Consider the following 71905-nt stretch of genomic DNA (forward strand, 5'->3'; position numbering starts at 1 on the left):
GAATCCTGCTGCGTCTGAGTCCTTGATCAACACACCCATGCAGGAGCCGAGCTTAGGCGAGCCAGTTCTACACGTCCAAGTTCAGAAAGGGCTGCGCCTGCCAGCTTGCATGGCTAGGTCAGATCTTCTCTCATCCTGAAGCTCTCCAGACGGTATCTTCAGAACTTAATTTGATTTTGATTGATTTCTCAAAACTTGAAACACTTCTAAACTAATTTTCAGTATATTACTCTTGTCAACTCTTAAAGATTTTGTCAGAAGGAATTTGCTGAACAGACACAGCAATCTCGCTTCTCCATTTGGCATGTTGCCCCTGAATGGGGATTGCTGATGGAGGAAGGGGGGGTAGTTATTATACCAGCCGTTATTAGAATATACACTGCAATCATTCGGCTGTTATTTATGGGGCTATTTAGAGCTATTTTTTAGCGGATGCTAGTGTTGTATTCCATTATGGAATCCATCATCCCCATGCAGTGACAGCCCAAATGAGGGGTGAGGGACCCGCGGTGGGCTGCAGCTGAAGAGATTCTGGAGCAGAACAGGGTTGGAATTAGGCTCGAAATCAGCACCATGGAGAGCGAACCAGCAACAAAATGCGAGAACTCGCCCCAGTGCTGGTTCGGAGCCTCTGCTAGGGTTGCACAGCCAAGTCAAGAGACTTCTTCTGGTTTTGCAAAGGGTCAGTGCCCTCTCCCATGCTTTTGACCAAAACTTGGAGTTGCTAACTCTGGCGTCTTCGGTCTGAGAGCAGAGTGCACGGTCCAGGTACACAAACACGTTGTTGGAACACTCGCTGGGAGAAAATTGGATCTCTTTGATGCAACCAGATAAATTCAGCCTCAGTGTTTCTATACCAGCCAGAAAAGAAGCCCAGAGATCTTTACTTGTCATCGTCAGATCAATAGTTTACCTAGTGCAGATGCTTGAATCTAATTTTGGGAAGTGTGTGCGTGTGTGAAGCACAGTGCAACAGTGGCTAAATAGAAGAGAGAATTGCAGATTTATGGTGTATGCCTGCAGTGGGAGAAAGACACTCTGCACACACTCAGGGGCACTCTTAATTTCACTTCACATCTTCCACAGTTGACCTTTGGTTGGCAAAGCATCTATTTAAGGCAGATAGAGTCAAACTGCATAACAAAAAATCACTGGACACACTCCAAAGTCTCCAGTCCACATGAAGGACTGTACATTTGACTGTAACCACAATGTTAAAAAAGGCAACCTTTCTTCTTAAGGAGCACTAGGATGGCTAGTGGATGGCTATTCTCCTTCTGCATGCACACATTTACTGGCAAAGGGGAGCACTTAGACCCTTTACTAGTCCATTCCAGGTGCAGTCTGAAATCATAAAGCCCTAAAGTACTCCAGGATTAGTAAATAGCATTAAGTAAATATGGCATTCCATAACAATAATTCTGCAATATGCAATCCGAAAGTGATATTTTTGAGCTGAATGGATGTTGGCATGCATCGTACATCAGGGAGGACAAATCTTCCTTGCTAACTTGCCGCCGTTGTTATAGTTGTAAGATTAGCAATCTGAACTTGGCAATCCAAGTTTCTGAAGCATACAAAACTGCTCATTATGAATTGGAATTTGACAAGGAAGCCTGCTGAATTAAAGTGTCCGTGAAAAGGATGACAGCATTCATGGGAAACTGAATTGTATCCTTCTTCAAGGAAACACATACGAAGTCCACGACTAAAACATCCGTTCTGCCAAGTACTGGTTGCAACAGAAAAATGGCTAAAATCTGTAATTACCTGCTTTAAAAGCTAAGGATGTGTCTGGCTCCTAATGCTTGGTTATATTATGAACTGAGCACCGTTTCTCTCTAATTGAATGTAAAAGGACTTTCTGAACGTCACGGATGATTAACGTTTTGGGTGATCAAGTTTCTTTGCAGGTGCACGGATGCACAGAAATGCTTACTATTAATGGAAGCATGCAGTCAGTTATCTCAGCTCACAGCAAATAAGTGCATAATCAATTCTTACAATTCTTTCCTTCTGTTCCCCATCCAGATCTTAACTGTCACTCATTCTTTTGCATCCTGTTTTGGCACATGGTCAGGGGTGTGAAATGCTAACATTTACGGAATATATAGCATAAGATGTATGGATCTGACACCTAAACAGAGAGGGGATAAAGATGTTTGACTCACATGGTACTGCAAACTGACCTAATTTTGCATTTTCAAACCAGAAAACAAGTTTGGTTTGCATTTCCAAACCAAAACAGGCCAAAGATCAGTTGCCCTTTGCAATTCTCACTTCTCTGAGTTTTGTAGTTAAGTTCTCCATGAGAATAATACAAGGCATTTTGAAAAGTGCATTAAAATATACTATATTGGGAAAATTTCCTGCAAGGAATGTGTCTATCAGGCACATTTGCTTACAGGAATGGATGCATTAGGGGGAATGCACACAGAAATGAATGAAACAACTCAGCATTCAGGTTGAACTGAGTTTAGGAGTGGAGAAATGAGAAAATGAGAGAACTAAGAGCTGGTACAGATGTAGGATGCTTTCTCAACACCCATCCACCAACATTTCCAGCTGGAGGGAAAAAAGGACACTTCCCCCCACCCCAAAATAGTTCTTTGAGAGGTGTTCTACATACTGGACCAGTTCTGAACTGGGTTTTCTTATCATTCTTCCATGCCTACACCTGGCAGGCCCAGATGGGAAATCCTGAAGATGGGTCCACCATCTGTTCTTGGTCAAGGCAGTGAAGAGAAGCATTGAGACCATCACACACAAAATGGCAGCTTTGATTCCAAGCTGTTTTTTCTTGTGTTGATACCCAGCCATTTCCCATGGTTCCTGCGGGTTTTGTCTGCTTCCCGGCAGCCATTTTAGCGGGGTATTCATATCCTCCTGGATGCCTTTTTCCTCAAGGCAGCTGATGGCTCTCAAAGCAGAGGTCGGCCCGGCTGGGAGGAGGTTGCCTCTCTCTGGCTCCTCAGAGATGGTGACATTAAAAGTCCATCACCGCAGTGGCGAGACAGGAATAACATTAGGGTTATAAAATGCATTTCCCTCACAGATAAAAATGAGCAATGGAGAGAACTGCAGCACCGCACTGGGCCTGTGCGCCATTGTTGAGACAGCCGTGGCAACAGCAAGGAGAGCTTGACTTGATGGAGTGCTTAATGAAGGCGACCTTTTGGTGATGTTTCTTAGCCCGAGACATCTTCGTTTATCCATTGCCGGCTATTTGTTTGCTTTATTTATCTCTCCCCACCTTTCTCCTGTTGCATGCTTTCCTAGGGGAGCCAGTCAGCTCGAAACCTTTCCAGCCTCTTTCCTGCCTTGTGCTTGATTTAATACTGGGTTGTCTAGGAGAGGGATATCTATCTATATCTATCTATATCTCTATATATTAAGCCTTACTGTTGCTAGGCCTTGGGCTGCTTAGGAGATGGTTTATATCTTAGCATTAGTCGCAGCCTTTCCTCTGTTCCCAGGAGAGGCTTTTTAGATTCAACCCTAAGCACTGATTTGAAGTACTTTGGGCAACCATCCCTCTCTATTTTAAGGGGTGGGACGATATTCGGGGACTTGATGATTTTTTTTCTTTTAATGCATATAAGGGTGACTCATCATTATTGATCAGTTTCAAATCTAAGAAGGAACGTTGAATCTATCATCTGTCTGTCCAACTGCCTGCCTGTCCGTCCACCCATCCATTGAATGTCCGTCTGTCCATTTCTTTTCAATTGTTCTTTCTCTCTGTCTTCCAATCTATCACATAATTCTTCCTGGTTCATAACCCACTTAATTATCTATTTAGAGCAAGGATTTATAAAGTATTTTTCTCATCTCATGAAAGTAAGATTACCGTAACCCCATCACTTCACTAAAAATGGGACATTCAGAGGCTGTACCCTGCTTCCTCCATTTTTAATACCAGATGTGCATTGCATGATGAAAATGCTGTCCTCCTGATGCTGATAGAACGTACAGGGGAATGCATATCACAACATGGTTTCTGGTTTCTGACTCCTAGCTGAGCACAGGAGAATAAGTTGTCCGAGCTGGTCTAGGATTTCTGGGAAATAAGTAGCCAAGTTCACGGAGAGTGCAGAGTGAGTGGGGAAAATGAACAGGAGTTTTGGGGTCGAGTTGTAGTGGAAGAAGAGACAAAGGCAGAGGCAATGGGGTGAGAGACCTGGTCTTGCCCAGCAGAAATGATTAACCACTGTTTATTATCTTTAAGAAATCATGGAGGATGGGGAAGTGCCAGAGGACTGGAGAAGGACAGATGTCCCTATCTTCAAGACGAGGGGCAGGGGAGAAGATCTTGGGAACTACAGACCAGTCAGCCTGACATCAGTCCTTGGGAAAATTCTGGAGCAGACTATAAAAGCACAGTCACTCTGTTGAACACTTTGAAAACTAGAAGCCAACAGAAATGCGCAAGAACACATCCCGCCAGACTAATCTGCTTTCATTTTTTGATTGAGTAACCTCCCTGGTGGACTGTGGGGATGCTGTGGACATAATCTATCTCTAGCAAAGCTTTTGACCAAGTGGCCCATGATATCCTGGTTAGCAAACAAGCCAAAAGTGGGCTAGAAGCAACAATTACCAGGTGGATCCACAGTTGGCTACAGAATCCGACTCAAAGAGCGGTCATCAGTAGCGCATTCTCAAGCTGGGGAGAGGTAAGGGGCTGGGTGCCGCAGGGTTCATTCCTGCCTCTAGAGCTCTTCAACATGTTGATTAATGATTCGAATCAGGAAGTGCAGGGAAAACTTGTCCAATATGCAGATGACACAGAACTAGCTAACGAGCGGTATGGGATGGTCCACTTGTGGTGGATGTGTGTGGTGTGCCAAGCTGGTTGAGGAATTTCTCCTCCCACCATGGTGAAATTTGGAGAAACTGTTCTGCCTACAAATAAGGAAGGCAACTCGGAGAGGGCATTAGGCTTGGTGCTGTGGTAGAACCAGTCCCACCCACATCTAATTCTTCCTCTGTGGAAGCAGGTTTCCATGTTTCTACACATTTTGATTGCTTTTATGGTAAATATAGAGACAGTTTCAAGGTGGTCAAAGGGTGTTCTGCATTCTTCCTTCCATCTACCCATCCTTCTGGAACTTCCCCAGCTTTCCACACTTCCTGGAAGAGTTAATTTATCATATCTGCTGGGCTTTAGTTGTTGTGCAGAAACAAGGGCAGCTAGAAGAGGCCATTTAGATGATTATGCAATCCAGCCCCCCTTGGCCAGCTTACAACTGAAGCAAGCAGAAGCACCAGAGCCCCCACCCTTGAAAATGTCACTGCTTTTCCTCCTCCAATTTTCTTGAAGCAGTTTAATCTCTATTGGATTGAAATGGTTGGAAGAAAACATGGCGGGGATTTTCAGCACATCACTCTCTTGCACACCATTTAAAGATGTTATGCTGGTTGCCACGGCTCCTGTTGGGCCAACCTGCAGGAGAAGATTTCAACATGCTATGGAATAGAATTGGCTGCCTGCAGCAACATGGTCAGAAGCTGCTTTTGGCACACACCTCTCATCTCTTCCATCTGCTGTCAATTTCTTCCCTTCAGGTGATCAATATTGAAATGAAATGGCTCAGAGATCAATGCAAAAGAGGATAATAGAAGAGTGTTCTGCATGAACAAACAAAGGCATTTACAAGAACTTTGGGATGAAGGAAGTGGCAGAGAAGCGGAGATAAGCAACAACAGATGCAGATAATGGAATAGGTGAGCACTTTAGCCCTGTACCACAACACAGCTGACATCTGTTGCTGGTTTTTTCTTCTCCTTTCCTGAGCAGAGAGAAGGGCAGCTTTTTCCATGGTGATACTGGTTTAGTGGAAGGAATAGCAGCCATAGGGATGGACACACCAGCCAGTTTTGGCTTCTCTCCCAATATCTGAAGGACTCTCCATTTAGAATCTGTTGAAATTTGCAAATGTGGGTTCATTTTGCTCAAATAGGAACTGGGGCTAAATTCTGACCCATCAGCACTAGAGAAAACTGAAATGGGTCCCAGTGACTTCATTTGACTCAGAGATCCCACAGCAGAGATGCAGCTTCCAACCTGCACAGATTCTGTGGGTGTTTATGAATAAAAGAGGCTGCTGTGACTAGAAGAAATGGATAACTTTATTTCATTCCTAGACCAGTGAAATACAAAAGGAACCCCACTGACAGCTTGCCCAGTTTATTTCTCTTCACCCCTTGCTGCATGTTTATTCCAAACAACTCAGTATCCCACAGGAAGGACAGTTCCCTCCTTCCCTGCATTTATGATCCCTTCTGCCATCCTTCTGAATTATTTGAAACTAACCAGTTTCAATTATTTGAACCAATCTGCTTTTCTATAACGATTCCCCTCTTCTACGCTTTTCTATTACTATTTTTGCTTTCAAGGGCTCTTGCGTGGACTTAATTTTTTCTCTCGCCATTGTTTCTCTGCCTACCCCTTGAGGAGTTTGAAAGATACGGAGATTCCGTCTTCTCACAGACTTCACTTGTGCGTTTTTCCTTCTTTCCGCAGGGTTGTTTGCTGTCAGCTCTTGGGGCTCCAAGTTTCCTCTGCTGCTTGGAAGATGGGGAGCAGGTCCCATTGTCACCCTGCCGTCCTGGAGACACTCTGAATAACAATTAACCTCTTCGAGATTGAGGTCAGTTTCCTCTTGCAATTCAGAGGGGCTGATGGCAAGATTTGTCAGCAGTTGCTTTCTTCCAGTAGAAGGACAGCATTTTTGCTCTTTCTGTCTCTCTCACACATATATCCTTTCTCCTTTTTTCATCTCAGATACAGATATTGTTGACTTGGGGTGTTCTGCTGGAGGAGGAGTGAGGAACCTCAGGCCTGGTATGCAACATGGCTCCACCAAAGGCCCCAACCCAGCCCTCCAGGTTCTCCAGAGGGCGACCCCCCCCAACCCCACCCTTTCTCCAGAATCCTTTGCCTTCGTGGTCCCATTCAGTCCTAGGGCCGAAAGATGTACCACATACTGCACTGGTCACAGACTAGCAACCTCCCCCAAGTGGAAGGAAAAACAGGCAGTGCTGAGGGATCAGAAGTCCTTCTGACTTTTCTTTCTCGTGGCCTGTTCTGCAGCCGCCAGCTGGAAAGCTTTGGTTTTTTGTCTGTGGGAAGCTTTGTTTTTCTGGCAGCCTCCAGCAAGCCGGCTCCAACACTCTCTCGGTCCCAGGTATCCACTTTAGTTAATGCGGTTGCCATTTTCCAGCAGCAGAGAAACATGCTGCAAAGACATGTCTTTCCACTCCTGAAGTTCACTTCTTCAAATTGGGAGCACATGGACGAGGCGTGTGCCCTGGAAAAGCCACCTGCTCTGTCTTCCTTACTCTCCTTCACTTGGTTGGCCCATCAGCTTTCCCGAGAAATCACAGGCAGGACGTGCCTTTTCACAACGGGACGTGCTGTGCTCTGTCCTTGGCGCTGGAGCCCACACTCCAAGGTCAAATAGATGCTGTGGAGGACGCTGACATTGGTCCCCAAGATCCAGTCTCTTTTCCTAAAGCAGGGCAAGCTGCCCGGCTTCTCCTGCACAGCCCTCCCTGGAGGAGGCCCCACCGGCTGCAGAGGGGCAGGGCGTGCAGCCCCACAAATAAGCACAGTCCTGCTTCTGGACCAGAGGAGAACTGGGCCTTCACTGACCCATGGACCAGCCCAGAGGCCCAGGAGCACTTGAGGTCCACCTGCCATGACACCCCGTTCCCATGGTTTTGGAGCAACTGCGAAGAATGCTTTACATGCACTTCTGCTCTGCGTGAGGATAAGTTGGAGGTCCAAGGAGGTCACCACACCCAACAAGCACTCCGGGGAGGCTCCCAAAACACCCCCTGGCACAACTATTCCTCAGGCCACAGGACTGTCACAACCAGCTATGCCCTGGGAAGCAAGATCCTTTCCTTCCAAGCTCCAGACATGCACTGCCAGGCTAGGAAGTAACTGGGGAGGGAGTGGGGTGCTTGGTGGGAGGTTTATCTCCACCCCTGGGCAGGCGCACTGCTTTTAGGGAAATGGAAAATTGGCAGAATCTGAATTTCTGAACAGATTGGAGTAAAAGTAAGATGGAATGCCATGTTTGGATGCTGGAGCCCGCATGCATCTGAGCCACACCGGTTGATGTTCGTTCGCAAATGTGTCCTTATTTACATGCATGCAATGTTGGAGGGCATGCTGTTGAACCTTTTAAGTAAATTACTCTCCACTGGCCACCAGATTCCTCAATGAATGGCCTAATTATTGGAGATGTCAGCCTCTCCCTCAATGGCTCATTCTTTCGAGATGGAACCTCCTTGCATATATTGTACAGCATCTATTGTTCATGGGAATAGTTGTGCTTTCTGTCCAACTGAAGCCAGCGAAAGACTCTTAGAGGCCTTGTTCCTTCCCTGGCAAAGGCTCAGGGAAGCTCTCTGCCTTGCAGGGCTTCTGAATTTTCCCTCCGCTCCCTGTCAAGGTTGTCTCTGAGCCGATTCACACCCTGGCAGCATTCAGTCTTGTGTGCTGAGGCAGCTGCTGTCTCGGAGTGAATTACAGCCCTGTGAAAATTCACCCCCTTGGCCTCGCTGACAATCGCCCCATTGTTTGCCCTCAGCGGGGCACTCGGGGGCAAATCCCAGCCATGGTGACTGTGTGGGGCTGCTGCAAAAGTGCTTGGACTGAGCTGGAGCCATGCCTTAATTCACCACCAGGGTCAAGGACGCCAAACTCACGTGGACCAAAACGGGCCATTCAGGTGCCAGTTTCCTGTCCTATTTCTTGCGCTAAATTGAGCCCACCGTGCTTCCTGGCACCCAAATGGAACCTTGGCTCCCTGAACATTGCTCCGTTGGAGTGCGTCCTGCCCTCCTCTGCAGGAGAGAACAGGCCTCTACCCACCTCCGTGTGACACCCCCTCACATACCTACATGTCGCCAACAGATCCCCTCTGAGTCTCCTCTTCCCCAGGCTGAAGAGACCCAGTTCCCCCAGTCTCGCCTCATACGGCCCCCCCTGCAAACCAGCCACCAACCTTGTGGCCCTGCGCTGCACTGACTCCAACCTGGCTATATCCTTCCTGTAATGAGGGGCCCTCATATAGTCCCTCAGGGCAGTGAGTCTCCCCTATTCATCCTTCTCCCCACCTGCCTCTCTTTCTGCAAACATGACTGGAACTTACAACCAGAACAGGTTCAGCTCCAGTGCCCTGCAACTTCTTATGAACCAGTGCAGCCACTTCTTTTGCAGCCCAGTCTTGTACAACCCCCAGGCCTGATCCCTCTCCTCAGGCATTTGATCTAATTTCATTGAGGGATTAACTTTTGCTAGGGGACTGGGCCTGAAACAGCAATTCGGACAGCCCCTCACTATCTCTTTTGCTCCTGTCCTAGGGAGGAGGAGGAGGAGGAGGAGGAGGAGGAGGAGGAGGAGGAGGACTGCATGATGCCCACAAAGAGACTTCCCCCAATGTCCCAGCGATCCTGACGGTTCTTGTTCTGTCAGCTGCATTTTGAAGCAAAGCACTTCTGCGATTGGCATATTTTATCAGCTCGTGACAAGTCTGACTAATCAGGATGCATCTATGAATTATAGCTGGTGAGTGCTGGTCATATTTTCCTCATTAAGGCGAGGATGTCATTAAGAGGAGCATGGGAAGGAAAGCACAATAAATTTGGATGTGCGGTGTGTGTGGCTTCAAACTTCTTATACTGAATACAGACAACCGCACTGCAGAAGTCCAAGCTGGCCTGCACAGGCAGTGGGGTGAGAGGGGGCAGTCTCTTTCCTCAGAAAGAAAGAAGAAAAGCACATTGTCTTCCTAATTTAAATATTATATTCGTTAAGACGTCATATTCTTTTTGGTGTCACGCAAAAACCTTATTTCCCCACTATTTTAATGTTTAATTGATTTAACTGGGATTTTAGTATATCAGCTGTTGGATGCTGTGGGATTTGCTTCATTCTACTCATTTTTTGTAAGTGGTCCCAAGACTTTTGTAGTGGATGGGATGGAAAATCTTCTACTAAATAAATAAGTTTGGCAATAAACAGTTGCTGTTAGTAGGTTCAGCCTCATGTCCAGCAGGAAATACCTTGTCAGTGGAGGTAGACAAGAAATATGGTGGTTGAATCTTACTTCAACACCAGTTGATGTAAGTTGCTTGAAGTCGCTGGTTAAACTAAGCCATTGTAGAGGATAAATCACCTCCAATGTCTGTGGCCAGGAGGTCCAATTTTTTGAAGACCCTTGAGCAAGATACCTTTGGTGGAACTCCCCCTCACTATGTCTTCTCACAGTCGTGGTCACCAGTTGTTCTTGCTCACCGTCTGCTTCCTTAACATTACTATCCCTCGCTTGCTTTGACAGTCAGGTTCCACTGTTGTATTGTTCTGACCGTGAGGAAGCTTTTCCTGATGTCCAGCCTGAATCTGAGTTGCCACAACTTGAATTGATTATTCCGTGTTCTACACTGGCATCAGCAAGAAGAGATCTTGACCTTCCTCTTTGTGATGGCCTTTGAGGTACTTCTAGAGGGATACCATGTCCCACCTCAGTCTTCTCTTCTCAAGGCTGAATGTGCCCAGTTCCCTCAGTCTCTCCTCACAGGACAGTGTTTCCAAACCCTGGATCATTTCTCTTGCCCTTCACTGGACTCTTTCTAATTTACCTGCTTCTTTCTTAAATCTTGGTGCCCAGAACCTAACACAATAACGCAAGTTTTTCAGTGCAGGATGCAAGTAGCAGATCCCTGGCATGTTGCCATGGAACCTCTGCTTAAATACCTCCAGCAAAGGAGATCCATCAGCTCCCAAGCTGCTGTTCAACCATCTTCATGGTTATGGAGTTTCTCCAAATGCTTCTTCCAACTCTGCTGCTTTGAAGTTTTCTCCCTCTGCTTGTATCCCTGCTCTGTGGGAGCAACAGATGTCTAGAATAATATAATATTAATAAAATAACAAAGTGAGAATCTCTTTGCTCTTATTTGCTTTTTTCACAGACAGAGACAGCCGGCAAATTTTACAAGCTCTCTGCTACATCCTTTTTGTGCATCTTTAAGAGTCAAAGTGGACTTCTAGAAGAGAAAATAATCCCATCCTACATATGTGCAGCACTGCCAGAAAACTTATCCTCTCCCCGCAGAAGTGTCATCAAGAGCCATTAATTATCTGTGAGTCTCTGAATCAATAGCAAACGTTGCAGATTCCTTGATGCCTTTAATTAATGCACGAATATGTCTGTAATAGGCTTGTCCCCCGAACAATTATTGTCTTAGCCGAAGTGCTTGAAATTAAAGAGTGCAAAGGAAGAAATACGATACTGCCAACCTCTGTCCACACGCCACCCACAGTCGAACATGCATAGCAATATATCCAAGGGAAGATACTTAATCTAGCCTTTAGTATATTATTATCTGTACATCTCATTATCTCACCAGGGGCTTTGTTCTTTGAGACAGAGAGACTACTAAAGTAAAAACTCAAGGAAGGCCTACCCTTTGCAGAGTCTTTAACTTCAATTAGGGTCTCCATCTGCATCCAAGAACAATCTTATGTGCTGGAAATGCCAAGTAGGGATGGGGAAAAATTTTGTTTGGCTTGCAAACCTCCTGAATGTTTCATTTTCAAGCCACTCTGTGCACTGAAAATCCATTACCTTTGAAACTTGTTCTTTCTTAATCTTAATTGGAGTTCAGCTAACAAAACAGTCACTCAAGAAAGAATATATTGCGGGGGGAGGACACAGGAAAAAATGCATGCATTTGTGAAAGTAACATTCACAAATATATTCTGTTAGGAAAAGGACTTGCAAAAAAGCTAACCAAAATGCATTGATTAAGAGAACTGCACACAAAAGAGTCTGCTTTTTATTAGTAGTTTTAAAAAAGCTTCTGAAGTTTGGCACAAAATGAGCATGCATTTTGGGAAATGAGAAGCTGATCTTCTCAACGTACTTTGGTTGATTGTTTATTGTATTTCTATCCTACCTTTCTCCCAAGGTGGCTCCCAGGTGTCTCCCCTCCAAGCCCAAGCCAGGCCCGGACCTGCTTAGCTCCAACATGGTGGATGCCGTGTGTGCCTCCAGACCACCCTCTAGGCCAGTACTCCCATGGTGACTTGCTTGCACTAAGGTAAGATGCAACTCATGTGCTCCATGTGGTTCTTGCCTTGAAAAGGAGTTACGAAACTGATTATACACTACCCGGATTGCTTGTGGGAGCTTAAATTTGTGATCATATAATGCCAATACTGGGATGCAGGTGGCGCAGTGGTTGAAACCGCTGTGCTGCTGGGCTGGTTGATCGAAAGGTCACCGGTTCGAATCTGCACAATGGAGTGAGTTCCCGTTGCTCCGATCCAGCTCCTGCCAACCTTGCAGTTCGAAAGCCTTCAAATGCAAGTAGATGAAAAGGTGCCTTCCGTGTACCTCGGTGTTTAGTCATGTTGACCACACGACCACCGAGACTGTCTCCGGACAAACGCTGGCTCCCTCGGCTGGGAAACGGAGATGCGCACTGTCCCCTAGAGTCAGGTATGGCTGGACTTTAATGTCAAGGGGAAACCTTTACCTTTACCTTTTTTAAATGCCAATACTGTATTGACTTCACTGTCCTGGGGTGACTTCTTTGGCCTGACTCAAACAGCTTTCTCAGAAGCTCTACATCGGGATAGGCAGACCGTTGGCCTGTGGAATCTGTGCTGTCATAGTTTCTATCAAATGAAAGTCAGGTACAAAGGGTTCAGTGGGCCGAACCACAAGAAGCCAATTACTTCCTAAGCTCCATGAGCTGAGCTGATTTGTGCACCCAAATAGAACAATGTCTACCTTGGAATACATCTACATTTCACTGCATTCTAAATCTGACTCTCAGAAATGCCCAAAACCACCTGGGCAGAGGCAATCTGTGCATATAGGCAAGGAACGCTAAGAACAAGACTTTTGCAATTGTGGTATGTATGGAAATATGGAAGGTGGGGTCACGCTGTGTTTCCTGAACGGCTGGGAATCAGAAGGTCTGGCTGATCTCCAGGAGACCACCCAAGGTCTACCAGTAGGGCAAATGCTTCAGAAGTTAAGCTGCTCTGGCCCACAGTGGCCTGTGAAATCATGGAACAGTGAGTTCTCAGTGATGACACCCAGGTAGTGAGTCTCTGTCCTGTTATCCCGCCCCATCCCAGATTCCAAAATTCCGAATTGCCCTGCAGAACGCACCTTCACATTGAGCTAAGGTGCATCTACTGAATTTGAATAGCTGAAGATTGCAAAGATGGGACTCTGTTGGCTGTGTTGAATTGCATAGGATTCCTGCCTGTGAAGGAACTGCAGGTTGGAGGATGGTAGAGCTGGTATTTCTGCGTAGCACCAAGCAGCTGTCTCTGGCCAGAAGGCAGCCTCATTCTCATTCTGCACTCAAACGACGATTGCTACAAATCTGATCTGATTTCTGGAGCCGGAAGGGAAAGAGATCCCCACCCACCGGCATCACCCCTTCCCTGTTGGTTTTATCTCTGCCTAGATATGCATCTCTTTCTCACTCCAGCTTAGGTTTTGAGATTTCCAGCAGACCCTCTCCGCTGCAGCTTGGAACTGCCTCTCCAGTATTAGAATGCAACTCAGGAGACTTGCTTTGCTTGGTACATTATCATTCCTCGTTAGAGACCCCTCTAGGGCCTGCGATATGCCTGCGCTGACTTTATAATTACAGAGTCAATTTCTAAACAGACATTTGCAAATAAGTCAATTTAAATACCGGAGATTTGCGAACAATAATTAAGCAGTAGTATCATTTTTTATTTTATTTTTAAGTGTGTGTGTGATAAACATGCACACATGCCTGTGAGAGGTTTTTTTATCCTCCCGCTTCGGTCTATGTAGTTTGCACTGGTTTGTTGAGCCAGAAAGACTTCTCAGGAAACAGCTGGAGGTGGGAGGGTTCAAAAGCTTCAGTGAAGACTGTCATAGAATAAGAGAATAGTAGAGTTGGAAGGGGCCATGAAGGCCATTGGGTCCAACCCCCTGCTCTTGCAGGACACCACGTCACACCATCCCACTCAGAGGACTGTCCAGGTTCTTTGTGAATGCCTCCAGTGTGGGAGAGCCCACCGCCTCTCCAGGCAGCTGGGTTCAATGTCGTGTTGCTCTGTCAGTGAGGGAGCTCTTGATGTCCAGGCTGAACCTGGGTTGTCGCAATTTGAATTGATTATTCCGTGTCCTGCACTCTGGCATCAGCAAGGAGAGATCTTGGCCTTCCTCTTTGGGACAGCCTTTGAGGGACTTATAGCGGGATATCATGTCACCTCTCATGTCTCCCTCCATATTCCCATGTTCTTCCAATAGAAACAGGTGACAGTGAAGCATTGGCAGAAGCTCTTGGGTATGTGCATACGTGTTCAATTCCCTTGGGAAAGTTGCAGAATTTGAACCAAGGTCAGTGGTAGAGTAGAGTCAGTGGTAGAGTGATAATTCTACTTGGGGCGGGGAGATTGCCCTTGGCTCTGGGACTGGGACGAAAAGTGATCTCCAGAAGGACTGGACTTTGGTTTGGAACATTCTTGACCATTGGACATGTTGGAAGAGGCTCCTGGGAGCCCAAACATCTGAAGAACGGTCCTATGGGGCAGAAAGGAAGGAAGCTAAGGCACCACCAGGATATGATGTACCACTTTCCTCCTGCCCTCAACACCCCCAAAAGCCATCCTCTGAGTCTGCTCAGAGAGCCAGATGCCATAGTACTTTCTGTACAAGCTGCAATGTGGGGAAACTGAGGGTGGATCCCCAGCTCTGAGGTTGGAGCTCACTTCTGGCCGCAGTCCAGGAACTTTGGGACTCTGGAGCATACGATAGGCCTCGAGATGCTTTCTAGGGGCTGCAGGATAGATCTGCTACTCCAGTTGGAGCAAAGAGTCGTTCATTCTGTGTCACACAAGGTGCAACCAAGATTTCCAAGGAAGACAGAATATGGCAAGGAAGGCATCAGCCCCTCTGTAAACTTGCCCCCCACTCTAGCAACTGGGAATTAGGGATGTGTTGCAAAGACACAGGGTGGTTCCAAGGAGCTCTCTCGACCAATAGCTCTTTAGAGAACAAAGTCAGTTGGTCAAAGACAGGAGTGGGCAAGCTGCTGGCCTCCAAGTGTTTCATACTACAACTCCCACAACCCCTGTCCATGCTATCTGTCCTGTGGTTTCATAGTTAGTCATGTCCAGATTGCGTGTTTGTGGTTGAGATTGCCTGATTAAGCTTTTAGGTGCATGAGGATCAGCTCTTCCTGAGGATGATAGGAAAGGATCATGCTCCAGCAAGGCCTCAGTGGTTTCCAGCTACCCATTCAGCTTCTCTGGGATTATACGGTGCCTCGGTGATGGCAGAAAGCCACCCTAGCTCATCTTGGTCCCAGAAAGCCTTTAATGCTGTCACCAACCTGTATCAGTTCTTCAGAACTTGACCTGAGTCCAAAAAGCCTTGGCTATTCTTTCTGTCCTTCACCTGGAAGGTGAGAATGATGGTGAGGGATGGTAGAATCCCAGAGACATGCTCAAAGGTCCTTTGGAGACCCCCTCCACTGATTGTGACATCGGCTCATGAAATGATTGGGATGAACTCAAACAAGGCCAAAACAGGAAGGGCTATTTCCTCACAGATGCACTTCTTGGCTGGCTGATCTCAATGCTGGCTTGAGAACATGTCAGGAGTGGCTCTCCATCGTTCCAGAGAAGCATGAGCTTTGTAAGCGTCCCTTATTACCCAAAACCCAGATAGAGAGAGAGAGATAAGGCAAAGGGACCATGACTCGCCTCTAAGCAGCTCCTTTACTCATTTCCTGTCTCCATATAGTTTCTCAGTGGACAGCAATTCACCAAACCCAAATCAAATATCAATAACGGTGGTGCCTCAGTGTAATTATGGGAAGTCTCTGCTCCAGCAAGTTTCTGCAGTTGTACTGGAACTTGCTTAAAGCAGTCCTTTGGGCCAGAGAGAGCATTTGGACTTGAATAGCAGTAGGCATTCGAGGTCATGTTCACAGAGTGCACTGCAGAGTAGCTTCTGTGGCGTCTCACCACAGTATGGGATGTGGTTGCTAGGCACGGGGTTCCAGAGGCACAGCAGACTTCCTGCAAACAAGCCACTCTCCTCCTCTGTCAGCTGCGTGATGGAAACAGAATCGGGGAGAAGGAGTGCAGGGCTGCTCAGGTGAAGAGAAGTGCTGGGTAGGGAGAGCCAAGCAAGGCAGCAGCTGCTGAATGGATCTCGTAAGGGAGAGGTGAGGAGCTCAACTGCTTTGTCTTCCTCACAAAAGAAGAAAAAAGCAGATCTTAAATGCTATGTAGAAATAAGTCCACAACTGAATATTGTACATTCTTACTGTATGAAGAAGGCAACATCACCACAATCTCAAGCTACATTAAATTAAGGGATGTCCCTTCTATTCATGTATTTGTGATTTTCTTAGACGGAGGAGATGGATGGGGATTCATCTGGGGGTAACAGAACTGAATGGACCTCAGTCCTTCTGCACAAACCATTCACTCCTGGTTACGCCAAGCTCTCTTAATTTTCACATTGTGGCATTATTGCTATTGTTGTTGTTCTTATTCTCATTATTAATTACATTTCTACTCTGCCTGTGGTTTAAGCTCTCTGGGCAGTTCACAACATTTAAGTCCCCCATCCAGATCTGAACCAGGCCTGATCTTGCTTAGCTTCCAAGATTAGACAGGATCAGGCGCTTCAGGCTATGCAGAAGCTTTAGGGTTGTGGTTATTACGTTGCTGCTACTCTTGAACATGCAGGAGTCAGAGTCCCTTGTAGATAATCATCTGAAGGATTATTTGTAGGGTCTGGTGTTTCTTCTGTCCAGCTGTCGTTGATGCAGTGTGGTAAGCTACGGTGTGGCATTGCACACCTTGAAACTTAGGGGTGTGTAAATGGATTGGTCTATTCAGGCAGAGCCCAAAACCACAATTCCTTGCAGGGCTTGCTGCCATAGAAGCTTTCAAATAACGCTGTTGGATCTTCCAGTCTTATGCATATTGGATGCTCTTGAGCACCGTATCAGCCTGAATGGCTTAGAAGCCCTAGTTGTTTATTCAAGACACACACGCACACATGCACATACACAGAGAGAGCAGAACAATTTTGGCTGTGATGTATTTTGAGAGCAAAGTGTAGGCCCGCTTCCATTCCGTTAAATTATGAATACTTTTTTTGATGAAATAAAAATAAATACTTTGCTTGATGAAAGTGAGAGCTTTAGTGTCAACATGGGTGTGTTAATATTAAAAGAAAAAATGCCCAGCAACCCAAGTACAAAAAAAAGAAGAAGCCAGAATCCTATCAAGTACCAAATTGCAGTTGCTATAGTGATTAACAATGGGCATCTTTCTTCAGCAGCCGGAGATGCTGATGCAGCGAAAACAAATGTTTGTGTACGGCCGAGGCAAGGACGGTGACGGATTAGGGAGAGTTGGCCTTGAGATGCAATGCAATCCAGTCCTAAATAAATCATAAATGCAGGCTGGCACACCAAAGAGCATACCAATGTGGAGAAAGACGCTCCGGGATAGCAAAGGGGAAGTTTAGCTGGGAGACTGTGCAATTCCGTATACAGCGATGTAGGAACGGGAGCCCCATGGTGTCGCTTAATCTTTGAGAGCATGCAGGACTCCCTATTCGGCTATTAACAGTTCTAAGATGCCAAATATGGATCTCCGAGCAATTCCTGAGAACAGGGTGACCTCCCCTCTTCCTAAAACTAGCATCCAGGGCCGTCCCGTGAGGCTGATGGGTAGAAGAAGCTGAACGGAGAGAAAGGAATCTTGTGAGAGTGTGGAGACAGCTTCCACACAGTGCCTTGATAGTGGGACACCCTAAATGGATGCCTTTAAAAGGGGAAGAGACCGATCATGGCTAGGGGTCATGGCACCACCTTACTCATCAGAGGCTGTTGTGCAGGCATTTCCGTTGCTTGGGAACCTGAGTACTCATCCCTGCTAGTGGTTTCCTGATGTGCAGTGGTTGGCCATTGGATGTACAGATGAAAGTGAAATTTGGCCTAGTCCAGCATGGCCAGGTTAACTTTCCATTTAGGAAGGACTGACTGCCATCTAGGAATGTAAAGATACATACAATCTGCCCTCTCTGTATTTCATGGATGGTCAGATATGCTTTCTTCCCTCGTCTGTGCATTGAGGGACACAGATTTTGGGAAAGGGGTTTAGCTTGTGAGAGAACTGAGCATTTTGATCCAGTAATTTTAATGTCTTTTTTTCAACTACGTTTCTGGACAATTATGTAATTTGTTTTAAATTGGCTGGTAAGTCCACAGAATCTTTATGCTTTAGGAAAAGCTGGTCCACAGAAGAATCTGCTAGCTGGATTCTTGTAAATACGACTGCTGGAGACTGTTGCAAATTTTTCAGACAATTTCAGTGCCAATGATCTTTCCAGTCACCATGGAGTGACTTCTACACATCTCCCACTAGCTTGCCTGGAGCACAGCATATTCTGGGAAGGAGCAGAATAATTCTGGCCTGGTTCAGGGAAAAGAAGTCCTTGAAATGCTGAAAGTAAACAAGCTCCAACTTCAGAACGTTTTACTATTTCCTTTTATATTTAATATATAATATATTTAAATATGTAGGTGTTATATCTTGGCAGATTAAAACACAGAGAGAAAGAATACAACGCAGTGCAATGCAACAAATAACACAGGGATCTCTCTCTCTCTACAAACACACACACACCATAGAAGCTGAATACTGAACTTGAAAACTAAAAATCCTTGAAAAAAGAAAGCTTAGCAAAATGTCAGTTGCAGACAAACCATCAAGGGAAAGCACAGGTGTTAAGACCTTTTCTCTTATGCCCCCAACTGCTGTGATGCCGCACCTGGAGGGGACATTAAGATTAGGGCCAGAGAGGAGAAGAAATCAGATGGAAGCCTCAAAAGGAAGCAGCACATTTTGCTCTCTGAAGAGCATACTCCAGACCTGACTGGGTGTTCCATTGCCTCCCATTTGGGACATCTGCCCTCTTTCTTTCTTCTTCCAGAGTTCCCACAGATCTAGCGTCTCCTCCCTCCATAGATGGCATCCCATCATGCCATGTAGTACTTTTCCTAATTTTGAAAGCCCTCTGCAAAACATCGGTTGAGATTTTTCTCCCTCTTTTGGCAGGTGGAGAGGGAAAAAGTGAGATGGGATCACAGAAAAGAGGGAAGGAAAGGAACAAATAGAAAATTGGGCCCGATGTTTTGTTTTGCATCTGCCCTACCTAGCAACGATAGCCCTGCCTCCTGACAAATTGACCCAACTCTCAGGAGATGTGCCCATAGTCTAGGGGCACTATTTTCATTATCGGTACCTCTCTACAAGTATAGTCTGCCTCTTTCCTTTTCTGCGGAACCCAAGCTGGCTTGCGCAGCTCCATTCCTGCTGCAGCAACGACACCGTGGGGTACATTACGCCAAGATCGAGTGGCCCAGCGTGAGCTTCATGGCCATGGCTAGAACCTGGATTTCCTGGGTCCCCAGTCCAACTCTCTGACCACCGTGCCACACCGGCTTCTGCGGAACCAATACAGTGCAGAGAGCATCCCGTTGACTTGGAAATATGGCTCTGAGGCTCACGGCATGGCTTCTTGCCAGTTCCTTCCTTAACCGAGCCAGTACGGTTGTTGTGACTTAGCCTGCATTCTGCTGTGAGCTTGTTGGAGTAAGGTCAGGATGCGACTATTATGTAATGAATCACGAAATGACAAACTCTGTGTAGTCCTTTCTTTGGACCCCACACAGCTCTCTATTAATAATGGCTCCTTTCTGCCAGAGCTGGGCTTTTACAGTTTTAGTAATTTCCATTAACAGTGGAGTTCTCCGGGGAAGATAACCTGAATTATGGGTCCTGTGTTGGGTTATAGACCGGTACAGTCTCTTCTCAGCAGGGAGCGTGGAGAGATCTCTTGTTTCCCGTTGGTCTTTCCACAACACACAGCTTCAGCCTTGATGTGGAGTGAAAAATTGAAATGCGGACAGTTCAGTCAACAGAATGTCTGTGAAATTAATGAGGCCCTTCGCTTCCAACACCTGATAATTACATCTTTCAATTAAATGAACTCTCTTGCTGTCCGGGATCTTATAAATTAACTCAAAGCAATGCGTCTCCTGCAGGCTGCCAGATCTACTGCTGGCCAAAAATTTGCATGCCGCCAACCTCTTCGAGGAAGAGCAGGGAAGCCTAGTGGACGATTTGCTTTACAGGTGATACTTACAAGCCCAGAATTAAATGACACCCCGTGCACGTTTCCCCGTGCATTACCTTGATTCCACACAGTAGCTGGTCCAAGTAAACCAGCATTAAAATGTCAGAGTAAAAGAACCTGCTGAGACTTTAATGCAAGGTTTTTATTGGAAGATCCAGCATCCCATGTTGAACTCAGATGCAAAGGTCACTAAATTTAAGCTGCAGTAGAGGGAGAGGCAGACAAGTAGTCCTTTAGCTCCTTTGAGTTCTCTTCTCTCAGAATAATTTCCTTCCCAGCTGGTCCTTATGAGACCTTTGCAATTTTAAGAACGAATAGATCAGTCTGCTTTTTTCTCCTCCCTCCTCCTCTCTCTTTCATTTTGTGTTGTGTTCTTTAGATAATGAATCCGAGGGCAAAGGCAGCCTACGTTGTGTTGAGCTGTAGGTTACACTGTTGTTGTTGTTACACTGTTGTTGTTGACCCAGAGGGTATGGCATGGGCTTCCACGGGAGGTGGTTGAGGCCTCATCGGTGAGGGTGTTCGAGGACAGGCTAGACATGCACATGGTGGGCATGTTGTGAGCGGAACTGGCTGGAGCCAGGGGTCAGACTAGATGGCCCGAGAGACCCCTTCTGACTCACTCTGTTTCTATGTTTCTATGTTTTGGCTGGAGTGTGGTAAAGAGCTTTAAATTAATACATGCATGATAAATATAGACATAAGTTTATTGTAGATTTGACATTCAACAATTGGATCTGGCAAAGGCCATTTCAGGATGTAGTAATAATAATTACAGTAAGCAAAGCATCATTTTATTGATTGAATGTGAAGGCTAACATCGCTTTGTGGCCAATAACCTTTCAAAAATAATTGAGAAAAGCAACTTCCATAGTAGTGAATGGAAAAGAGAAATGATTGAGTGGAAGGTGTGCGTAATCCTTCCCAGCCATGCAATTTCTCACGCTAAATATCCCTCCATTTGCAGTTCCACCCCACTCCTCCCATGTGGTTCCCTAGACACATTTTACAGCTCCATATGCCCTCACAAAAAAGTACAAACATTTTGAAGCCTATGGAAGGAAAAATTGCTGGAAGGAAATTTGGAAGCGTCGGTTTCAGATCTTTGCCACTTCACTAAACCTTTTTGCCTTCTAAAATTTCCCATTTCAAAAAAATATCAGCGAGTTCTTTCACATTCAGGGTGCTTGAGGAATTCAGTCTGGACAAATTCTGATACAAAATCACTTTGTTTTCACCTCATAGCATATAATCGTGCTGATTGGAGCTTAGATATTGAGCCATTTCACAGCCGTGTTGTTCCGAGCTGTTTAAATATGCCAAAAATATGCAATTAAATCCATTTTTAAAATGCAGATGTTATATCTTGAGTGAAAATGCATTTTTGAATGTTTTTAAATGTGTATTTTGAGAATGTACTTTCAAAAATCATGGCAGAATAATGAGAATGCAATGGTGTGGCATTATAGAGTGAAAGGAACTGAAGCAACATGGACTAGAAATATATTTCTAAAGCCACACACTGTGGATGTGAGACCAAAAAGAATTGGGAAGCATCTGTAGGAATTAGAGAATATTTGCCATGTGGATGAAGGAATGTTCCCTCCCCATGATTTAAACCAAACCACAATGAACGGCTGCATTCAAATACTGCACTCGCTCCAAGTCCCACCGAACACAGTTGAGTTGGTTTAAGTGAAGTAGGCGAGTGTTTTCCAACTGTGCGTTAAAAATGTTCTTGTGTTTCTCGCTGCGTCTCCCCCTGCCAGGACACAATGCCTTCACCTCTGCCTCAAACATGCTTTGCAGTAAGGCAAACAAATCCTCTGGTTGGACAGCTCTCTGCAAAGATGCCAGACAAAGTCTGAACGACGATGATCATAAAAAAATGCTGAGCCAGAGATTTAGATACATGCCAGCCTGCTATTTCAATTAAGACAATTAGCTGTGACCAAGGGCAGTTGCAAAGCCCCACTGGTGCAAAGTCTAACGCGAGCTTCGGTGTCACGGAGCAGGTTGCAACAAGCTACTGTGACAATACACGTCCTGCCAGATTAAAGCGTTCGGAAGCATCCCAACACGGTCCCTGCTGACCTTCCTGACATCTCTCCCTTACACATCTCCCTCATGTTCTCGCAATTTCTCATTAATGGGCCCCATGTTGGGGGCTCAAAGGGGACAGGGTGCCTTTCGAGGCTCTGACTCCTGTCCCAATCTCCTTCTCCCTCTTTGGCATGTCAACCTCTCCCCAGGGGATCCCGAAGGCCTTTTCCTGCCTGGATCCTTCCTGCAATTTGGCTTCTGTGTTGTCATCCCCATCGGATGAAAACAGGCAAGCAGGCAAAAGGAGAATCTGGTTTTCCCTGTCTCTGACTTGTTTCACGGGGGCAGAGAAGAACACGGGCCTGGTGTGAGTTTATATGATCATTTGAAATGGGAAAAAAACTGCTATAAATTGGAGCTTTCAAGCTAATGTGTCCTCAGTGTACTTTAAAGTGCTCAATGATGCAGCACATGGCATTGCATGCAGAAGGGTCTGGCTTCCGTCTCTGGAACCTCCAGGAAGGGCTGGTGAAACCTCCCATACAGAACCGTGGAGAGACACTGCCTGCTAGCATAACCCAGAGGCAGGCAGCCTGGTTCTTTCCAGATGTTTGGGCCATCGCCCCCAGAAACCCTAGCCATCCTGGCCAACAGCCAAGCATTGCAGGGGATCATAACATCTGGAGAACATCTGCCTGAGTGTCTGTTTGGGGACACTTGTGCACATCCTTCTGTTTCAAAGTTGTGTAACCCCCATGCATGTTCACACTTTGGCCTTTGGGGAGAAACGTGCATTTTTTGTTGGTGATTTTTGAGGGATTTGTTTGGATGGTGATTTGGGGGAGGGGAATCTAGTAAATTTGCATCAAATTCCCGAAAGACGAAAAGAAAAGAGTCTGCAAATCCACAGAAACTGTGAGACCTGGGAAAAGCCACTCTGCTGCAGAATGTATGGTTGGACCCTTAGAAGTCCAAGCTGGTTTAAACCTACTGTGGATTTCTCCAGCATTCCCACCTGCAGAAAGAAAGAAGGGCAGCATGAACACCTGTTCTCAGGTAAGAGGGAAAAAGAGGGCTCTCAAAGGCTCTCTTCCTTTTGAGCATCCTCAAAGCAACCGCTTGGCTACCTGGGAGGCAGCATCTTCCTGCGTTCCCGCGCTATGTGCTTATGTCCCTGTGTCCTCAGTCGGCTGTGTGTGCCGGGATTCTGCTTACAAGAACTCCAACAGGGTGCTTGCAGTCGTGCCTGGTGGCTCCAACTTGTATCCACTCCCGATTTCAGTCTGCGCTTCAGCAGAGCCCTCTACAGTGCCAGAGCTAGTCTGGGGATATGGCTCAGCACCATGGACAGCTCCTGGAAGCCCAAGGAGATTAAACTGCCTGGCCATGGACATCGGAACCACCAAGTTCCAGGGGTTGCTGTCTTGCTCCGATCCTCATGATAGCCCTCCCAGCAGGCCTCCCGTGGCCAACCAGCCCAAGGACATGTCACAGATTAGAATGTTCTCCCCAGCTACCTTTGTTCATTTGGAGCAAAAGCAGCAATTAGCGCAAGTCCTTGGTCCCGCGTATTCATCTCTCCGACTCCGCTTCCTATATTCAAAGTATTCCCTCGTCTCCCCTTTGAGGTCTTTCATCTTCGCATGTGTGTCTGCACGTAGAGACACCCGTACAAGAGAGAAGGTGGCAAAGGAGTTATGTATTCCATTTTAAGCCCTAGCTATAGATAATGATTTATATGAGGGCACAAGGTTGTTCAATTTCTCATTATGAAAGTGACAAATCGGCTGATGCATTTTAAATTATTATTTTTTTAATGGCAGCAATCCCTCCGTGGCCCCTTCCATAGTGTGCTTTGGTCGCCGCTAAAATATTAAGATGGTGAGGGAGAGGAAAAGAGATCCCTTGGTGGCTTCAAGGAGGGATGACGACACTCACACAAAATCATATAAATTAACCGTCCCTGGGAAGGCAGGGCTGGAGATGTCATTCAAGAAGTGTCCTACAGACACTCTGTTCTCCAAAGATGCATCTCCCCAGCCATGCTGAGGAAGAGTCCAGAGGGGACACACCAATGACCAAAGTCTTCCACTTTACCATGATACCAACCAACCATTCAATGACCTCAACGTTCAATTTTGGGGATGCGACTGCTAAACATTCGAATGGAGCCGTTTTCCAAACCCATCTATCATTTGCCCTTGATAATGGAGGTGGGATTCGTGTTCATAAATCTGGCTTCTGTGATTCAGATGAGATATCAGTGGATGAAGGGTCAGAATCAAGGCCGGCATATCCACTGCCAAGAGGCTTTGGAAAAAGAAGAAGTCCATCCCTAGAGATGTGAGAGAAATCTGTTTTGGGGGTTAGAATCCATGGATCAGCTCCCTGGACTGCAGGCCCCTTTGATGTGGCTGTGAATCTGCATTCTTGGTACATGTGTCCAGGGTTTGTCCAGTCCCTGCCAAGTATCAAGCCCTGCCCAAATGCAACTCAAACAGTATGGAGAAGAACCTCAGAGTATAACCTCAGGGTCTGGCTAGATAAACAAGGGAGGAAATATTCCATCAGGAAGCATGGCCTCACACAGCCTCTCTATACAACACACATCATGAGCATTGGATTTGCTGGCCACTGGCTTCCAAGTAGGATTTGACCCATTCTTGGGGAAAGAGGAAGACAGGTGTCGTGGAAGCTCCTTGTCATGGAAGCTCCATAGCTGAAACCAGCCTCCCTCGGCATGGGCAGCAACTTAGCTTGTCAAGATGACCTTCTAATGAGCTGGCTGGAGGTGACGAGTTGGTCAGTGTGGGATGTAGGGTCCTAAAAAGGATGGACTTATGGTTTCATGCACCTGGGAGGACACGTCTCATGTTTGTAAGTCTCCCATCATGCAGCTCAAACCCAGCTGAAAGAACTGGGTGGGTTCTGAGAGGACCTGCTCATCCTTACCTGCTTTCATTGTGCTTGGGGTTTTTCATGATGGATGGATGGATGAATCACACATTCACAAACCCACCACAGCGATGTCTTTTATTTGCATCTTATCTTTTCTACTTTCTCCCTCAAACTTCCGAGACCTTCTTTGCTACATATACGCACACTCCCTCAGGAAGCTACTTAATTATTTCCTGACTTCCACTCATCTATCTCATGCTTTGAGAATCTCTCCCTGGTCCTCCCTGCAGGGACTTGATTCTCCGCATGACCCCCCCCAAGAAAAAAGAAGAGCTGCAAAGATGTTCTCTGTCAAAGGACTGAATGGTTATTTCTTTAATTTCTACGGTTTCTTCACTACTTCATCTGCACTTGGGCTGAGAATAGAAACATCTCTTGACTTTATCTAAAGCATTGTCAATTAAATGCCTTTTTAATTGTCCGTCTATCCCAACTTCCCCTGCTAAGCTGCAAGCAGCTGCTGCTCTCCCTCTCCAGTTCTGTTCCTCCACATCTCTGCTAACTTTGCAAAGGTGATCAAGACGAAAAGGAAAGGGCAAAGGAGACAAAGCAAAGACTCACAAAACTTTGGGAAAATACACTGAATGTGCATTTCAAATGAGTGGTGTGCAACTTAACAAGAACTAATCTGTACTGCCTTGGAGCAACGGAATACTAAATTCCTATTGACAGCATTGTTATTGTAGCGTATAATAACAATGCTTCCCAGATTGGCCTGTGTTGGTGGGAAGTTTTGTTTTCCATGTGGCCTTTGACCAATTTCATCCAGACCACAGCATCAGCAGAAGGGTGGCCTGCACCTGGAATCCTTCCACCAGTGGCCACTGCCCTGGGTGACTTTCCACATGGGAATGAACGTTGTGTGAGAGTGTGTTGGGTGACGCTAGTTGGAAATGCACAGAGCACCTCTGATAGGATGGAAAGGGTTCAGAGGAGGACCACAAGGCTGATCCAGGGACTGGAAATAAAGCCCTGTGAGGAGGGAGTGAAAGAACTGGACCTGCTTTAATAAGAGAAGAGAAGAGAAGAGAAGAGAAGAGAAGAGATATGATAACCCTCTACAAGTTCTTGAAAGGCTGTCACACAGAGAAGGTCCAAAAGTGCAGGACATGGAACAATGGGCTCAATTTACAGGAAGGCATGTTCTAGCTGAACATCAGGAAGAACTTCCTAACAGTTAGAGAAGGACAGCAATGGAAACCATGACCAAGGAACGCTGTGGGCTCTTCCATGCTAGAGGCACCCAAGATGCAACTGGACAGCCACCTGAGAGGGATGTCCAGCACTGAACAGGTTGTTGGACCTGAAGGTCTTCTGTCCCCTTCCATCTCTAGTATTCTATGAAAATGAACCTGAGTCAACATTCACTACCACAAGCAGCCCGGTCAAGCATGGGCAATCATAGCTGTAACTGCCTGTGGTGACATCCCCTCTCCAGGGAGTGATTCCTGGCCACTGTGGCAACACCCATCCTCCTGAGAAAGCAGACAGAATTGGTGAGAGTCTGGTGGCCTCCCCAAAGCTGGCAAGGCACATACAAGGCATTGTCATGAAAAGCAGAGCCCTATAGAAAGGCACCCGATGAGAAGCCTGAGTCACCACCATCTCCATTATCCTCTCAAAGCGTGTGATTTTTAGCTCCCCGAATCGCAGGTGCTCTTGGCAGCCCAGCACGGACCAAGCAATGGTTAAAACCGGCTTCTTCTCAGGAACACAGTCTCAGGTGGGATTGGAAAGCATGTGAAGGCAAGACTGAGCCCAGCATCCTTTTGGCTGTGACATGTGCCCCCACAAACATCTCCCATCTCTTCAGCAGATGAGGAGAGGCATTAATTGGGGACTGGTGCAGCTAGCAACTGTGCTGGATCAGCTGCTAAATTGTGGCTTGTGGCGATGTCTTAACCACTTGCATGGAGCCACTTCAAGAGTAAACCCCAATGAACCTTTTTGTCATTCAGACCAGGGAGGAGGCATCCCCCCCACCCTGTCTGGCAGGATCCCTCGGTCTTCCCTTGCTCTTCTCCTGAAGTCCATCAGCTTCAATTAAGGCCTCATTAAAGCCCCTCAAACTGTCATGATGGCTTTGGAATGCAGAGTGGCGTGTGAGAAACCCAGAAGCTCCGCTCCTGTCAGAAGCAAGAGTGCGGGGTCCCTGCTGTGACCTCCATTTACAAGACTCACTTACTGTTGCAATAGCATCAGTGTCTTGGACAAATTAGTTTAGAAACCCCAGCTGTTTAAAGGCAGGCTTCTTGCTGGGAGAACAACGTAGGCTGGGTTGCCAAATGTTTCCTTAATCTCGGCATCTGTAATGATCAAATGTTGTCGCTCAACCTCTCTGCTTGGAAGGTGTCTCTGGTCATCCCTTACCTGTTTGCAGTGCCTTGAGGCTCTGGCCAAAGGTCTCCTCAACTCCTCCCTCCGCCTTATAATCAGGGGTCCCATCTTTCCTATAGAAAGCTGGGGCTCCAGAATGAGTCTGCAGAAAAAGACCCCCCCCCCGCCAATGTAGCAGAGCTACATTTGAAATAAATTGGGCAGTACACATTCACCCTCTAAAGACCCCTCCCCACACTCCCCAGTAAGACCATTAGAAGCAGCACTGAAAATGGTTTGTGTCATGAGCTAGGCATCCCCTCCCGAACCAGACAGGCACTTCACCGATTACTAAAAGATTCTTTATTCCATACAACAACAGTGTAACCACAACCTTGAAACACACACTCCAGGTGGAAAGTTGACTCCTCGCTTTGCCCCTATTTCCCCCAGCTTTGTTTATGCACCCTTTGGGGGTGGTCTCTGGAGGGGGGCACACTCTGGAAGCGGGCATGACACTCTTCCCATTGAGCCCCTCCTCGGTCCAGTCGGTGGGTGTGTAGAGGGGCCTGCACGTCATCTCCTGGGGTGTCAAGCTCTCCCGAGAACCCCTCCCCAGCCTGTTCTCCGCCGGCTCCTTTCCCACCATCAGGAGTGGAAGGGGGCTCAGCTGCTGGCCACGAAGTGCTTTGATCCAGAGCTGGCTCGGGTCGGCTCGGCTCACCGGGAGAAGTTGAGCACCTGGGTCTCACTACTCTCAACAACTCCCATTTCAGAGTGAGACCTCTGAGCCACGGCTGGGTCAGCGGTCCTCTCTCACTCCTCCGAGTCTGAGCCGCCATTCCCACCAAAGCCTGCCTGTCTTTGTGTGTCTGCGTCTGTGCACACGTGCACAGGGTCTTCGGGGTTCTGCTTTCCCCCAGGTTTTTAGAGGTAAATGTTTCTCTCATAGACCCACTTAACTGGGAACAAAATGCATGGAACCCCCCGAGCCTCAATTTTGAGCAGGCATGTCCAGGAGTGCTCTGGAAATCTCTTTGTGAGGGCAATGTGGGCAGAAGGCACAGACCGCAGCTCGGTGGTAGAACACCTGTTTTTCGTGCAGAAGGTCCTGATCCTTGGCATCTCAGACAGGGTTCGGAAAATTCCTGGCTGGAAGCCCAGAGAGTCCCTGCTGCCAATCGGTGCTGACAAAGGTAGCCTAGGTGGACCGAGGGTCTGGCATGTTAGCAGGCAGATCCCTGTGTTCCTCGCTCTTGATTCATTGGCTGTAGATTGCAAAGGCTTTCCAAGTCCCAGTCATTTAAGCATAGCAGTAACAGCAAGACAACCTTTGCCTCCTGAATTAGGAATGAAGGAAGGTTAGGATAATCCCAGATGGATGTTTGTGTGAAAAGGCTGTGAACTCAGTTCAGTTCTGTTCCTGAAAATGAATTCTGCAGCTCAGATTGGGCTCAAAGGCCCTTGAAACTTTGAGTCTATGCATTTTGCACCTGTCTTTGGTTGGAGGTTATGGAGGTCCAGCTAAAGTGACCACCAGAACGGCATTTATAACACAGAGGTGGCAAGACTGAAGTCTGCCCACCTCTGCCCTAGCACGTGGTCTCCAACATTTTTGGGTTGGTTGGGCACATCTGAAATTCTGAACAAGTGATGTAGATACTTGAGCAAAATGGCTGCTGTGGGAGGAGCTTGCACTTCCATAAAATGGCTGCCATGGTGGGCATAGCTGAGCACAGAACACGCATTGCTGGGAAAGCAAACTGGAGGGACTGAAGAACCTCAAGTATGTAGCTTGCAAATTTATCCAGGCTTAACTTGAGTTTTGTTTTTAGTAATGCTTCACAAGTGCAAAACCTGTTAAGTGAGCATTTAAATATGAATGGAAGTAATTTATCTCTCTTTGGAGCTCCCAAATCCAGGTTGATGTATGGATGAGAGAAGTTTAGAAGCACCCTTACTGATCAGATAGATGGTTTCTATAAGCAGAAAGCCCCTCAGAGATCAACTCTGCACCCCCAAAGCTCTTGCTGGGAGGTGGTAGAAAGATGTAGAGGGAGCAAGCTGTGGACCATGGACTCTGCCTTGAAACCTTGAATCTAGCTCACTACCTTGAAATGTGGTGGAAAATGCATTCTTGTTGCTGGTATTGAAAGAAAGTTCAGCTTACGGATGCAGTTGGCTTTGTACATGGAATAGAAAGAGATGCTTTCTTTTCCTTTGACTTGGAAAGGGCTTGGAAAGCTTCACAAGTCACATGGGAAGACAAGTGGGAGGGGTCCAAATATTTTTCTGTGCCCTCATTGTCTACTGGAGATATCACCTGCCTTTTTCCCATACTTAAAGAGAAGAGACTGCCTCAGAAACGCTAGCAGGGACTTTCGAGGGACTTTCTGAGCAGGGCCAGCTTTTTCCATCCCCTCCGCTCTCCTCAGTATGGAGCTTTTAAGGCTGTCAACAGTAGCATTTTACATCCCCTCTTCCTGTGAGCTCCCCTGGTAGTTGCTTTCCCTTTTCTCCACTTTTGAGGTAATCTCCCTGGAACTCAAGTGTCTGAACATTATAGTGTGATATTTATATACTCCGGGTATTTTTTGCAGCATGTGGCTGTGTGGTCCCTTCTTGAGTATCAGAGGGGATAGCTTCTGTTTGGTAGACTTTTCATTAAAATGAACTCAGATGTATTTCCCCCACTTTTTCAAGTGCGATGGAAAAGAGAAAGCTGGTGTGCAGGTTCCTAGGAGTCTAAATGGGGCTGCAGGAGGGAGGGGTGAGCTTGCAAAATCTCTCCCATCCCCTGCTATAGCTATGACACTTTACTTTTTGATCTGCCATAAAATGGGCTTCAGCTCCTTATCCACCAGTGGGCATCCTTCCCTGGCAAATCTGCATGCCTCCTGAAGCAAAAACGTCACACGTCACACCTTAGCAGTGTGGGCAAAATAAGTTGCACTGGAGAGATAGGTAGTTTTTGATTTGTTTAGTTGCAAAGTCATGCTCGACCCATCACAACCGCATGGACAACATTCCTCCACCATCCCCCAGAGTCCACCCAAGCCCACACCCTCCGCCCCAGTAACTCCAGCCAGCCACTCCACCCTCTGCCGTCCCCTTCTCCTTTTGCCGTCAATCATTCCTAGCATCAGGGTCTTCTCCAGTGAGTCCTTCCTTCTCATTAGGTGGCCAAAGTATTTGAGTTTCATCTTCAGGATCTGGCCTTCAAAAGAGCAGTCAGGGTTGACATTAAAGTCCAGTCATGCATGACTCCAGGGGGCGGTGCTCATCTCCATTTCCTAGCCAAGGGAGCCAGCGCTTGTCCACAGACAGTCTCCGTGGTCGTGTGGGTGGCATGACTAAACACCGTGGTGCACGGAACGCTGTTACCTGCCCACCGAAGTGGTACCTTTTCATCTACTTGCATTTGAAGGCTTTCAAACTGCAAGGCTGGCAGGAGCTGGGACAGAGTACTGGAGCTCAGCCCTTTGTGCAGATTCGAACTGGCGACCTTTCGATCAGCCAGCCCAGCAGCACCGCGGTTTCAACCACTGTGCCACCTGCAGTTGACTCCCTCTGGCCACACTAAAACAGCTTCTGGATTTTTCTTACAGTCAACATGGCTGCTGCCATTTTATAAATAAATCAATATATGTGAGAAATAGCTCTGTCTTTACTAAGAGCAGTCAGCTTGGCTCAGGAGAAAGACAGACCCTCCACACACACACACACACACACACACACACACACACACAGTCTCTCTCTCTCTCTCTCTCTCTCTCTCTCTCTCTCTCTCTCTCTCTCTCTCTCTCACTCTCTCTCTCTCTAAATCACATCATTTGACTAATGAAGAGCATGTCTGAAAAATGACCCAAGTGAGGCTGTAACACCCTCGGGGATGGAGAGATGCATCTGCCCTGCAGGGAAGGTCAAGCAGCACTTTGGTTCCCTGCCCCTAACCCCATCCAAGCTCTAATTGCCTGCCAAACAGATTTAATAGGAAACGCACGTACATATGGCAGGGATGCGTTGAGGCAAAGCAGCTCACACCACCGTGCTCAGAAGATGAATGATGCGGCTGACACGGGGATGTCTCTCACAAGCTGTCCCCTCGTATATTGAGCCCCGACCTAAGCCAAGCGGGAGCGCCAAGGAGGCAGATGGAAGCTTGGCATCATGATGAAAGCCCCCGCTATCTGTTCTAATGAATTGCCCACCCTGCAGATTAAATATTGCAATAGTCAGTCCCATTTCCACACCATTGGTAATCTTAGCCTTATTTACTGCACACGCGAGAAGCTGCGTCTTCTCCTCTAGCATTTGGCATGTCAGCTCGGGCAGAAATATAAGACAGTGAAGAGGGAGGTGGCTTTAAACGGATCGGAAGCAGCTGGAAGGAAAACTGTGGGATGCCTGCTCCCGCGACACCAAATCGGTCCAGTTCCTCGCAACAGCAGGGACACCCAGAAACACATAGAAGCATAGAAACAGAGCGAGTCAGAAGGGGCCTCCCGGGCCATCTAGTCTGACCTCCGGCTCCAGCCAGCTCCGCTCACGACATGCCCACCATGTGCATGTCCAGCCTGTCTTTGAACACCCGCACCGATGGGGCCTCAACCACCTCTCGTGGAAGCCCATTCCACATGAGGAAAGCTCAGGCAGGAGTGTAGCATGTAGAAAGGTGTGCATGAACGTGTTGGTGTGTGTGTGTGTGGGGGGGCTTTTTAGAGTAAAAGAAATGGGCAACCATGGCTCACCTCGTGAGCGGAGCCAGCTGGAGCCGGGGGTCAGACTAGATGGCCCGGGAGGCTCCTTCTGACTCGCTCCGTTTCTATGTTTCTTCTCTCCCCTCCTTCCAACTTGGAAAGTGTGTTTCTCCCACCCAAACTTACTTCTAGTATTTAGGAGAAAAGTGCTAGAGTGAGACAATGGGGGTAGGGTTGCAAGTCATGCATGGGGGCGTAATTTAGCTGTCCCCCCCCCATTTTGTTCTAAAAACCAGGATTGCTCTTTCGTATGTGACTGGGGCAGGCAGACCAAGGTTTATTCCAGTTTTTTTAAACTAAAGTTCATTCATGGGCTTTTGTCATGTGTGTAGAAGGTTCCAGGTAGGGGTTCCATCAAGCTCCCTTGTATCCCACATTCCAGGTGCTATGTCTTTCATTTCTAGGTGAGCAGGCGATATGAAGCCCCATGTCTGAAACTCTGGAAAGCTTGTTCCTGTCAGAGGAGAAAAGCTTGTGTGAAACAGTTTGGTCCAGTCTAAGGTAGTCTCCTGTATTTGATTTTTTAAAATTAAAGCCCATGGGTTGTCCAGGCTGTTGGCCAACCAATGGAAATGACCATGATGGAATTACGTTTTCTTCAGTTCTGAACCTTTGGATACCTTATAGGAATCACTCTTCTGACTAATCTACTACCTGACACCCTACCTAATGGGCATTGACATTCCTGAATCTTGGGCAAAAGTCTTTCTCGGTCCTGTTGTCTAAGATGTGTTCCCAGCAGAAAGATCAGAAGAGCTGTGTGATGCCCACCTGTCCCACCATCAGGTGGGGCTGAGTTGAATGTAAATGTGGAAATGTAGAAGCCTTGGATAAGAGTTAGGGTGCCTAGGTGTTCTCCTTGACAGAGAACAGAGCTTTGCTTGACGAGCCCTCAGGGGCCAGATCTCCATGTGAAGGCTACCCAGTTGAGATCTGCTGTAAAATCAGAGGATACTGAAGAGGGGAAGCTGTGGCCTTTGGTTTGCTCACCAGCATTTAGCACCTGGATAAAAAACTCTGGATAGGCCAGGCAGTGAGTTGCCCTCACTCCAGAAAGGATGTAAGAAACTAGAAAAGATCATCAAGTGTAAGGAAATTCCTCTGGAGACCAAGGCCAAGTTCATTCACGCTATTGCAAACCCAATAGATGGGTGGGAATGGTGGACAGTGAGAAAGCTGACAGGAAATAAATACAAGCATCCAAAACATGGTGCTGGGGGAGAACTTGGCAAATACCCTGAAACAACAGAAAATCAACTGAATGGGTCCTGGATCAAACCAAGCCCGAGCTTCCCCTAGAAGCACAAATGGCAAAATTGAGGCTGTCGCACTTTGGACACATCATGAGAAGACAAGACTCCCTGGAAGACCATCAAGACCCTAAACGGCTTGGGACCTGGATACCTAAAGGAACACCTTCGTCCCTATTTGCCCTCCTGCCCCCTGAGATTGGCAGCAGAAGCCCTCCTATGGGAACCCTCGTGAAAGATATTAGGAGGGTGAGTACCTGGAGGAGGGCCTTCTCTGCGGTGGTGCCCTGACTATGGAATGCGCTCCCCAGAGAGGTCCGCCTGGCGCCGTCGTTATTTGTTTTTCGGCACCAGGTTAAGGCCTTTTTATTTCATCAATATTTTAATAAGTTTTAATATGGTATTTTTAATATTATATTTTTAACTGCAGCCAGAGTGGGTCGATTTGTTTATGTTGTTGATACTTCGTTATAATTTATTTATATTGATATTTGTATTTTATTTCTGTAAGCCATCCTGAGGCTTTTGCAATAGGACAGCATATAAATACCACAAATAAAAAATAAATAAATAAATCATACTGGGGAAACTCGAAGGCAGAAATAAAAGACAACCAAAATAAAAGATGGATGAACCCCATAAAGGAAGCCAGAACCTTGAATTTAGAAGAGTTGAGTGGGGCTGTTGTAGACAGAACATTTTGGAGGGCTTCCATTAATAGGGTCTCCATAGTTTGGGAATGACCTGATGACACATAACAAGAGCAATGCGATGAAGTACATCCGCTGACTTCCAATCCCAATTCAAAGTCTTGGTGTTTAAAGTCTGGAATTAATTAGGACTGGAGTACCTAAAGGAACAGCTTATGTGTTTTGCATTATATTGCATTTTGTTCTTTTAAATATTTCTAGTGTATTTTTGTTTTATTTTTAACTCTTGAGCAATTAGTTCTTTACTTTCTTGTAGTTCACCCAGAGAACTTAATTGGACAAGATGAAAAATTTCATATATGAAAAAAACAATAGCAATGATTTCTAAACTTCTGCACCTATATACATATTCAAATCTATGTATGCAAGCATTATATGCGCTCCTATCATGTCTTCTCTCCTGTTTTGTTATATATTTATTCTTCCTTTGGTGATGGAAAAATAGCCATCCTAGTAAGACGTATACGGCAGCTGTTCTCAAACTGGTGACCTCTAGAAGTTTTGGACTTCAATACCCATCAGCTTCAAATATCATTACTCCTTGGGGATGCTGGGAATTGCAGCTCAGGGTTTTAGGAGGTCAACAGGCTGTGGTGGACCACTTGGTAGACCCGTCCTCTGTCTGATTCTGGGAACCCATCACAAGAGCTTTCAGAGCAGGTATCCTTCCATCCCTTGCTTGGAGACTGCCACTGAAGTTCATGAACTTCTCCTGCATCTCCACCGGTGATCTCCTACCTTGCCAGCTCAATGCCTAGAGGAAGTGCATGCCAGGTTCCCAATTCATTATGGTTCTTTGAACCCAGGCCACCGATGCCAAAGTCTCCTCTCCAGTGGGCCAAATTAACAACCTCACAAAATAGCATCACCCAGACCCTCTCCATCTGGGCTGCCCCCCTCGGTCTCCAGAGTGAATTTCGATATTGTGGCGATTTAAATTCAGCCGCCCCAGGGTTCTGAACTTTTGTCCGTCTGGGTAATAATATCCCATTGCTAAAATGTAATTTATGTGTGCATCATTTGCATTATTGAACAGCTGTTACCCTCTCCTAACTGCTTGCCTGCCATATTGCCTGGATAATAATATCTAATCCATATTAATTATAAATACACAAATTGTCTCCAAAATAAGGCATGGATGGTGAGCCACGCAAACCAGAGAGTGCCAGGAAATGTTAAAATTAAGCCTGACAATTAAGCTTCCTGCTGGTGTGTCATGAATAGAAAGAAAGAAAGAAGGGAGGGAGGAAAGAAAAAAAGACGCGTGGGGAGGGGAATTTGAGCGAGGCAAGCCAAGGAGGGCAATGGAGAGCTAATCGCTTGCAGCTACTGTCATTACCCCTCAGGCTAAAATTTCAGTGTGTCTCTCTCACGCTACGTGGGGCAGGACTTGCTGTGAGATAGACGTTCCCTTGGAGAGAAGGGATTCAGTCCAGACCGGGGAGGGCAGTCTTCTTCTGGGCTGGTACATGACCTCCCAGCGCACTTGGGGCAGTATGGCTCAGGGCCGTGTTCCTCACTTCTCCAATTCTCTTCCCGCCATCCTGATGTTCTGGGACAGGTAAAATGAAGAGGGAAAGGATGGACTATTTAGGTAACAGTGAGTGCTGAAGAAACATGTCCCCTCACCCACATCTTTCTACGGTATTGACACAAATAGTCCTTGATGTTCAACAGGCAAAAATAGGAATGCAGAATATTAGTGGAAACACTGCACCAACACCGAAGATCCCTCCCACACATCCCTGGGACCTGTCATCTCTTTGCTGCGTGCTGTATTAAAACGTGCCTTTTGCTTAGCCTCTTCCGTGCCCTGGCACGCCAATATTTCCTAATATTTTCATCTCCGTCTCCTCCTCCTCCTCCTCCTCCTCTTCTGTCTCTTGACCACTCCTCTATTTCCAATATTCGAGGAATGAGTGCCAACTCTTATTTAGACAAGACACCCTCCAGGATTGTTAGCAGGGTCAGGAGAACACCGAGGCTTGCAAGAAGTTTTTAGTGGGTGGGGAGGGTCTGTGGAAGGGGAACGCTCAGCATGGGCCAGTGGGGGGCACTCATGCGCAGTGATTGTGGAATGCTGAGTGAATATCAGGGGGAGTTGGGGGAGGATCAGAAAATCAGAGGGGCTTGGGGAGGGATGATTGTGGAATTCTGCACAGGAGGGTATGAGGATGCAGTTTCCGGTCGTTATTTATATATGCCAGGTTCTCCCTTCACACCTATTTGTCCACAGGGAATCTGAACATGAGCATGATTTGTGAGATTATGTTTCGGAGCTGCAACGCAAAGCTATGCAGTAAATTGTACTGCCTGCATAGATGAGAGTGTGTGCTGAGGTGGGGGCATAAGCAAGGGCAGAAGGGAAATTTGCGCACCGGCACACCTGCAAATTGCGTTATAACAAGATTTTCCTGCCGGAAGCGGTGCACTGATTTCTTAGAAACAAGAATCAGGTTTGCTTATTTTGGGGGTGAACCGGAACACTGGCTCATATCTATTTCCGAAAGAGAAATGACCTATTTGGCATCTGCACTTCCATCCTGAACATATTTTCATTTAAGTAAGTCACACTGATGTTGATGAAGTTAGCTCTCAAGTGAGCACATGCAGGGCCTGGGCTGTATTCTGGTCTCTGGTTTATGATCTGATGAGCCCTTGTGTCTGTAAAGTGCATTTCATACACTCAGTCAGAGCCATCCAGGAACAGGGAAGGAATGGCGCCTGATGGTGTGCTCCTTTTTGGAAAGACGCTTGCCCACTTCCACACAAGGAGAGAAAGAGATTGTCCCCCGAAAAATGTATTTAATGTGTGTGTGTGTTTCTCGCAATAGGTCTGATTTTGTCTGAGTCTGATCTCCAAGGTGGCTCATGCTATAAAAGCAACAGAAAAACCGTACAGGCTCCTGCAGAAGATAAATATATCAGATTAGCAAGAGACCAAGAGCATCCCTGCACAAGATCAGCCCAAGTAGAGCAGCTACTTTCGCTGGACAAGCCCGTTCTTTACCTGCTGAAAGGTAAGTCCAAAGGACTGCATGAAGGAGTCTCCAGGGGACACTGGGAAAGGGGTAAGGCTAATGTCTGTGTGGACCCTTCCCAGAATCCCCCACTCCAGTTTGGGACTGCAGGCTATGCCAGCTCGCTGGATTAAGCAACCCTTCTCCTTTCCCACGATGCCCTGACCCATTGGAGGCATTGTGGGACGTGAGGATGCTGGCTTGCCACAGCCTCCCAAGGAGCCTTCGGGGCTCCCTGATAGAGAAGGGGGGCCTACCAGGGGGCGGTGGCTTCTGGCATTGGCTGGGGTGCAAGGACCACCTCCTGTGCCAGAAGACATGGGAACTGGTCCTTGCCCTCCTCAGCGGCTTAGGCCCCAGTTATCTTAGGAAGAACCTGCACCCACGTGTGCCCACCTGGCCTTTGAGATCTACACAGGGGGCCCTCCTGTGTGTGCCATCCCTTGGGGGGGTGGCCACTGGGGGCGGACCTTTCCTGCAGCCGCTCCCCATATCTGGAATGCTCTCCCCAAGGAAAGAGCCAGTGTGGTGTCGTGGTGAAGAGCATGGGACTGGGACTCAGGCGATCTGGGTTCGCGTCCCCGCTCAGCCATGGAGCCAACTGGGTGACTTTGGGCCAGTCACAGACTCTCAGCCCAACCTACCTCACTGGGTTGTTGTTGTGGGGATAAGACAGAGGAGGAGAGTGATGTAAGCTGCCTTGAGCCCTTTGTAGGAAAAAGGCAGGATATAAATCGAAAAATAAATAAGTAAATAAAAATAAATTTGCCTGGCACCTTCCTTACATTATTTTCGGCGGCAGGTGAAAACCTTCCTTTAAACAAAAAACATTTTAATAACTAATTGCCAGAGACCTTTGTTTTGTATGTTTTACTGTATTTTACTGTTGTTTTTAATGTATTATGATTTTTATTATGTTTTTATTGTGCTTTTATCTCCTATTGTGAGCTGCCCAGAGGTGCTGTGGCACAATGAGGTGGAATACACATTTTAAATGAACAAATAAATTAATAAATAAGACAGTCCTTGAGTTGAGAGTGCAAGGCAGGTCCCAAAATAGGAACTTTTAGAAAGGCCAACATTCAGTCCTGCAATATCAATTTAAAATATATTTCAAAGTCCACTTTCTTTCTGCGAGGGTGGCATGCAAAGATTTTTTTTTACTGATGCTGCTGTTATGAATAATTCAATAAGTGAAGGAAAAACGGCATCACCCTCTAAACATAAGATCCCCTGTAACTTTTGAAGTGAGCGTCTTTGAGAATTTGCAGAGTCCTTTGCTCTCAAAAGGGGGCTGCCAAGAAGAACTCAGCAATTCCAGAACAGGAGGGCTAATTTATAGACCGACTAGTGTAGAACTGGGGGAATTGTGTGGTTGAAGGTATGTGAACAGGGAGGGGGGTACCCATTGCAAATTTCAGGGAGGGAAAAGGAATTCTAGCTGCACCCCACCCAGAAAAAATAGTTTTGCGTGCACTGAAAGTGCCTGCAGAGCTCTCCATAGGCAGCTTCTGTTTCCTATCGAAGTATTCCTCCTATAACAAGGTCATAGTATCCTGATTCCAGGGAATTATGTGGGGGGGGGGGAATGTCCCGCACCAGGCAGCTGAGAGGGGGCAATGGCTGATGTGTGAGCACCAAGGTCAGTTCTTCCAAAATTTGTTGGAAAAAAGGAAGGAAGGAAGGAAGAAGGAAGGGTCAAGAAAGCTGGCAAACTGTCTCCAAATTACTAGCATTCTAGGTAACAACTAACATCCCCCTACCTCTGCCTAGCAGAATCTCAACCCAAATGCTTTCCTTGAAAGGGAATGAAGTCCTTTTTTTTTAGTATTCCACTTTCCCAAGTGTGTACAAAACCTGGAATGAACCAAAGATATATTGTCTCCCTCATTTGCTTCAATGGATCTGTTGCTTGTACCTGTTTGTTGGAAGCTTTTGTTTAGGAGAGCAGGGCGATGGAGGGAAGATGTATAGCCTGTTAATTTAGTCAGAGTTTTGGCAGGGAAATTAGTAAAGCAAGAGCGTTCACCTGAGATATTCCAGCAGGGGGAGACAGATCCCTGATCTTGCCCACTCGCAATGCTGGCATTTTCTTCTCACCTCGCAGGTACACTTCACTGGTACTTGGGTTTGTTTGCATTATTAGCTTTCTTTATTTTATGGAAAAAATGTTCACAGGTGACCCTCATCTCACAGCTATGGAGAAGATTAGATTAAAAATGCTGCAGGGAGACTTGGGTGATGAGGAATCCACTTACAGGAAAGAGGGAAACAAAGACACTGGGACAGCGGTGTACGTGTGTGAAGTTGGTATATTTGTGTGCAGCTTCTTCCCTTTGGGGCTGTGGAAAGCCAAGTCTGCTTTCATGTGTGCAAATAACTTGAGACGTTTACTGCCGAGAATGGGCCCTGGACAGTTGTTTGAGCTGAGCCAGGAACTATGGGTTATGCCTGTAGTCTAGCGAGGAAAGCATGCCAGAATTGGAGCAGAAACCAGGGAACAAGATCAAAAAGGAAGACAGAAGTCAGGAAAGAAGACTGGTCCAGGATGCAAGAACACACCGGAGCTCAGGAAGAGCTTTTTGCTGAAGAAAAGGAACCACCAGGAAGCCAATGTTCCTTCCTGCCCAGGAGGTCTCCGTGACCACCACAGTGGGCAGAGCCTGCCCTTTAGTGGTTCTTTCAAATCCAACAGCTGGTGATAGTCAGTGAGGCTATAAACGCAGAAGCTTCTCTGGACAGCAGGACAATTCTCATGTACGGCGGCAACCCTGTTCCCGACCAGGCTTCTCCAATGTTTCTCACTGTCCGCATGTGAGCGAGAGTAACATGTGGAATTCTACTCCAGGTCAGATTCATCCTGGGTGGATTAGCCAGGGTATGAGAGGGTACCTCACCATGAAGCGTACTTCAGGGAAGATGTTCCGAGGTTCGGGTGATGAGGATGGAGCCCAACCAAGTAAACACCTGGCCAGCGAGGTAATTCATAGTGTATTGAATGCTATTTTCACCTCACAGCCCAGCCCTCAAATGTGCCACAGGTTCCACATGGTGGAGTGAAACGTTGGATTGGAGCATTGGAGGATGGTGCCGTGTAGGCAGTTGGCATAACGTTCAGCATTCATTTTTCTGTTTTTGTTGCTTTGGTTGGCCTTCACTTTTTTTAAGCAAGACCCTAATCCATAAAACAGCTCGATGAGACTGGGTGGAGAGTGTGCAGCCGTTATCTGGCAACATGTCATAATATAGATCTGCCCTGGAGCTGATGATGGAAAGGAAAGCTGAGAAAGTTCCAAAGTCCTCAGCCAGGAGGGATTTGGTGCACTGGATAGAGACAGGGTAACTGGTGTGAATGGGCTGCCATGGCCTCTGAATTCTTCGCAGGGGCACCCATGGGATACTTCTTCATGGAAAGTGTCACTTTAAGCTCCTCTACACACTGCTGGAGGGCCTGCTGCATCTGTCACCTTCATTTCTTGAGACATTGCTTGCCCAGCCCTACTTTAAAAGCCAAGGCAGTGTTTTGTTTGGCTAAAAGATATATTAGAAGAAGGCAGTTACCCTGCACGGTTAGCCATCCTCGGAAGTTCAACATGAACGTCATTAGCTGCGGTGCATGAAATGGGAAGCTGTGCTCTGTGCGGGCCTGAGCAGCCCTGCCTGATACATCTCTGATGGCAAAGAGGTCCATATTGGGGTGCCACCACAGAAAAGGCCCTTCTCCTTGCTACCTCCCCCTAGCCTCCCCAGATATGGGAACCTGTAAGAGAACCTCCATTGATGGCCTTAAACAATGGGCTGAGAGGCAACCCCAAGATGTATGTTCTAGACCGGGTGTAGGAGGGAACCAGTGGCCCTCCTTCATCTGCCCCAGCCAGAAATCAGGATGATAGGATGATATAAGCTATGAACAGGATGATGGGACTTACAGGCCAGCTGTCACGGGGTTGTGAGGGTCACTCCTGGAATCTGGTCCTCTTATTCTGGTTGGACTTCCTCTTGTGCTCTGCCCTGGCTTAAGAAGCGAGCCAAGAGCAGGTCTGCAAACCTCGAGTGTTCTGAGTGAGGGCAGCACATTCTGCCCTTACTCTGGTTTTCCAGGGGACAAAATGAAAAGCAGTTGGGTGCACAATCAGCTCCACTGCTAAGTTCCCCCCTCTGTTTCAAACTCCTTCATGCCTTTCAAATAGGGACAGGGGGGAATTTTGCTTGCTTTGTAAATATGTGGATTCTTGAAACCAAATATCTGCACTTCCTGAATCAATGTGATGACAGAAACGCAATTATTCTTTGCTGTTTGTGCTTCTCTGAATTTTCCAATTGGGTTAAATGAACCAAAAGAATGCAGAGGAAAATTCATACATTAAAGAAAACTGTGCCTATTAGAGAGTAAAACATATCATAACATATATCATTACATACCATTATCTGATTGGTTTTGACTTTCAGGCTACCTGTGCAAGGGTGGGGAACTGGGTCTGATGGTTGAGCCAGGAGGCTGATGAATCCAGATGGATTTCTCAAGTCTCCTGGGGATTTTCTTGTAAGTGTCTGTTGGCTGTTATTCCAAGGTCTGAGTCACTGCTTGGAATGAGACAACCCAGGTTATCAATATGGTCTAGTCATAGATCCATGCCAGCTCCATGGGGTGCTGAGGAACTAAGGCAGATGCCTGGTAGCAAATATAAACAAACACAGTGAAGGAACTGCTTGTGATCTTATTCCGCGGCAGAAAATTCAGCAAGCGCAGAATGCGACTGCCTGGTCATTAGATCTTACAATGCCTACACAGTGTCTGGTTTAAAGTGCTGGTTTTGCCCTTAAAAGCCTTAAATATTTTGGGACCGAACTCCTTGAAGAGTGGCCTTCACCCTTCCTTTAAAAAAAATATCTTAATAGCTAGTGCCACTTGACCTTTTGCTTTGTATCTTTGTCTGTGTTTTGTTGATATTGTGTTTCAATATGTTGTCATTGGTTTTATCCTGTGATTGTGAACTGCCCAGAGGTGCAGTGGCCCAATTGGGTGACATACAAATGTGACAGACAGACAGACAGACAGATATCAGCCGGCCCATAATTTACCATCATGCCCATCTCTTGTAGAACACTCTAGTTTGGTGAGCAGGCAAGAGACATTCCAGTTGTCACAACCCTCTGGTACAAGTTGTCATTGGGACCAGCTAGGACTGATCACTGCATTTTAGGAAGGCCCCCCAAAACGTTCCACATCCCTTTGGCCTTCCACCTCCTTATATAACCAGGAAGTCGAACTATAGTTGCACATGTTTGGTCTTGTTACGCTTTTGTTGCTGTTGCTTTTATGGTGCCCTGTCTTGCTTGCCTGCTTTTACAATTGGACTGGTTTGCTTTCCATAATTTGTATCGTTTCCCCATCTTTGCAGGGGCTCCTACCTGGAAAAGTGTCCAAGCTTCCAGTAATGCACATAGCAGGTAAAACTATATACGCCCATGCATGAAAAATGAAAGAAATACACCTCAGAATGCGTATGAGTATTTATTTATTGTGCTGTGTTTTATTGGGTGCAGGTCCAAAATGATGCAGAAAACGGCTGGAGCAGAGATGGCGTCCTTCTCATGTAAGCTTCCTTCTCATCACCTCAGGGCTCTAGCTGGGACTTTATACTTCCTGAACTTGTGTTCTGTGACAGGGCACTGAGGCCTTCTCATTTTTGCTTAATACACACAAATGGATACACCATTTCTTCCCCAAGGACTCCCCACTCCATCCCACTGTTTCCAGCTCTGGCAACCTAGCATTTCATTCCAAGTAAAGTACATCATGCTTACCATAAATCGGGTATGTTCCTTTTTGTCTCCTGGGAGCATGTTTGCTGAAGGAACTCAGCCGTTCAAATATTTACAGCAAGTACTTTTTTTTTTTTTTAAGATCCCCCCAAAACATGGTGAACACATCTGAGGCAAATTCTCCTTAGAAATGAGGCTAATAAGATCTGGCATGTCTTTATTTATTTATAAACTTTTCTCGATGTCTCTTGTGATGCCGTAGTTGACAGGAATTAATGATCCTGACCTCATGGTACCCTTGTAAAACACTCAAGGATTCCGACGGACAGAAAAGGAAGACTTTGGAGGATTTGTATACATTTACGTACCATTTGCTTATTTATTTAGCTGCTGAGCAGAAAATGGCATGGGAAAAAATGGAGAAGTGCCCAAGAGGAAGGACAGCTGCATTTCAAAAGTCCTGTTTTGAACCAGCACGGGCGAATCAGGTCAGTTGATCAAAAATGCTTATATAGGAGGAAATCTTAAAGCGTCTTGAGCAGAAATAGAAGAAGCGCCCACAAGATCAGGTCTGTGTAGTCCTTATCTAAAGGCCAAAGAGAGGCTTTGGCCATCTCCAAATACATGTTTCTAAGAAGCTGATGAGCAGGGCATGATGGGAGATCTCTTGCTACTGGAGTCCCCAGTTGTGGCAGGTTGTGTTTCAATATGGTGGTCCCGTTGAATAAGCACACCTCATGATCAGACAGAAAATACCATTAATTTGGGGTGCCTTCAGGACATTACCTTGGGCCAGAGGTCCAGGGCCAGGCTCAGCAAAATGGGAAGGAAGGGTCCCTCGGTGCAGCAGAGCCAGCTTTCCACCCTGAGTCGTTTGCCCTCCCTGCCTCCTCCTCAGCAGCCACATGCCTGACCCTTGACTCACTGCTGTGACAGTGCCAAGGAAGGAAGCTGGGGAGAGAGAGAGAGAGACCACTCTCCCTGCCATAGCTGGTGGGAATGGGAAAGCGAGGATAGGCAAATGGGTGCTGCTCGGAATGCACGGATGCTGCAAAGAACACCTCACCCCTTGCCTTGTGCGTGGCACGCTTTCGGTGGACAAGTTCATGCTCACACTTGCAGCTTCCCGTAGGGGGCCTGCTCTCATGTACCTGCATTCCTAAAAGAAAGAGGCCAGGCATGGCCAAGAGAGACACGAAGAACTGGAAGCTCTAAGGGTTTGGAAGGAGGCTGATGGGTTCCCGGAAGGCAACCAGAAAGCTAGTCTAGATGGATTCTGGGTTCTTCTGCACCTCCACTACAGCTGGCCTAGAATTAGACCTTCCATGTGTGGGAAGCACTCAACTGCAAGGAGCCAATGTGGTGTGCTGGCTAAAAGTGCAGAGTCTGGGTTCAGGAAACCCGGGTTCTAGTCCCAGCTCAGTCACGAAGCTCACTGGGTACCTTTGGGTTAGTCACAATCAGTCCAATGTACCTCACAGGTCTGTTGTTCTGTGGACAAGATTGAAAGGAGGAGATTTTTGTAAGCCACCTTGAGTTCCTTGACAGGAAAAAAGCAGGGCATAAATAGAATAAAGCAACAGCGGTGCATTTTACCCATTAGCCCTATTTCCACCCAAAAATGGAATTTCCAATCTCCACCAAATCTGGGGCCAAAATGGACCCTGCAGGCATTTCTGAATTCTCTTCCATTGCCTTCGGAGTTTGCCAAGAATTATACGGAACCAAGACCAGGATATGATTCTCCCGTGCGCTCAAAGTGTGTGGTCTCTTCCTGTTGGCCTAAATATAGGCTCAGAACATCTTGCAAGCAGTTTGTATTTGCTCCTGTTGTCGTAAGCACTTAAAATGTGGTCCGGGGAAGACAAATAGACCGCTGAAAATATCTGTTCAGGAAGAGAGATCTCTTTCTTTCTCTCTGCCGCATCTATAAAACATTCATAACACTTCCATTGTGCTGTAAATCCTTAGCAGGGGTTGATAACAGGGCATGAATTTTTAATGTAACATTTATAAATGGTTATTAAAACTATCCTTAACGTAAAGTGTCAGTTTATTTTTAATTAACTGTTGGTGGTTTGAGCTTCCAGATTGCCCTGGGCACATTGTAGGAGTCAGCATTAACCCTCTGTTGACTGTCGCGTCGAAGGGCGAAAGAGCAGAATTGCGATAAATGGATCCTGACAACTTCTGATGGACACCCCTAATGAAGTGCCTGCACTTCTCCTTGTGGGCCAAAGATGGGGCTCTTTGGAAAGTGTCTTGCAATGACACTGTCTCTACACACTCAAGCTGGTGGCTCCGAGAAAGGTTCTTGCTCTTATGTATTTATTATTATTAATGTATTGATTAAAAGCTATTTATTAATAGGCTGCCCACTTCAAGCGTCTTCGGCTTACAAGAAAAAAGAAAAAGAAAATGAAAATATAAAACAAAACAAGGCACTGCATTCAACCTCAATAATAAACCCAGAATAAAACCCATTTAGCATTAAAATGATGGGAAAATAAACAGGGGTTTGCCTGATGCAGAACAGAATAAAGCGAAGGTGCCAAGAGAACCTCCCTGGGGAGCAAATTCCAGAGTTGGGGTGCCACAGCCAAAAAGACCCTTCTCCATGTAACTACCCTCCTAAACTCTTTCAAGGAAACCTCCTGGAGAAGGACCTCCACCTTAGAGTTCAAGGGGCAGGTGGGCATATAGGGAAGAAGGTGCTCCTTTAAGGATCCAGGTACTTAGATATCTTGCTATTCCACTTCTAGAATGTGCTACAGCTGAAGCTTTCTGGTCAGGTTGAAGCCTTGATTGTGAGAAGGTAAATCAGCCTTCCACAAACTGGTGCCTTCTGGGAGTGTTGGACAATACCCTGCCATTGTGGCCAGGTGCGGGAGGTGGAGTCCAACACACCTGGAGACCACCTGGCTGTGGAATGCTGGAGGAAAACCATAAGGAAGACCTTTGGGTAGATAATCTTGTGCATGAGCCCTGCAGATACCATCCATGTGGATGGTGAGAGAAGATCCTAGGCCAAGCTATCCCTCCTGAGACAGGTGTCTTTCCTCATCTACACAGATGGTGCATGATGAGCCACAGGTTCGAGGGTTTCTACACCCTGTGGCTTATAAAGGCAAGCATTGACTCATTATTTGCAATATTTTGATGCCAATAGGCATCTACAAGAGCTCCAGAGCAGTGGACCATCACAAGATTTTTTGAAAGGGTCAGTGAGCAACTTAACCCTGGATGACTGTAAGGAAACAGGCTGGCCAACCAAGAAAATAAAAATGCTACCAGAAGATGCTGGAAGCAATCCAGTGGTGGTGTCTGCTAGCCCTCCACAGGCAGGGAGTTTCATCTGATGGGGCCAACACCCAGAAGACTCTTCTCTGGGGGGATTCCATTTGGGCCAGGGGTACCGAAGGAACCAGCAAAACCTGCCGCCCAGCCTTGTCCAACTCACCGGATCCCGGTCTATTTCCAGGGCCAGTTCAAAGAGACAACGATGACCTTTAACATCCTCTGTGGCTTGGGCCGGGGTTCATGATGTGTTGCCCGTCCTTGGGTCATCCTCTTGCTGAGGACAGTCTTTGCCAGCTTCTGCAGAGACAGTGAATGTCAGAGGACTGCTGGGAGAAGAGCCTTTCCTGGGGTGGCCCCCAGCTCTGGCATGTCTTTGCAGGAGAAGCTCACTTGTTGCATAACATGATGCCTTTCTGATGCCAGCCACAGATATTTTTATTATCCCCCCACCCCCAGGACTTTTAACAGATTACAGATTTAATTCCTTTTATCCTGGTTACTCTGTTTATGACATTTTCCCTGTGTTTTGCTGTTGTTCTGCTTCACAGTACGCATTTTTTAAAAATGATATTTTTGTTTTAAGACTCTCTGAGAATGGGGTCATGTAGTAGCACATAAATACTTCAGATAAGTAAATAAATAACAGCAGAAGAAAAACAGCCCAGAAAGTAGAAGGAAAAGGAAGCTGGAATAAGCTATTATTATATTTACATTCTGTGAGCCCTGGTGAGGGTTGGAGGGGCTTCTTCAACTTGGGGTTTGCCAGACCAAAAGGAGGACTTCTCCTATCATCCCCAGCCAGTGTGACAATCATACCAGCAGGCATCCTCTTCCGTGGTGAAGAGCTTCTTCCACCCCATCCTAATTCCAGTTGGCCTTTGGTAGGAACTGAGTTGGGGCTGTGAGAAACCATCACTGCATTGCCTTTGTACCCCGCCTTTCTCTCTTTTGCAAGGAATCCAAAGCAGTTTACAAGGCTGTCCTCCTTTCAGTGTTAACCCTTATATACCTGGAATCTATGCCTTTGGACTCCAGTGCAATTATAGGTGGGTGACTCACTTTGGCAACCCAGGTAACAAGGTATTAACAAACTGGATCAGGCCTGGGGAGGTTGGAAAAATCCTTGATGGATTCAAATCAGCCTGGATTTCTCCAATTCAGCCCTGTGGATCCTGCACAAATCAACTTTTCCAGGTTGCATGGAGACCATGGTGCTTGCAGACATTTTTTTTTAAAGTTTGCATGAATATCCCCCAAATAAACATTTTAAAAAATCCCAAAATGAGAAAATCCTTTTGTTGGCTTTTGTATGTGGGGGTGGGAGGGAGAATTTGCAGTATTTTGGCCAGTCTTCACATGCATTTCGTGAATTGGTGCAAATTTGCATAAATCCACAGAAATGCAGTTTCCCAAATTCCAGGTCTATCACTGAGGAACGTGAGGGCAGGGGAGAAGCCAAGAACTTTTCTCATCATTCTTTTCTTTTACTTATCATTGTTCTGACTTCATTAAATATGAATTTCCTAAAATCCAGGGTACATGATTGGCTACCTTTGGCTTTTGCTTCCTTTAGAATCAAGAATTCAAGCACTTTCCCCCAGAATTCCTGTAGCTGCCAATTTGCCCACTAGGTCTTCCCTGTTGGTGGGTATCAAGTCAAGGACAGCTGTTCCTCTTGTTCCTTCCTCCACTTTCTGTTGGAGGAAGTTATCAGCAACACGTTAGAAAACTCGTGGAGGGCCATATTTGGCAGAATTTGCCTCCAAACAAATATTGGGTATTGATAGAGCTAGAGCTAGAGTTACATAGATGTAGCTGATAGAGATTTAAAACAATGTTTGCTATAGTCATAACTCATGATTCATTTTTCATATTGACTCCAGTGGGAATTTGTGTCTTCTACTTAGTCTGCATCCAATCCAGCGTCTTTATCTACAAGCGGCAGGCAGTCTAGTCCCATTCCAGATTACTTGGCACTGAATACCCAAGTAAATGGGAACTAACGTGATAGGGGGTTGTTAATAATTCCGTTCCATTAATCTTTCTCTCTCCTCCCCCTCAAAATTATGCATGGAAATTCACGTTTAAATATGCATTTAAAAGACATATTTTAAAACCTATTCTCTCTCCAAAATAAGACTGTATTGACATATAGTTCCCGTAAAATACACATTATAAAATGCATTTCTAATACTAAATTATTATTAGATTTTATTAAAAGAGAACATAAACAGCATAAAGCAATAATCAGCAAGAAGTACATTATATAGCAAGAAACAGAGAGCCAAAGCAAGCAAACACAAGCACTAATAAATAATTGCATACTAATTGATACAATCATTAAAATTATTCCTATCATTTAAGGAATAGGGGAAAGGAGATTGTGTTTTTGAGCTCTCAACACAGTATATTCAAGGAAAAGGAATCTGCTTTTCTTAATGGAATAATTATTTACCATTTGGGGAACTGAATTTGAGCTGAGATGAATGTACACTAATTAAAGAAAATATGATTTTATTTCTGTAATTAATTAATTAATTTCTACCCCACCCAATAGCTGAAGTTCTCTGGGCAATTTACAAAAACAATTTGGGTTTCATAACTCGGCTGGGTAGTTTTCCATGTAGATAATCATTAGTTCTTTCTCTAACACAAACCAGAAATCTGTTTTTCTAAGATTTCTCATGATGATCATTTTAATTTCTGTTTGTTTTCTTTCTCCAGGGAGTCCTCCTCTCCTCTTACCATCTGAACAACCCTGCAAAGTCAGTTTGGCTGAGAGGGAAAGCCGGTGGCCCAGCTTCTCTGCATTCCAAATCCATGGTGCCGGTCGGCCACATGGATGTCAGGATCTTGGCAGGTATGTTGACAACGTGTGTCCCTTTGGTTGGGATGCCTGTAGGATTGCAGTCCTGTGCATCCTCATGGCAACTAAGTCACATTGGATTTACTGAATTTGCTTCAGAGGAATCATGTACAAGATTAAGCCAGAGAGGTGTAGAGGGTTCAACTCTTGCCCTGGGGACCTGGGGGATCCAGGTAGTACTTCCCACTCAGCCATGAAACCCCCTGGGTGACAGAAGAACATGAGAAAAGACCCACTGGATCAGACACAAGGTCCATCCAGTCCAGCAGTCCATACACATTTTATTTATTTATTATTTATTCTTACATATGTATACTGCCCCATAGCCTGTGAGGCTCTCTCGGCAGTTTACAGATAAAAATATAAAAAGATTGAAAGTACTGCAAACAATGTAATGATTTCAAAATAAATATCAAATTAGCATCCCACAGGAAAAGATATATGAAATAATACACAGAGGGACGACTGCTGTTGGGCTTCAACTCCCACCCTCTCTCACCATTGGCGGGGCTAACAAAGACTGACGAGAGCAGCAGTCTAACAATTAACTGCACATCCACAAGTTTCCCCCTGCTGGAGTAACAGAATCCTATCACACAGGAGCACCATTCTAAGACGGGAATACAGAGTGAGGGCCAGGGTCATAGTGTCGTGCCTGAAGCCCCGACAGAGGCAGCACCTCACGAGGAGGTCTTGCGCTTGAGACCCTGTACCCAAGCGTCAACCCCACGACCTAACTTGGGAACGGCTGAGCCGATAGCCGTACCTCATCCTGACCCTTTGCCCATTGAGCAAACGCCCGAGCCCACGTCAAAGCAAGAGAGCACCGAGGGAAACGGCGCCATGCGTGTTGCTCATGGAAAGCCTGAGCAGACTGACCCCCCCCCACCTCCTGATGCTGAACTGCCTGAGCATGATGCAGGAGGCGGGGTGGACTTTTCTCTCGCAACCAATAGACGAATTCTGAGACGATGAGAACAAAAACAGACTTTGTCCCGCCTTGGGGAGGAAAGGCGGGACCAAGATAGCTAGTCCCACATGGGCTCAGGAAGAGACGTCACTAAAGAGTTAGCATCTGACTTGTAAAGACCTGAACAGTATAGCTTATCTGTAGTGTAGCAAATCTCGCGGAGAAGTAGCAATAACAGACTCGTTTTATTGCCTGTGAGCGTGTGGGTTGTTTATCCGTTGAGCCATTCTCAGCATGGTTGTCAGTCTGTTTAGCCACATCCCCTTTCTTATTGCAGGGCTAACTGAAGAATCCCGCAGTTCTTTAGAGGACAGGAGGAGAGGGCCTTCTGCTGCTGATTTCTAAATAATAGCAAGTTGAGATTATGACTGAAGCATATCCAGACACACGGCTGCAAACCAGCTGCCCACAGGATCCCTCCAGGCAGATGGGTGCACGGCCCTCCTCCTCTCCAAGCTCCTCGGCACCTGGGTATGCAGGCAGGCCAACTTTGGTGAAGGAAGGAGCCCGTAGCCAGCAGGGCTATTAGCCACTGGTACCCACCTCCTCCATGAAGCTGTCCAAGCTTCGGATCAGTCATGGACTCTCAGCCTAGCCTACCTCATGGAGTCGTCGTTGTGAGGATAAAATGGAGAGGAGAAAAACTTGTAAGTCACCTTGGGTTCCTTGCAGGAGGAGGAAAAGAGAGCTATAGGTGAAACATAATAATAATGATTTGTTTTGTTAAAAATCCATCACCGTGAGGGACGTCTTCCATTCCCTGAGCACACCGAGGTAATGGAGTCTTCCAGCCAAATGACACATGGCAGAATTTTCTTTGGTAAACTCACTTTCCTGGCAATTAAAAGGGAGCTCATAAATGTCACTGCCCTGAGCACACGGAAGGAGGTGGGACATCGTCACCACGGATCGGCCCCCTTGCCTCTCAGACAAATGTTAGTGCGTCGCTTTAGGGCACACGTGTTGACAGGAGAGACCTTTGTGGGGTGTGATATGGAAATGAAGTCCGGGTAATTTTGCTTCCCTAAATGAACTTGACTCCACGGCTGGTGTCAGGTTTTGCTAAGTGCCTTAAACCAAGAGAGACTAATTAGGAATGCATTAAATATTAAAGCTCCCTGACACCGGGGCATAGGCAATGACAGAAGAAAAGAAATCCAGTAACCTAATCTGCACCCAACAGGAGTAATTTATGTTCCCTTCTTTTAACAAAAGAAAATCCAATTATGTGGCTTGGTGGAAAATGTATTTAAAGGGAAAGCTAATTTTAAACACACACACACACTCTCTCTAATGTGGATGCTGTCAAAGCATCTTGGTCTCCCGACACCTCAATGGCTTGTTGTTTGCTCCTTGTTTTGCAAACATAGGCTGGGGTGGAGGTGTGGGAAAGCGAAAATTTGTGCCCAACCCACCATGACCCCATGGACAACATTCCTCCAGGTTCTCCTGTCCTCCACCATCTCTTGGAGTCCACCCAAGTGACCCACTGCCCCAGTGATTCCATCTAGCCACCTCTTCCCTTCTCCTTTTGCTGTCAATCATTCCCAGCATCAGGGTCTTCTCCAGTGGGTTGTTCCTTCTCATTAGGCGGCCAAAGTATTTGAGTCTCATCTTCAGTATCCGGCCTTCTGAAGAGCAATCTAAAGACTGGCAATATAGCACATTTGAATTCACAACTCCCTGTTCTAACACTAAGAAACAGTGATCTGTAGAGGTTAAAGTAATGAACTGGGATGTGGGGGTATCTGGGTTCTAGTTCCCTCTAAGTCAAGAAACTGGGCCAGTTCTGACTTCATGAGTTCTGAATTTCAACTTCCGCATTGTGTGACAAGACTTAAAACCACTTAAAAATAAGAATAAGAAAAGAATATTTTGAAGTTCATCGGTCAGGTTTCTAATTCTGTGTCTTGCAATGCCTATGAAACCTTATTCCAGAATTAAGTTGTTAAGTAGTTAAAATGTTCTTTGCTTTTGTTGCTGGAACAGAGTCTTCTCTTTTCTGCCCCTCTAGAAAGAGTTAGTGGATTTCTCTGCTTGACTAACCAGCAACACAGAAATCCAAACCTAGGCTTGGAAAAGCTAAACACTCAATGTGTTGGGCCCGAATGAACAAAACTGTCAGTTTCAGTTTCTCACTCTTATGGATTCTTCCCTTCATTCTCTCCATTCCAAATGTTGGTGATACTTTATCAGAAGTGAGCCAAATACAACTTCCATGCATCCCTTTCCTTCAGGCTCTGTCCTTCTCCCCCATTTCTCTTTCAGGGTTTGGGAAGGGGAAAGCTCAGTATATCTTTTTTATATACGCACAAATAGGTTGGGGTGGAAAAAATAAAAAACCTCCTTTGCGATTAAATGATTCAGCAGAGAAAGCAAAATTGACAGATATGTCTATAATTAGCTACAGGTTCTTTACCTGTATTAATAAATTTGATACCATTGAGGCAACAGAAAAGAGGAAGAGAGGGAAGGAAATGAAGGGAATGTATCCAACATGTACCACTATATTTAGCTTGGCAATGGGTGAGAAATTTGTTTTGCTTTCATTGCTGAATTTATCAAATTTCCACATTTCAGATCTAAGCATGAACTAGACTGCAGTTCACTGTCAAAAGCCATATGTTTATAGAGTTTGCAATGTGGTTTGCAGAAGCAACCAGTAAAATATAAACGCAAGGTGAATATTCAGAATACTACTACTAATAAGATGTGCATATTCACAAAAAGTGTATAGATGCTTTCCTTGCAACTGGCAATTCTAGCAAAGTCTGCAGCATGTTCAAATGAGCCAGGGTTCCTAAAGTTCACCCAGAGAATATCGCAACCAGTAAGTTGTCTTTGGTCATGCTTGCAGAGCCATTGTTGCATAAATTTGTGTTGCCAAAAATACACCTTTAAAATGCCTGAAATGCACAATTCTCCCATAGAGTAAAGCATAAAAAACACATGACTGGGGGGAAATTGCTTAATTTAGACTGATTTGCCAAAGTCAATTTGGCACCAGTATGCACGGAGAGTCACTTAATGGCCAGATGATGGAGCAAAGACATTGCTCAAACATCTGCAAAATACGAAGTTTGACATGGTGCTTGCTCCATTCCCAGAAACCTTTTGCTGTAGCAGATGCACAAATTCATACATCTGAAAAATAAATAAATAACACTAAAGGTGAAGGGTTTTCTTATAGGAAAGGTTTCATATGCAGGATAGAGAAAGGTTAATTTTCTTCCTTTTTTAAAAAAGGTGTTTTTAATGTATAGGAAAGGCCTAATATATAGGAAAGGGTTGATATACAGGCTAGAGAAAAGGTGGACAGATTAGGATGAATGGTCATTGAAAAAATGAAAACCAGAGTAAAATAAATGAATATTTATTAATTTCTTTATCACCCAAAGCCGAAGCTCTCTGGGTGGGTTAGAACTGAAATAAATTCTGATAGCGTTGCCCAGTTCCTAGTTTTCATACAGGTTGGAGGTGATGGCTTTTTGGAGATCTTTGGAGAAAAGCGGAGTTTCAAGGAAGGATTTGAAGGAAGAATGGAGAATCTAGAGTAATGCGAGAGAAATAGTAACTAATATAAGGCAATTTCCATCTGGAGCTCTTTTACCCCTCTATCCCTGGACTTCTGGTGCTGCTAAATTGGAATGCACCCAGGAACCGTATTCCTGCCTTCACCTATTAGTAGCTACTCAATGCCATGGCAGGAAAGCAGTTCATGGCAGACGTGGTTCAGAATATAAACTCAGTGTGATTATCTGTGTATCCAATAAACCTTTAAAGCACAGTAGCAGAATATCGCGGAGAGGCAGAGAGAGAATTTCTGATTTTTTCTTTTTGACAGAAGGATTATTTTGAAAAGGTCAGGGCGTGAGGGACAATAAATAAATATCGGAGAATGAAGCTATTTCCCGAGCGCACACATGGAGCTGACAGTCTTCATAGTCTGAAGTGCATGGAAAACTCTCCTCTTCCACACAAAGTGGAAGGATTTGAGGACCTTGGTTGCAGTGCCACGCAGACTTCCAAATGTGCCACTCTGAATGTGATGGAGTGTCATTCGGGGTATCTATCGGGTACAGACGGAGCCTGTAGACCTCCAGATGGTGGACTCCACATCCCAGCAGCACAGCTCAGCATGGCCAAGGCTTCGGATGATGGGATGGCTGGCCAGGATAAGACCGTTCTAAGATGGCTTCTAGTTGGGAAAAGAAGTAGAGGCAGTCAAAACAAAAGATGAACAGAGCCACAACCCACCAGTTCTGTTCCTTCATTCTCTGGTCACAGCCACTCTAATATATGTATTCATAGTTCTAATATATGTATTCATAGTATGCTCCAGATATTTTAGGTACCGGCTGCCATCAGCCCCAGCTATCTGACGCTGGCAGTTGGAGGTCAGAACTTCTGAACAGCCGCCAGCTTGGGGTTGCTGGCCCAGGGGATCCCGTCTGCCTCGGACTCCACTTGTCTCCAGTTGTGGGTTGGATAGAAGAATGTATTGATCCTATTTATTTATTCTGGAATTGGCTTGGGCATGCATGCTGCAGCCTTTAGATCCTTTATCGCGTTGGCATCCTGCCCTCCCCTCTCAATGTACGTGTTTGTACTGATTCAACACTGCCCAAAGAGGGAGGGAGGAGGAGAAGGACAAGGAGAAATAGGAACCAACCAGTCCAGGAGATCATACCGTGACTGTACATAGAACTAGAGCAGAACCGCTTCTGTGTGGTGTTTTAGTGATATGCCGTTTGCATCCGAGGCCAGGGGGAGAACTGCAAAAGCGGACTTTGGGGTAGGATTCAGTGTCACATTGACTGAAGGGAAGTCTGCAGAATTGGATCTGCTGCCCACTCGAGTGCCTGGCAGTCCCCGCCATCTCGGAATGCTTGGTTGAGAGAAAAAGGGGGAAATTGGAGGTAGTTACCTTCCACAGTGGAGCCCCTGATGTGGGTGGAGGTGTCCCATGTCCTCTAGGGTCCCCAAAAAAGGGCAACATTCAGTTCTAGCCTTTATTTTATTTTGAGATTGTTTTCCCATTTCCACAGTGTGATATAATGCTCTCAAAAGGACTAGAAACATATGACGAGGGGTAAGCGAAAACTGTTTTCTTTTCTAGATGCCAGATTTTGCATTGAGCTGTAGATTTTTGCAGTCTGTCTTGTTTTTTTCCCTCCTTCCTCCTATCTCAGCTCGCTGAGCTCTCTGCTTTCATGAAAATCAAAGGGAAAAAAAGAGAGGCAACGCTACCCCCTCCCACTTGCCACTGCCCCAGTATTTTACATTTCAAATAACTCCTGGCATTTTCCTTATCTACGTGCACCAGAATGACAAGTGTCTTTTCTATCCATAAGAGAAGGGAGCTTCTGTGAGCTGTCGACATTGACAAAAAATAGAATAAAAATAAAATTTGTAAATTCTCCGATTATCACTGTCATGGGGAACTTATTCCATCGCTCCCTTTTGCAAATCTCTTTCCATAAAGGAGTGTGTGGAGGTGCTTAGCTGAAAATCCATTTAGAAGTCTCTGCTGTGCTGCTTGTGGTTCCCCAAAACCGGGCTTGCAGCCACAGGACTGGAAGTTATCTTCTGAGTCAACCGTGGCTGGCCATGTTCCTGCTGGAGAAACCCTCTTCTGCACATGAGGGTTTCTCCCATGAATGACATCAAGGGGCAGTCCATGGTGGTAGGATAGGAGAAGCCTGTCTTCTTCAGAGAGCTGGCCATGTGTCCACTCCAGATCTGGGTCCATCACCACCTCTGAGAATGAAGTAGAATGTTCCCCCAGCCCTGCCAGCCACAAGATCTTGAGAGAGGTTAGGAGAACCTGTGTGAGAAAGACACATGGACACCAGCATTTACCTGGCCATTCTGGGTGCGGATGACAAGTGGGTATAGATAAAGCAGATGTGAAGAAAGTCTCATGTTTCTCCTCTCTCTAGGAAGCCCACCTCCAGTAGAACTGCCCTTGGGATGTCCCACCACTTGCGGGGAGCTCCATGGAACAATACCTAGACAGGTACTGGGACTCAGCCACAGGATTCCAGAAGCGTCTGCTGGCAAAGGAAGGAATCCTTGATTTTTTCATTCATTTGAAGCTCAGCTGGAAATGGGTCAGGCTCAGCAAGCAAGAGAAGCCTGGGGCTTCGATGCAACTGCATAGGAAACCCTGGAGTTGGTAAGTTCAGATTCCGGGATGCAATATCACAGTGGGGGGATGAGTAACGCACATCTCTTCCCTTCAAATGCTGAACTGGTGCACCATTCCCCTAGGCAGACTCTTAGACATCTGGGAAGTCCTTTCCTGGTGGCACCATCCTCTGCTGAGGTCTGCTCTGGGCCATTTTTCTGTTTTGCTTCACCGGGTTGTGCCTGCAAGCAGTGGGACCTTTGGAGGATTGAATGGCACAGAAAAGAGCAGCTCAGGGGAGGGGTCCCAGAGAGTCTGGACTGTGCATTTTTGTCTCAGGACCCCCTCTGAATTCAAATTGAGGCAAACCTGGCCTGATGCATTTCAGCCACCTCCATGCTTTGAGTCATTCTGCAACTCCCCAGGAAGATTGGATGACCTTTTCTAACACCTTCCTTTCATGCAGTCGGGACAGGAATATTAGCTTTCTTTGGTGTTTTCTCCAATGAGTTTACAAAGAAGGAAGGAATCAGGTTTTTAACCACATTGCAACCGGGAGGTGGGGGGGGATCCTCTAATGAGGGAGCTAGACCACCAAGAGAAAAAGAGAGACTTTCAGTGCAACTAAGTAAAATATGTATTAATGAAAGGGAGTAGAAAAGTAATTTAAAATATCTAAACAAGTTGCGTGTGTCCACCCTCATCTGCCTCCTGGCTTCCCCTTTCATCATATATTTCAATATTTGCCTACCTTTCTGGGGAGAGTTATCTTGAGTGTGCCTAAAGGAAATGTTTGTTTTAGTGGGTGGCTAAAGAAAATAGCCTAATTTAGGCTAAAGATCCCAAATATTTTTGAACTTAAGTCAAATGCACTGAAATCAAGGTTATGGGTTTAATAATCTTCTATAAATTCATCAGCATGTCCTCAAGCATCTTGGAAAGATTATGTGGAAAAGAGGAGCAATGGAGAGAGAGAGAGAGAGAGCGAGAGAGAGAGAGAGATCGTCTTGATATAAACTAGCCAACCAAACATGGGATAGATGGAATGCCATTTTTCCTGCATTTAACTCTGGTAAGAACTTTCTAACATGTTCAGTCTCTTTTATGAAGCACTATGTGCATTTTTGTAAGTTCTTTTAAAGAATGGACTAGGCAAAATTCTTTTCTATCGGCAATAGCCACATTCAGTCAGTAGAGCTACTCTCAGAATGGAGATAAGTAGTTGTGTCTCTCATCTTTAACAGTTACTTGAAAGACAAGAGGCGCCAACCCTAATTCTGCACCTAAATGTATACTCAGACTTTTAAGAGCTAAGCATTCAATGTCTTCTGCCTAAATGATAAATATCTTTCCTCAGTTTCTTCTTCTTTGGAATTCTCTCCATCCCAGATGTGAAAGAAGCTTGCTTAGAAGGAAGAGAACTTGTCCAGTCCAGTGTGTTGCTTGCTCTTGGAATATGACTCCAGGTCAGAAGTTTAGTTTAGGTTGTTGGAATCTAGCTGTTGGCTCAGGCGGCTTGGGCTCTCTGGTAGGAGAGTCTGCAGAACAAGAGGTGATAAGAATACAGGCAGCAGCTTCAAGGAAGCTCAAATTGATGACAGGTTTTTACTTGGCTACTGGAGTCAAAAGGTCTGGACACAGGGAGTAATAATGTAGGGATGCTGGAGGTTCAACAGAAGATCAGAAGAAGGATTTGGGAAGAGGAATTTAAATAGGGGGTCAAGGAACTATGCCTTTGGTGGGAGAAGGGAAGGAGAAAGTTAGAGAAAGGTAGAAGAGGAAGTTCAAAGGAAGGAAGGAAGGAAGGAAGGAAGGAAGGAAGGAAAGATCACAGAGGGGAAAACACCCAAAGAAGATTACTTTTGACCATTATTGTGGGGGAGGGATGGAAAGAAACCATACCTGAACATTGTGTGAAGCAGTGAAGAGGTGAAAACTTTGGAGAAACATCTCACGGAGCAGGGCTTCAGCGCTTCCCTTACAGTTAGAGGGTGCTCTTTTACCATCTCCTCTGTTCTGTCATTGCATCTGTCCAACATGGTTGGAGCACTAACTAGAACTGTAAACTGTAACCTCAGAAAAGAAGTGCAGAGAATATGGGCACTGTCTAGTCAGGTTAGCTGGATGCTTAATCCCTGGTTACCCTTTCCCGCTATTGAGCATACGGCTTGTTTGTGCATTGTTGTTGTGTTGCTGTTAGTTGCAAAGTCGTGCACGACAACAGTCCTCCAGGCTCTCCTGTCCTCCACCATCCCTTGGAGTCCACCCAGGCCCACACCCACCTCCCCAGTGACCCCATCCAGCCTCCTCGTCCTCTGCCATCCCCTTCTCCTTTGGCCCTCAGTCGTTCCCAGCATCAGGATCTTCTCCAGGGAGTCCTTCCTTCTCATTAGGTGGCCAAAGTATTTGAGTTTCTGTTTGTGTGTACCTTGTGCATATATACATTCTGGCCTTAAAAAGGGTCCCCCCACCCCCAGCAAAGCTTTAAAATAATGTTGTGGGCCTTTTTCCTGGTTGGGCTACCCATCCCACTTCTAAGGACTAACCTGTGCACTACATAGATGTGGGTACGGAAGATCTATGGGTTTTATAGGCTAACTTGGTGGACACAGCCCGAGAACCTACTTTCTGCCTGATGGAAGTGGAAAAGGCCCCTGCAAGGGAAGGGCAGAATGAATGAGCGCCCTCTTCCTCCACGCCCAGAGGTCAGAATGTTATTCATTTGTGGCACCTGCTTTTCACTGCACCCTTCTCTAAACTGCAATTCAGTTTTTGTCTGTCTTTCTGCACTCCCACCCAGTTCCTCTCAGCGAACAGCATGCCATATGCTCCAGACCCTTGTACCATTTCATCCAGAAGTTCCGATTCCCATCTGTCAGAAGATCTTAAGCACATTTTAATGGAACAGAAGGCAGCCCGCTGATGTTGTTACCTTCTCTTTCGGTCTTGCAGTGGCTGTGATGTTGCGACTTTCTGCTTGTTAGTCATGAAGATAGTATAGAACAGCAGAGATCGCATAGCAGTGATAATTAATAGATGGACCATTGCATACCTAGATGCTGTTCTTAGGTGCTGCCAAGTTTTCTCCATCTTATGGTAACCCCATGAATGACGGCCCTCCAAAATGCCTAACCTTGACAGCACTGCTTACCTGTTCTAAATCCAATGCTGTGGCTTCCATTTTGGAGCCAATCTATCTTTTGTACGGTTTGCCTTTGCTGCTCCCTGGCATGGCCGTCTTCTTCAGGGAGCCTTCCTTTCTCATGATGTGTCCTGCCTCTGTTCCATCATGTTTGCTTCTTAGGAAAACTCTGGCTTGCTTTGACCTAGAACCCACGTGTCTGTCTGTCCGTCTGTCTCTCCAGGGTATTCACAAAGCTTTCCTCTAGCACCATGTTCTGAAGTTGTCCATTTGTTTCCTTCCAGCTTTATTTCACTGTCCCACTTTCACACCCACCCACCCATAGTGGTCAATTGCATGAATGATCTTGGCGTTGCCCTCCAGTGGAACATCCTTACTCTTGAAGGTATTTTCTAGTCCCTTCATTGCTGTATGAGTAGTTTTAGTGGGAGTTGATGCCTGGGGGCAGTCCACTTCAGGGAGAAAAGGATCAAATTTTGTTGTGGGTATGGAGGATGCCCCCAGAGTGGATGTACAAGCTTGAGGTCTTTCTTCTACCACAGAGGAGAGGAGTCAAGTGAAAGAACTGTAAAAGTTGGAGCCCAAAGAGGTAACATGACTAAAAGAAGAATGGCACAGGCAAGCAAAGAATGAATGATCTTTGCGGGGAGAAAAGATGGATGAATTGGGGGGTTAATGAATTGGGGCCAATGAAAAAGGGGGGGTTGAATTTCCAATAAATATTTAGCAGTTCTGGGTGCAGGGCACTGACTAGAATTAAAGCACGCACAGTGTGGAGTTCTCAGCTACCATTTGCCATTCTCTCTTCAGAACTGAACAACTGATGAAAGTAAATTGAGTGCATTAATTATTTCCCTTCTGGGGTTTCCGAAATGAGAGGGGGTTGACAAGGAAGAGCTCTTGGGGCTGCCCTTGCAAACAGCGCTTGTATGACTGCAGATCTGTGAATTTAGAGGTCAGAGTGACCGGCTCTCCAAGGGACCCTGGTGGAGCCTGCAGGTGGCACAAATTCTGCAAAGACACAAGCGCACTGCCAAATAAAGAACAGATGGCTGAAGTCACCAGTTATTTATTCCTGTAATTAGTAGCAAGCTGTGATCTTGGGGCTTAAAGATATTGTCAGTATCTGTACAGTGCTTCCTGTCATTATGGGGAGATGGAAACGGTCTGGAGCCAGGGAGAAACTGGAGGGACTTTGAGGGCATGTTGGAAGTTCAATGAACGCTATAGAAGCAAAAATGACAGAGGCTGTCATACTTTGGCCCTATCCTGAGACGGCAAGACTCCCTGGAGAAGACAATCAAGCTAGGGAAAGTTGAAGGCAGAAGAAAAGAAAGACCAAATAGAAGATGGATAAACTCCATAAAGAAAGCCACCAGTTTGATTTTAGAATTACTGAGCAGGTCTGGCATGCATAGGACAATTTGGAGGGCTTTCACTCATAGGGTTGCCATGAGTTGGAGGTGACTTGATGGCACACAACAACAATGACGACAACAACAAAAATGCTAGCCAGCAATTATACCTTGCAGGTCCTTCGCAGAAGCACAGGTTCCACGCTGTAAGTAATGGATGCTTTAGGGCTGTCCTTTTACATTTGTCAGGATGTTCTTCTCTTCTTTATGTTTAGATATTCCTTGGAATCTCTCAGATACCTTTGCTTTTGCAAGCATTTTCTTTGTTTGTCCTCCCTCTCTCTCCCTCTTGCTTTTCGACTAAAGCCAAGCCAAGAACAAACAGTTGTGGAAGCTGATGTGCACAGGGTTAGCAAAAATACGTTGAATCCAAGGTCCACCAAATGATTTGATTGCAACAGGTTGAAAATTCCTGATGTCCCTTGTCAGTACCTTATCACCACCACCACCACTTCTGACCCTTCCATTATGCTCAAATCAAAAAAAATCCGATGACGGGATCTACCTCGTTGCTCTGCTCCGTGTTGGAGCCATCCCTGTTCAGCCCATGAGTAGGACAGAAGTGAGCCAGAAGGCACCTATTTAACTGTTTCAGGGTTATTTCTAAAACCAGTATTGTTGCAGACCACTGAGAAGGCCTGGCATGACCCTGGAGGGTGCCATTCATGAATTAAATATGTAGATAGCCTTACAGAGGCTGGAAGCAGAGGCCATTGTTCCTAAGGACGACGTCCAGCTTTAGTTATGCTTCCTGATTCACTGCTTCCCCTGATCATATGTATGTGTTCTGTTGCTGTGTTTTGGAAGGTGGTTTCTATCAATTTATTTCAGTCCGCTTTATTATTGTGAGCAGCCATGCAAGGACTTCTGCCCTGGAAACATTTTAAATAAGTAAAATAAATCCTCAGAGCAGTCAGACTGACATCAATAAGACTTAATTTAGTCATAACCGACGTGATTCCAGTAGATCTATTTCAGGATGTTGGAGAAATCCACAATGGATTTGAATAAGTTCAGAGTTCTTTGGCTCCAGGCTGCAGAGTGCAGGATGGATACTCATTTCCCATGTTGCACAAATTCTCTTGACTGGTGGATCAGGTTTTTTAAAACACCTCTGGGGGGAATTTACTATAATGCACACCTGTGCAAACGTGTATTAGCAGGTGTAACTTGGTGCTCATGGACATTAGCATGAGTGGAACAAAATTTTTGAACCCCCCCTCCAAAAAAAACCCTCCACCATTGACAGATTGATTGATGGTTGACAACATTTCATGATTGTTGGTGGTTTTCAATGCCATTGCCAATTGTTGAAACACGAACAGAACAGAGTTAACACAATCCATTCATTGCTACGTTTGCTCTACTAATCCTAAACTTTCGTGGGTATGCGTATGTGCCGTTTCTGCACAATTTCTCTCTCTCGATGTCCTTGCTGGAGTTGCTCAGGGGAGTGCCACTGATGTTAGACAAAAAGACAGTATGCAAATGGGAAGTTAATAATTCATTGCCAATTTGACTGAGATTGGGCAGGTACTTTGGCAGGACGCTGCACCCAAGGTGAAAAGTGAGCTTTTTCTTTCTTCCCAGCATGCTCCATGCTCTTCCTGCAGCCCACCGAGGAGTCATTGCAGAGCTAAAATTAGCCAGCCTGGAGTAGAAGTTTTAATTCTGGACCCAAATCCCAGCATATGGTACCTGAAGACCCCTCACTACCCCCCCCCACACACACACACAATTCATCCCTGCATTAACAAATGGGAAGCAGATACGGAGAAGGAGAAGACATGGGACCTCCGTTACATTTTGCTCCCTGCCACATTGAATTATTCATAAATCTGCTTTTCTCCCATCTTATCCAATGGTGATTTTATGCTGCATCAAACTGCATAATGAGGAGCCACTGAGTTGATCCATAACCACCATTAGCAACTGCGGCTGCGTTAGAGGACATTTGGATTGAAACACGTGGCTTCATGCAGTTAGGAAAGGTCGACACAGGGCTAAATCTTTGGGTTTTCTAAGTGATTACGATTGTGTTTCCAAGTTGCTTGAACTAGACCATAGGACCATCAAAGTCTGGAAGGAACCTTTCTCCCAGAGTTCAAGGCAAGCTCTGAAATGCAGGCTACAGCTGAGACATCATTTACAGTCGTGCAGCCTCTGCTTAGACAGATCCAGTGAAGCAGAGCTTGTCACCTGTGGTCAAACAACTCTCAAAATTAATAAGGTTCTCCTAATCTTTAGCCGAACTTTGCTTCCTTACAGTTTCCATCCACTGGCAGCTTCTGTTTCCACCCATTCTATATTACAGAGATGTAAAACTCTGCGGAGTTTAGGACAGAATCCATGTAAAATGAAAAAAAAAGGAGTACAAAAATAATTGATAAGGAGATAGAATGGAATGAACACACATGAAGTTCGCATGGATTGGGAACAGGCTGTGTTTAGGAACCTGCAACTTCGGGAGTTGAAATCCCATGTGGAGTCTCCCTGCATAGAATAGGATGGCTGATGCCTTATGGCATCGTGTCTAAAGGACTTCCCAAGGCCTCCTCTCTAAGGCATACGTTGGACTTTATTTGGGAGCAGAGGTAAATACAGGTGTGGGTGCCCTCTTTACCAGTATTCCCCAAATCGGATTACCTCCTCCAGTTCTCTCGGGTTACAATTGGCCAAACTGGCTGGGGTGGTGGGGGCTGAAGTTCAAACAATCTGGAAAGCAGCAGGATGGGGAAGGCTGCTCTACATACGCTCTTTGTGCAGCCTTGAAACCTTCTTTACCAGAGCTGAGCAACATGCAGCCATGCAGATCTTTGGGCCATGCTGGCTGGGGCTGATAAACAGGAGGTCAACATCTCCGGAGGGCCATGTTGCCCCACTTGTCTCTGCAGAGTTCTCTTCTTTGTAATAATATAGTTTGATATATTGAGACTTCGGCGAATGGGGCGGCATAGAAGTTCCCCGAATGAATGAATGAATGAATATACATTGTAATTTCACCATTTTTTGAATGAGGTCGATTTTGTCTTCTCCAGAAGAACCCTGTGAAGTTGGTTAGAGTGAAAACTAACTGAGGAAGAAAAGAGGAAAGGGGTGTTAGAAAGAAAGGGAAGGAAAGGGATGATGGGAAAGGGAAAGGACAAGATGGCCTATTAGGAGAAGGCGGGGCTCCCCAAAGAGAGAGGAACTGTATACACCAGCAGATTCAGCCCTGTCCAAGCATGTGGTCTCTGACTGATGGCTCCCATGGGAGTGAGGCCATGGATGGAAAACAAGCTTAGTACTTAGTACACCTTAGTAAAACACTTCCATGCTTATGCCTGCCCAGAATTTCTTCCTTGAATAAGAAAGAGCCCAAAATTTTGCTCCCAAAGGCCTTCAGAGCTACAGAAGGGTGGGGGAAACCATTTCTCTTTCTCAGCAGTCCCTTCACTTAGTTGTCTCGCCTCTTATTCCACCTTTTCTCCCAGTCTCTCCGTCTCCTCCTTCCTCCTCCGCCTTCTGCTTCCCTGGTTTCCTTCCCTCTTCAGATTCTTATTACTCAGGTTGATTTTCTAAGCCTCGGTGTGTAAGTGAGATGGTACTGTAAGTGAAGCTAAAAGTATTTCTATGGTGGGATATTTAATCATTTGAATCCTTGATAGGAGTGAATTTTTTTCCCCACTAGCTATAAATCCAGGCTCTATCTAATCTCCAATCTCAGCAAGGAGAGAATGAACCAAGGGAGGCTGTGTGTGACTGGAAAGGAAAAAGGGGATACCAGCAAGCGCGGAGGAGAAAAGCAGGGGAAATCCACAAGAGATGCCACTTCCTTCTGCAGGTCTTTCTACAACTCAATGGCCTTATAGAGACCAGAGGAGGAGAACCTCTAGTCATGGCCAGGGCCCAATCGGAGACCTGTGGTCCTCAGTCCCATGCCAACCCTCCAATTTCTCCAGGCCACAGTCCATTTTTCCAGGCTGTGCCCCACTCCAGAAGGATATCATTCACTCTATCCATCTCTGCCCCCCAACCATGAAGCTGCCAGGGGGAGCCCTGTATAAGTTGGGGCACAAGGAAAATACCTGGGGGCAGATTACTTGCTGCTGTTGATGAATGATGGGCAGAGGAGAGAATTATAGCCATGCCTGTTTTGGATACAATTCTGCTGCCTTTTGCCTCATAGAATCCATGGGTTTCTGAAAGAAACACTTGACATTCTGAGGTGTATGTTGCCCAGACAAACACATATGTAATGTCTTAGCAAAATGTGAGAAAAATCTTCAGACGTATAGAAAGTGGGTAACAATAGAATACTGACAATGCCGAAGATCAGAAAGATGAGAACTTGCGGGTTAGTAGGACTTGAATTCTAGGAATTAGAGAGAGCTTGGACAGGTTCATGCTAAAGACGAAGTCAGTGTGGATTTCATCAACCCCCTCCACCTTTCATCCCACAATTTGATTTCTGAAGAAGACCAAGGCAAAAAGAAACAGACACTTTAATAAGATGATTTGTTAACAGGTGGTTCATGGTCAAAGCAGTAGAAGTTCAGACGAAGGCCTAGTCAATGTTGACAGCCATTTTAGTGAAGAAAGTGCAGCCTTCGACAAAATGTGTTCCATTTTGTTTTCTTCTCTTTACTTTGAAAACTGTGTGCAACAGTTGAGATCAATTCATCTTTTCAAGCTCAATTTCATGAGCAGCATAGGGGAGCTCAGTTTTTTCTATTTGGTTGTGTGTGTGTGTGTGTGTGTGTGTGTGTGTTCCCTCCCAATATTCCAGTTTCTTCAAGGATTTAACATTCCTGGCTTCTGCTGTCACTTTCATTTGAAAATATGATCTCTAACTCCTCCATCATGCCCCCTTTCACATACTGTTTGCCTCCACTTCTCCATTCTTCCTCTGTCTCGCAAAACCACTGACGTCTTGTTTACTCCTGATGTCGAAATAAAGAAATTTCATTTCTGATGCACATTTTCTTTTGCTGTCAGCAGAGCTGAAAGAAGACAAGGCTGGGTGCTTCAAAGGCGCCAGTCAACTTAGGAACAACAAGGAAGACCAGACAAAAGGAAGTTCAAAGTAGAACCCCCCCCACACCCCCCCCGTGAGCTCACATTTTAGACTGCTATATCAATTTCTTGATTACTTGGCTGTTTAGCTCAGTAACAGCATCTCTAGGGAGAGAGAGAGAGAGAGAGAGAGAGAGAGAGGAGATCCTATTTTGAAGAATGTATTTTCATGTCAGCTGTGTGCAAAGCCCCCCCGTCAAATTTCTCCGTCCTATTTGGGGACAGAGACCTTGCATGTGCAAAACCTTTCCCACAGTTTCTTGGTCTGGGACTAATCATTAGCAAGGCTAATAGCACACCTCTTGCATCTCCTCCCAGGAGGTATTTGGTTGATTGTTTAGTCTGTTTGCAAATGTTGCAGGAAGTAACATGAGACCGGCTACCATCCTGGATCCTCAACAGAGGGGTGAGGGATGGAGGCAGCCTTAAAAACTGTTACATCCAGAGAACCTTCTGCATTTCTTCCGTGTTGTTCTCTGGCTATGGAATGAGCTTCCCCACACGCTTCCCTGGCCTTTGCAATGACAGTCTTTTTGATTCATCCTTTTCGAAGGGTGTTGTTTAATGTTGTGACCGTTTTAATGGCCATCTTTTTATTGTTTTACAGTGTTAAATTGTTGTACAGCATCTTGCTGGCATTTTAGCACAAAAGGTGGTATGTAAACACTAATCATAAATCATAATAAATACATAGCTTTCGCTAAAGTGACCTTTACGAGACTGAGAACAAAAAAAATAGCTCAGACAGTATATCAGGAAATACCTTAAAGTACTTCCTTCTAATAGCTATCTACCCATCCATCCATCCATCATCAAAATGCAAAAGCCAGATTAACAACAGGGACCAGATGTTTACAGCGTACAACACCAGTTCTGGCCCACTTGCATTAGCAGCCGGTATGCATCCGAGCCAAACTCAACAAAACTCAACTCCTCAAGATGGTGGTTTTAACCTATGCAGCTTGACATGGCCTGGGACCACAATATCTGACAGAACACCTCTCCTGATTGCCATCTGCCCAAGGACTCCAATCCACCTCTGGAGCCTGCCTCCAATGGTCACTTCCAAGGAAGGCTCACTTGGTGGCAACAACAAGAAGGACCTTCTCAGTGGTGGCCACTTTCTATGGAACAAACTCCCCTCTGGTCTTCTACCCCTTCCAACAGAGGACTGTCCTGTGCCATGTAGGATCATCATGTGCAAACTCACTCTACAGTGCACTGAGTTTGCCTCATTTTGCACCTTGCTTTGGTTGGAAACCCTCTGGGAGGTGACCGTGCAGTCATGATGTTCATCCATCGCTAGATTCAAGATCAGTGGATGATGCTCAGAATTCAGTCTTTGGTCCACAGCAACATTTCTCAATGCTTGCTTGCTCTTTATCTCTCTCTCTCTCTCTCTCGATTAGAATGAAGAGAACAATTAAAGCATTTGTAGCAGATTTACCTGTGTTGGAGGCATTCAAAAGGTGAAGCCTAAATCACCTGGTGCAGCAGCAGCATCGATTTCATTCCTACACTGCCCCACAGCCAGAGACCACAATTAACAGAGGTGAGGCCATTGTTAGCAATCGCACCTCTCTCCACTCCTCCTGCCTGAAGGCTGCCAGCTTTGCCCATCCGGGACAGACAGCCCGACCTCACGCAGGAGCTTTGCCACATCCAAGGGGAACCGGGATTTGCTCCAAATCGTGCCAAACACCAGTAGCCGCTCACACCACTGGCTGAATCCTGTGCAGCAGCGGGACATCCATCACTGTCAGTGAGCGTAGCCGAGGAGGAGAGACAGAGAGGCGGTTACAAGCGGTACTCATGGTGCTCGGAGATTCTCACAGCTGTTCTGCTCTCAATGTAAGTATGGACAGCCCCATTCATCAATGGCTTTCCTTCTTCAGCACACATCCTGGAGAACCAGTGGGATGATTTACTGCCAGCAGCTGGAGTGGCTGCACCTTTTCTCTGAAACAGCAGCATTTAAAAAATGTGTGTGTGCGAGAGAGAGAGAGAGAGGCTGTGGGGAGATGGACGTGGATCCCTTATTTAGATCTACAGGCAATATAGCTTTTTTTACTGAAATTTCTTTCTCTCCTCACCCCGCCACAACCCACACACTTACATAATTTCCAACCATCAAGATCTACAAATTGGCTTAATGTTAAAACAACAACAACTGATTAAAACACACATATACACAGACACACACAATCCAAAGTTTTCTCATTTCTAAGAGAAGTTTTTTTTTCTTTTTTTTTTTTAGCTGAGACAATTTCTTAGGGTGTCTTTTCCCCTGACCATCCTTCTCTCCTAGAACAATAGGCCATTGTGCAAAATTGTCTTCAACTCCCCCCACTTTTTTTTTAAAGTATAGGGATCACCACACTTCCTTCTCCAGTACTCTGTGGAGGACATACAATTCTGCCCAGCCTGAGAAACCTGTAGAATTTCTCCTTCCCCAGGAAAATTGGGGTGACGTTGTTTCCCTATTTTTCTGCCTGGGGAAAGGATAGGGAATTTCAGAAAGGCTATGAAAGAAGTAAATGTCCAAAGTAAAATATATAGTGATTGGATAAAAAGAGAGGATTCCCAAGTAATTATGACAGCCCACATCTTCCTAAACATGAAATTAATGTTATGGTTTGAGACATGGCCAGATCCATAGAAAACCCCAGACCCAGCCCGATTTCATCCCCCTTTGGGCTTCCACAGCTGTTTTGGGAAGACCCACAGAAGGTAAATGAGGGGAGTGAAGGCCATCTCATGAGCTTTCTCTCTGTGTTCCTCGAACCCCCCTCTCAAATCTGCTCACTTCTGTGAAGTCCTCGTAACCTCTGCTTTACTCTTCTTCTTATCTATCTGGAAAGCACTTCTCTTGCAAAGCATAGTCAGCCTGTGCTAATTACACCCTTGATGCAGGACCAAGGACTGTGTGTGCCTATAACAGCACAAAGGTGAAGAAGGTTAATTAAAAATGAGAAAAGATGCCGTCTAATCCCACATAACACCCCTTTCCATATGCAGTAGCTTGGAAGACCAGTGCACCTTTTGCTTCATTTTGCACACACTGAAGCACTCATCTCGGTTTCCAGCCATCTCCATTAGCTGCTTCTCCAGTGCCGCTCTTGCTGGAGCTTTGCCCACACTTTTCGCTGGCCAAGTGCCATGTGGGAAAGAACATCCTCCGAAACATGGCCAATGTTTTATGAATAAGCAACGAGTTTCTCCAAAATGCTGCTCTACATATATTAAATGTCAGTGTCATCAGTGCACTGAGGCAAAGTTGGAATTTCTCGGCAGTTAGACATGGAGGGATGTGTCACGTTTGCCTCGAACTGGTTTTTCATTTGTTTGTGGTCTTAACAGCCGTTGATTTATTTATTATTTACACATTTTGTCTTGCGTTGTAGCTGGACACATTCCAAAGTAGCAAACACTCAAAAGGCAAATGAGATAAAAGAGTATCAATCATGAATTAAGAATGGGGTAACATTCACCCTGTGCCTGATCAGCAAGGAAGCCCTTCTGGAGAAAAGATACCTCTAGAGGTGTCCCGACTGTTTGGCCTCAAAGTTAGGGAGTGGATTCACCACACTGATGGTTTTTTCCCTGGTGGACCCCAGGATAATGTCTTCCAATGGCCTGCACGATTGGGAAGGTTGGAAAGGGAGAAGATGACCTCTCAGATTGCCTGATCCCGGGTCCCTCAAGTTTCGAACTCTATTTCCAAAACCAAAAGTCTGGGCTAGTGGTACATCAGCAACCGATGCAGTCCCTTCAGCAGAAGAGCAACATAGTAAGAAGCAACCTCTTCCAACCAGACATTTTCCAAGTCTGCTTCATCCTGAACTTGGAGGTGTTTCTTTAATTCAAACACAATGTATTCACATCTCTTCTGATACATGCATTTCAAATGTATCATTTTTCTAATATGGGCAGGATTTCACTATCCATTTTCTGAATATACGGCTTCACCTGAATGAACCTTTGCATGCATGTCTGCATATATCCCTTCCCCAGTTATACACATTGGATCACAGTTTTGAAAATCTGGGGAATGCCACTGTGAATTTTGGAGAAGTGCAAACTTGGAAGGCTAAAGCTGTTCAGTTCTATTAATCTGTTTGGATAAAATCCTGGAAAAACTACAAAAAGGCCCACTCTGCACAGTTCAGTCCTGCTGCAAGGGCAGAGATGGAATAAGCAGCTTACTGTGATGGCCAACTCTATCACTCTGGCCTTTGGATCTGTCAGTCAGCTAATGCTATGCCCAGCTGTATTCTGTGAACAGATTGTAATCCATCCATTGGTTGTTCAAGGATGCAGCCAGAAACATGTGTTATGTGGGTGTGAGGGTGCAGAAGAGACAGAGTCTGAGTACAAGTAGCCATCGAGGTTTCAAATGATGCCATCAAATTATGTGTTTAGGTTTAGCTATTTCATACAGTTATAGGATAGTAGAGTGGGAAGAGGTCAACAAGGCCATCAGGTCCAAGTCCCTGCTGTTGCAGGGACCAATTTATCCTGTTATGAAATGCCATCTACCCAGCTGGCTCTCAGAGTGGATTCTGCTAGGCAACGTATCTGTACAGTCTTAAAAGTAGCATACTTGTGTGGGAGCTGCTGCTTAAGGAGTTTAAGGAAACCTAAGCCCAGAATGTAGCGTGGCTTCAGGGATGTTAGAACTGGGTCAGAATCTGTCTCACTTGTGCTCATCAGCCCTCTTCCCTATGCTGAGCCCTGGCCAGGAAGTGAGCTAAGCCAAGACACAATGCAGAAAGCACAGTCTTTTGCACAAAGCCTGCAAGTCATGTGTGGGGAAGCTGGACTCCACTTGCACTGAAGGAGAGCAGAGGGCGTGTGCCAAGCAAATGAGGGCTGCAGTCCAGCCTCTCGAGCTGAGCAAGTCCAGCAGATTCCTACCCCCAAACCAGAATCCACGCACTATGAGCAGGGAATGCATGCTATGAGTCCATCTGGAATGTGCCATGGAAGAAAACATTTGTTACTATCTTTAGGTGATACCTCAAGCATGTGATGAGTGCAGTTTCCCATGAAAATCAGTGACTTATACAGCCAGGAAAACTAGCTCTTCAAAATGGCACACCTTCTGGGGGGTTTACACATATCCCTGTTTTGTTGTTGTTAGTAGCGAAGTCATGTCCGACCCATCGTGACTCTATGGACTACACTCCTCCAGGGCTTCCTGTGCTCCACCATCCCCTAGAGTCCACCTAAGCTCAGGCGGACTGCTTCAGTGACTCGACCTCATCCTCCGCCGTCCCCTTCACCTTTTGCCATCTATTGTTCCCAGCATCAGGCTCTTCTCCAGGGAGTCCTTCCTTCTCATTAGGTGGCCAAAGTATTTGAGTTTCATCTTCAGGATCTGGCCTTCTAAAGAGCAGTCAGGGTTGATCTCCTCTAGGACTAACCAGTTTGATCGCCTTGAAGGGACTTCATAATTTAGCCACTTCAAGGCACAAGAGAACCTGGCTTCAGAGATGAAACTTAAATTATTTGTTCATTCTAATGTGGCTCTTTTTGCAGAGGAAGAAGGACAAGGTCTGCCCAGAATATTTTAGGATACACACAGGCAAAAGCAACCCCTTCACTGGGCCATTAATGGAGTCACTACAGAAATGGATTTGTTTTCAATTAGGCATAATGGATTTTGAGCAAATTCTACCAGCTGAATCAGAAGTTGGAATGAGGTCAACAGAGGGCAGAATTAAGGATGTTGGATCTGCAATACACTCAATATGAGCCTCTAAGAATCCAAGCACTTGGCTTTACCCAAGTTATGGATTCCATGGCTGCTGGATAGAGAGAGAGAGAGAGACTGCACATAATATTCTGCAAATTTCATTGTACTGAAATACATAGAATACACGAAAAATGTATTTCCCATGGGTTAAAGTATGTCAATATGGGTATGGCAGGGATTTTTGTGTATTTTGAGGGGGATTT

The 71905-nt window shown here is 45.9% G+C and overlaps 3 long non-coding RNA genes across 3 annotated transcripts in view; all 3 read left to right on the forward strand.

Annotated features, from left to right (window-relative positions):
- Positions 1 to 4244: 4244 nt before the first annotated feature.
- LOC123028288 lies at positions 4245 to 6631 on the forward strand. The gene is made up of 3 exons (XR_006415641.1): positions 4245 to 4676; positions 5569 to 5727; positions 6527 to 6631. It is a non-coding gene; the product is annotated as an uncharacterized LOC123028288 (long non-coding RNA).
- A 4368-nt stretch (positions 6632 to 10999) lies between these two features.
- Positions 11000 to 37294, forward strand: LOC123028354. The gene is made up of 4 exons (XR_006415664.1): positions 11000 to 11157; positions 11986 to 12117; positions 32725 to 32821; positions 37115 to 37294. It is a non-coding gene; the product is annotated as an uncharacterized LOC123028354 (long non-coding RNA).
- A 30111-nt stretch (positions 37295 to 67405) lies between these two features.
- The window catches only part of LOC123028297, an 8022-nt gene continuing 3522 nt past the window's right edge, over positions 67406 to 71905 (forward strand). The window contains exon 1 of the long non-coding RNA XR_006415654.1: positions 67406 to 67795. This is a non-coding gene — a long non-coding RNA (uncharacterized LOC123028297). The remainder of the gene's footprint in view (positions 67796 to 71905) is intronic.

The sequence above is a fragment of the Varanus komodoensis genome, unplaced genomic scaffold, assembly GCF_004798865.1.
Source record: "Varanus komodoensis strain SLA01 unplaced genomic scaffold, ASM479886v1 scaffold36, whole genome shotgun sequence".
Classification (NCBI taxonomy): Eukaryota; Metazoa; Chordata; class Lepidosauria; order Squamata; family Varanidae; genus Varanus; species Varanus komodoensis.